At 44.4% G+C, this 72,089-nt stretch overlaps 2 protein-coding genes across 2 annotated transcripts; both read left to right on the top strand.

Annotated features, from left to right (window-relative positions):
* The first annotated feature begins 414 nt into the window (after positions 1–414).
* LOC132388681 (zinc finger protein 239-like) lies at positions 415–47,150 on the top strand. Its single transcript, XM_059961055.1, has 5 exons — positions 415–553; positions 988–1,156; positions 30,966–31,135; positions 38,788–38,958; positions 44,175–47,150. Exon 5 carries the CDS (start codon positions 44,574–44,576, stop codon positions 45,447–45,449), a length of 876 nt encoding a protein of 291 aa, XP_059817038.1. The 5' UTR covers positions 415–553; positions 988–1,156; positions 30,966–31,135; positions 38,788–38,958; positions 44,175–44,573; the 3' UTR covers positions 45,450–47,150.
* On the top strand, positions 12,116–13,877 carry LOC132388680 (zinc finger protein 271-like). The gene has a single exon (XM_059961054.1). The coding sequence runs from the start codon at positions 12,380–12,382 to the stop codon at positions 13,835–13,837; it is 1,458 nt and encodes a 485-aa protein (XP_059817037.1). The 5' UTR covers positions 12,116–12,379; the 3' UTR covers positions 13,838–13,877.
* Positions 47,151–72,089: the final 24,939 nt, after the last annotated feature.

Below are 72,089 nucleotides of genomic sequence, written 5' to 3' on the forward strand. Positions count from 1 at the left end.
TGGGATCATTGTCTGGGGGCAGAAGAATCGGTGAGTATTGAGACCGATCCCGGGCGGGGAGATCCGATGTTGGCCTTGAGCCCCGAAATGAGGGCCTATTACTCCTTTAGTACCCAGTTATCTGGGCTTGTCAGAAATGTATCGGCTTCACGGAATCTGCATTAAGCGATCCAAACCAGGAGCCCAGGCTGTCTATTTTCTCAGCACTGAAAGGGGAGTCCCGCCAACAGGTCACGTGAGACTGTGCGCCGCAGATCGGCCCCGCCCTCCGCTTTGTGACGCACGATCACGTGGTGTGTTGCGAACAAGGTTTACAAGAATAATCTCAGGAATGATCGGCTTTATGTATGAGGAGCATTTGATGGTTGTGGACCTGTGCTCAATGGAGTTCAGAGGGACAATGGGGTTGGTGGAGGGATGTATGGTTAAGTAAACCTACCGAATGCTGGAAAGCCTGGATACAGTGGACATGGAGAGGATGTTTCCATTAGACGGAGAGTCTGTGATCTGACAGCATAGGCTCAGAATAAAGACGCTTCCCTTTAAAATTGAGGTGAGAAAATTTCTTCAGCCAAAGGATGTCTGATTTGTGGAATTTGTTGCTGCAGAGGGTAGTTGAGGCTGCCATTTGGTTATGTTTATGACAGAGATTAATATATTGATGATTGCTAAGTAGCTTCAGGGTTACAGGAGGAAGGCAGGAATATGGTGTTGGAATGAAAATCAGACATGGTTGAATGGTGGGCAAACCAGATTGATCGAATCAACTAATTTTGTTCCTGTGTCTTGTGTCTTACCATGACTGAATGATGGCTCCTTCTTCTCCCATATCTTTTTGTGAAGTGTGAGGGACAATAAAAGATTGTTCACTGAGATCATTATATTCAACATTTAAATTTCAATGAGTTTTGCTCTTAGTAGCATTAAGCAGAAATGTTTGGTTCTCCTTACTATTGTCAATGTGCTTCATTATTTTTCATGTTAAAGTTAGACCTGCGGTGAGAGATTTATTGGAATAAAAAAACCCAACTGGAAGCAAACCACGACTGAAGATGAGGGAACATCAACAAGTGAACCAGCCCGAGGATTGAGAGCATCAACTGAAGAGAATCCATCTGACTCGGAGATTCCAGTGATTCAGTCAGGAGAAAGTTTGGTGAGACTCATTTACTCAAACACTGGTCCTTTAGACATTACATACCTGTACAAAGGAAGGTGAGAAATAGTTGGAGGGAGACTGAATGTGCCCAGAAGAACCAGTTATGCCTCTGTCAGATCCAGTTGCAATCACTCCAGGTCTGGTAATGTGCTTCCAGCAGCCCAGCCCTTTAAAACCACTGCCATTCTGTGGAAGTCGAATCTGGAAAAAGTCACTCAAAGACCATATAAATACAAACTCTTTACTCCAAGCACCGGGGACTTACTCAGTTAGTCGTTCAAACAGGAAGAGTCTATGACTGTTCCCGCCCAATCCACTAACTGACTAACAATTCCCCTTACACCACAGGTACCCAGATACCTACCACAGAAGGCAGGCTGGTTATTTACTATATTACAGCCCCTTAAGATAAATTACAAAATAGTCATAACGGCTTACACACACAGGACAGATTGAAGCTGTCCTATCTCTACGCATGAGTGCACAATTCAGATAAACATCCAGAAACCCTAGCTAGCTACCCTCAAGAAGAAATATGGCTCAGCATGGCTTGGTACATTGGCTGATCATCAGCAATTTCTTTCAGAAGAACAGGCGGCTATTGTTTAAGGAACTGTTAACACTTTTACATAGTTCACCACTCCCTCCTTTTGATCATTACATGATCAAGCAGTAATTTTTTCACAGAGAAAGCAACCGTGTACAACATTGACTTATCAATGGATAAAAACAGTGCACAACATTAAATATAACAATGATGTGCACAACTATTAAGCCATAATGCAATATCATGCCTCACATATTACCAAACAGGCCTTCAAATACTAACATTTCGACCCTTCGGTGAACCTGTGTAAATCCTGCCCTACTTTCTTGATGCAATCAATCTCCCTGGCAGTGTGCTCGGAAAGGGATGTAATGTTGGTAGACTCATCAGGGATATAGGTGCAGCATTCTATGTCACTAATAGCACAGGTTCCCCCTTTCTCAGTGAGGATAAAATCTAAAGCCAAATGATTCTGTACGACTGTTTGCTGGATTGCACTCGTTTCAGTGGAATTGTCTGTTTTCTTGGGCCTGTGTTTCTGTCAGAGCCCCTGCAGTATTGTGGCTAGCTCCTCAAGTGCTGTAGCCAAATTGATTATCTTTGGTGGATTCCTGGCTACTCCATAGGAGAGAAAAGGGATCATCCAAAATCACTGTCTCAGTTGTTCCTCTCCGCTGCTGGGCACCTGCAAGTATGGTCAGGATGCATGTTTCCCAGTCTAGGAAGTTGTGTTTGGTGGGAGCCTGAGATACCATCCCTCAGAATACTGACAGCCACAGTCATCTCTGACTGGACCCCAGTTCCTCATCTCTCTTCCCCTGGCGTTATTTGTGAAAGCCCAGGCTGAGAGTTCCTCACTCTGGTTGAGCAGGATTACTGACATTGGAGTCATAGTTTTACTATGCTGCAGAATTTCGGCACAAACCCAGCAGGCCCCTATTACTACCTGTTCGGCATCGGTGTGACAGAGATACAGAAATGTGTTAACATGGGGACCCTGGATGCTGGGGTGATCCCTCTCAAAGACATAAACACGAATACCAGTGTTACATACCTGTAACAATTTAATTGAACCAGCAGCTATAGACCAGACATGGAGTCTGGTTTTGATATTAACACCACTATCTTTATTTGTATCTACTTATACTATAACAACTTAATCAAAACAATCAAAAGGGACCTTTGGGTTCAAATCCATACATCCCTCAAGGTTGCTGCACAGGTTGATACGGTGGTTAAGAAGACCTATGGTATGCTAGGCTTCATTAACAGGGGGATTGAGTTCAAGAGTAGAGAGGTCATGTTGCAACTCTACAAATCTCTGGTGAGACTGCACTTTAAGAGTATTACGTTCAGTTCTGGTCACCTCATTATAGGAAGGAAGTGGACGCTATGGAGAGGGTGCAGAGGAGATTTACCAGGATGTTGCCTGGTTTGGAGAACAAGTCATATGAATCAAGGTTAGCAGAGCTGGGACTTTTCACTTTGGAGAGTAGAAGAATGAGAGGGGACTTGATAGAGGTCTACAAGATTATGAGAAGCATAGACAGGGTGGATAGTCAGTCTCTGTTTCCCAGGGCAGCAATAGCAAACACCAGAGGGCATATGTACAAAATTAAGGGAGGGAAGTCTAGGGGAGACATCAGTGGTAAGTTTTTTTACACAGAGGGTTGTGGGTGCCTGGAATGACTTGCCAGGGATGGTGTTGGAGGCTATAACATTAGGGCTATTTAAGAGCCTCTTGGACAGGCACATGGATGAAAGAAAAATAGGTTATATGGTAGTGTGGATTTAGTACATTTTTTTTAAGGGTTATATGGGTCGGCACAACATGAAGGGCTGAAGGGGCTGTACTGTGCTGTAGTGTTCTATGGTTAACAGTGTTATGTGTATACATATGTGTAAATATAACTCCCAAACCATTGAGCTCAGGGAATACCAAGCTTAGAGTCTGAAGATGGTAAAGTATGAAAGTTCAGCTCATCCCCCGAATAAATGATGAGAGAGAGATATTTGTAATCCAAGGTGAATGTCGAGAGTAGGCAATTGCTTCCAATTCCACAAGTTCCACGGTGATAAAACAGGATAACAGTCGCCGAAGATCTTATCCGTCTTCGTTCCAAATCCACATTTGAATTATCACCAAAACTAGCTGATAACAGGGGTACCGTCTTCAAAGGGAACTACCACCCAGGCAAGGGTTAACACACAGGTAGATTCCACAAGGTACTCTCAATCCAGATCCAACACACAAAGTATTACCGACAGTGATTTCCACAGAATAACTTTCTCACAAGTGGTCACCAGATAACGCACCCAAATCCAGTTAAGGGTTAACAAAAGTTGTAGCCACGGGATACTCCATCAAAATCCCCATATGGATTATAGGAATTATCACGGGGTACCCTGTACCAGTGAGTTACCACCCCCAGGCAAGGGTTGGCACAAGTGGTCTTCACAGGACACTGCCAAACATAAAGATCCACTCCCGTGGATCAAACAAAGTGACAATCACACATTCAGTATTGTTCTGTGGGCACAGGAGGGTTCAAACAGCGAACTTCGGCCACTAGGTACTTTGTTTCGAACCTTCCATCCTCTTTCTTTCTCTCCGTCTGACTGTCCGTCTCTGACTGTCCTTGCTTAAATAAAGCAAACTGCAAGCTATGTAAACACAAGCTGTGAGCAAGTGTAAACACGCTGCAGAGTCAAATAGTTCCACCCCTCCCTCTCTCTCAGTAAGAATAAAACAGCAGCCGAGAAAGCTGGCGGATGACGTCACTCAGGCACTCTCTCTTAAAATGACAGTCCATGGCAAGAAACCTCGAGGTTCGACACACCACTATCAACCAATACATTTTCCTTTATTCCGAGAGAGCCCTTCTACTCAGTTCCTTCAGTAACACGTTTGTAGTCTGTTCGATATATCCACCGAGATTGCCCCTTCAGTCTCAGAGCCGTGGAGTGGTCAGTAACACCTAATATGCTCCTCTCCACCAAGTTCTGAGTTTCCCTCAATCCCAGTTCTTGGTCAGGTCAAAATTCCCAGGTTCTTGGGTGGGATAGTCACTCCTCTCTGCGTGGTAGTTCTCTTCCTTGTAAGCCAATCGTACCTGTGAATGGAATGCTTGGAAAAGTTTGTTTAGTTGGCATATGCATTTCCCCATCTCTTCCCCTAGGGTATGCATATCCAATTTACCTGGTAGACTTTCTGAGAACAATGGTGCACAAGGTCTTGGTCCACAGGGTGTCCTCATGGGCCGTCCATAAATGATTTCAGCTGGTGACAACACTGATTTCCCCTGTGGGGTGACCCTCATGTGGAATAGGTCTAACAGTAGGACCTTCAACCAAGTGAGTCCAGTCTCCGCTGTTAGTTTGGCCAACTTACTCTTCAGAGCGCCATTGACACTTTACAATAAGCCAGCGGCCCGTGGGTGGTGTACAGAGTGGAATTGTTGCTTGATAGCTAGTTTGTTACACACCCCTTCGCTTGCTTTCGCCACGAAGTGTGGGCCATTGTCAGAGCTCAGCATCTCTGGCAGGCCGTACCTGGGAATTATATCCCGTAATAATACCTTCACAGCAGTCATAACAGTATTATTGGTAGTTGGAATAGCTTCAATCCATCTATGAAATGCATCTATAATAACTAAGCAGTATCTATAGCAATGTACTCTAGGCAATTCAGTAACATCAACTTGTAGACACGAAAATGGTCAAGGGAGTCGTACCCGGTGTGCAGGGTGCAGGTTAGCAACCAATCCCTCCTTTTCCAGGTGTGTACATAATTGACCAATGTAGGTAAAAACTGTGGAGGAACACAAACCTGTCCCACTGTGGTGATCCAAAAACCTGGGTCGGGGTCTTTCTGGCACCCCATCTGGGACCACAGCTTGCACTCCTCCTCACAGGTGTCCCCCTGAGAAGTACGTAACTCTTGCATGTCTGGCAAACTTGTTCTGCCTGAGTCATGGAGGATTGCTTGATGGGAACCCGAGGAGACTACAACTGTCGAGGATTGTGCAGCACTTTTCGCTGTGTAATCTGCTAAAGCATTGGGTTTAGTGACCTGTTTGGACATGCGGGTGTGGGCCGCACATTAATAATGGCCAGAACTCAAGGTAGCTGCGGAGCAGTGAGTAAGTTGTTTACAAAGGTGGCATTACTAATGGGGTGGCCAGAGCAAGTCAGGAATCCCCATGTTCCCAGAGAGCCCGGTAGTCATGTACATCTCCAAATGCATAACGGGAGTCCGTGTAATTGTTCTCACTTTTATCTGTTGTTCGGATACAGGCACAAGTCAGAGCAAACAGCTCAGGCTTCTGGATGAGACGGCTGTTTCAAAAGAATCCCGCTCAATTACTTCACTGTCAGTTACTATCGCATCACCAGAATATTGTTTCCCTGCTGGATCCACAAAAGGGCTTCCATTCTCATAAAACATTGCCTCGGGCTTGAGGGGATATAGCAGAATGGATGGGAATCTCTGTCCTCTTTTCATGGTGATCCAGATGGGGGGCAGTTTTAGAAATTAACAAGCAAGGCCAATTTCATGGCCTGAAATTGTGCAAAGATGGGGTACAGCCTCTTGGGTTCGGTCAATATTAAAAGAGTGTCTTACCAGATGTCCTGTCTTCACCTGAGTCCTTCCAGTATCAGAGTTGGCATGCGGCCAAGTCTGGCCCGCCTCCCTCGGTGCTGGAGGCTTGTTTCATCAGGGTGTAGGCAAGGAACCCTAGGCTCTTTGGCTTGAACCCAAGGCAAACCCTCACGGTGTATGGGGAACCACCTGTCCTGTTTGTCACCAAAGGAAATCCGGAACTTCGGCCAGTAGTACAATGTTCTCTCTTCCTTTAACTGCTCTAATGTGACTGGGAACTTTGTCCCTAGAGGGGCAAATAATACTGGCTTTACTCAATCCCCCTGGAATTCCACCTGCAGTGGTTGTGTATGTGAATACGTGCGTTCCGTGCCTTCGAACCCAGACAGAGTGATTGTAGTGTTTGATAGCTGGAATCCATTTTCCGATATTACTTCCTGATTGAGAGTGGCTGTGGTTGCCGGCATATCAATCATAAACGGAATTGGAATTCCAGCAACTTGCAATGTTCCGTTGGGCTCTTCCTGAGGGATGGTACTCACGGCAGGAAGCATCCTAGCTTGTTAATTTGAAAACGGGTTGTTGTCCCCACCTGTCTCTTGGTAGGTTTTTCTTCCCATTTCTGATCCCCAGATATCGCCCTCTTGTGTCCTTCTTCCCACTGAACATCTTCACCTTTAATATTAGTTCCCTTCAGGGTTGATTGGGATTTGAAAGTCAGGTCCCAACAATATGTTAAAGCTCGTCACATTCGATTTTGGTCATTGTCAGACCATCCATGTTATTTGTTTTAATCATGTTGGCTAACTTAGTTGGTAAGTATTGGAGCAGTAGGGAGTTAAACTGGGGGGACAGATTCCCGCCTTTAAAGGCTTGGTCAGATGTTCAGTCCTCAGATGGAATCAGCAATCAAATGGCTGAGCATGGTGCGATGAATGTGCTGAGCTGTGTATATCATAAAGCAAGAAGCATCGTAGGAAAGCCAGATGAGCTCAGGGCAGGGAATTATGATATTGTAGCCATGATTGGGACTTTGTTGCACCCAATAGTCTGAGGGATTTAGAGGAACAAGTTTTTAGAGAGATTGCAGACCATGCCAAGAAACAAAGGTTGATGCAGTAAGTGATTTTAACTTTCCATATATTGACTAGGACTCCCATAATGTAAAAGGACTAGATGGGGTAAAGTTTGTCAAATGTGCCCTTAATCAGTGCGTAGGATTCCCAACGTAGAAGTGTGCAATAAGCTGTTAGGAAATGATCCAGGGCTGATGACAGAAATTAGTGATCGTAATGCCATGAGATTCAAATGTAAATATGGAAAAAGAGAGGTCTGGACCATGGATTGATGTTCTAAATTGGAGAAAGGTCAATTTTGATGGTATCAGAAAGGATCTGATAAGTGTGGTTTGTTACTGGCTGTTTTCTGGCAAAGGAGTACTTGGTAAGTGTGAGGCCTTCAGAAGTGAAATTTTGAGTGTGTTGAGTTTGTATGTGTCTGTCAAAATAAAAGTTGAAAGGTAACTGATGCAGGGAACCTTGGTTTTCAGGAGATATTGAGGCCCCGGATATTTTATTCTTCTGAATGCCTCAGACTGTTGAGTGCTACCAAGACTCATTAATGACTACAAATCATAAATCCATGCGAGCTCATCTGACTTTTTTTTTTGTCATCTTCTGTTGGTTTCTAAAAGCTTCCCAATAGTTTTTGCTCTTGGTTGTTTGCTCTCTCTTTGGTTTTTATGTTGCTTTGGCTTCTCATTTTAGCCATGGTTGTGTTCTCCTGCCTTTCCTATGCTTCCACTTCATTGGGCTGCATTGATCACTCAGCTGCCGAATTGCTCCCAGAAACTCCAGCCATTGCTGCTCTGTTGTCACTGCTACCTTTCCCCTTACAAGTTTGGCCAGCTTCTCTGTCATAGAAACATGGAGAAGTTCAGTAGAGAAACAGGCTATTTGGCCCACCTAGTCAATGCCAAGAACACATTTAAGCTGTCTAATTCAACTACCTACACTGGGACAATCACCCTTCATGCCCCTACCATCCAAGTACCTATCAAACTTCTCTTATTGTTGAAACCGGGCGTATATTCACCACTTTTGCTGGCATCTCATTCTACACTCTCATGACCATTTCATTAGAGAGCTTTCCCAAATGGTACCTTTAAATTTTCACCTTCCCCACTTACCCATGACCTCTGGTTATCATCCTACCCAACCTCAGCGGAAAAAGCTGTTTGCATTTACCCTATCTATACCCTCATAATTCTAACAGATCCTCAAAGCAAACTTACTTTCTAATGCTCAGAGCCTTTTTTAGGTTTATAAAGTGATGAAGGGCATTGATCGTGTGGATAGTCAGAGGTTTTTGCCCCAGGGTTGAAATGGCTAACACGAGAGGGCATAGCTTTAAGGTGCTTGGAAATAGCTACCGAGGGGATGGCAAGGGTAAGTTTTTTACCTGGAAAATAGTGCGTGCGTGTAATCCACTGCCAGCAGCGGTGGTTGAGGCAGATACAATAGGGTGTTTTAACAGCCTCTTAGATAGGCACATGGAGCTTAGAAAAATAGAGGGCTATTTGCTAGGGAAATTCTAGGCAGTTTCTAGAGTAAGTTATGTGGTAGGCACAATGTTGTAGGCTGAATGGCCTGGAATATGATGTAGATTTCTATGCTCAATGTTCTATGTTGAACAGTGAAATAACATCTCTTCTTTAATCTGTACAGTGTCCATGATTTTAATGTGGCTTTTTCACACTCCAATAGAACCGTTGTCTATCTCCTGCGTAAATAGAGATGAAAACATATTTAAGATCTCCCCCATCTGCTTTGGTTCCATACGTGGATTGCCATTCTGGTCTTACAGTGAACCAACTTTGTGCCTTACAATCCTTTTGCTCTTAATCTATCCCTGGAGTCCTTGATGATTAATCTTTTCTGCAAGGGCAACCTCATGCCTTCTTTTAGCCATCCTGATTTATCTCTAATGTGTTCTCTTGAATTTCTTATCCTTCATAAGAACCTGTCTGCCTATCCCTGTTATGCAACTCCATTTTGTGCTTCACCAGTGTCTCAATATCTCTTGAAATCCAAGGTTCCCTGCAGTTTCTATCTTTACCTTTTATTCTGACAAGCACATACCCGCTTTGTACATTCAAAATTTCGCTTTGAAGGCCTCCCACTGACCAAGCACACCTTTGCCATAAAGCAGCCTGTCCCAGTCCACAGTTGCCAGATCCTAGTATCTTAATTCCAGGTGTTGATCCATGCCCTGAACACATCCACCTTTCCTATCATGCTCCTTGCATTGAGATATACAGGGCTCAGCATATTCACTGCATCATGCTCAACGTTTTTCATTCCTGACTTTGTCTGAGGACTGAACAACACCTGTCTCCAAAACCCCTCCACTATCTGTTCTGTTATTCAGGCATCCATTCCCCCTGCAACTTTAGTTTAACCCCCCTTACCCCCACCCCCCACCATGCGGCTTTATCACCCGTTTGGTTTTCATCTCCCAGATCAATAAAAAGGAGGTGCATACAGGCAGATAGGAACAAATGAGATACTTCTGAGATACAGGAAATTCAAGTGAACACTTATGAAAGAAGGCATGAGTTTGCCCCAGCAGACAAGGTGAAGGAGAATCCTCATGGATTCTGCAGATATGTTAAGTGCAAAAAGATTGCAAGGGAAGAAATTAATCCTTTGTAAGATCAGAATGGTAATCCATATGAGGAGACAAAATAGCTGGGGGAGATTTTTTCTGCATTCGTATTTACTCAGGAGGTGGACACAGAGTCTATAGAACTGAGGCAAAGCAAATTGTTCCCTCAGACCGTTTAGAAGACAACTGCAGAAGTTGTCAGGGCCCAAGCACAGATATTTAAATCATCCTTAGTTACTGGTGGGGAACTGGAGGATTGGAGGACAGACAATGTTGTTCTGCTGTTCAAGAAAGGCTCTGAAAATAAACGAGGAAATTGTACATTGGTGTGCTTGACATCAGTAGGGGGAAAGTTATTCTAACGTATGTGCAGGAACCGGATATATAAGTATTTGGATAGATGTGGTCTGATTAAGGATGGATAGCATAGCTTTGTGCATGGTAGGTTATGTCTAACCAATCTTATAGAGTCTCTCGAGGAAGTTGTCAGGAAAGTGGATGAAGGCAAGGCACTTGACAAAGTCTTATATGGGAGGTTGGTCATGAAGGTTCAGTTACTCAGCATTCAAGATGAGCCAGTAAATTGGACGAGACACTGGCTGTGGGAGAAGCCAGAGTGTGGTAGCAGATGGTTACCTCTCTGACTGGAGGCCTGTGACTAGTGGTGTGTCATAGGGATCAGTGCTGGATTTGTTGTTTTTAGTCATCTATATCAGTAATCTGGATGATAGTGTGGTTAACTGCATCAGTAAATTTGTGGATGACACCAAGATTGGGGTGTAGTGGACAGCGAGGAAGACTATCATGGCTTACAGCGCGATCTTGACCAGCTGGAAAAATGGTTTGAGAAATGGAAAATGAAATTTAATGCAGACAAGAGTGAGGTGTTGTGTTTGGTAGGACCTACCAGGTCACAGTGACTGGTTGGGCACTGAGGAGCGTTGTAGAAGAAAGGGACCTGGGAATACAAGTCCGTAATTCACTGAAAGTGGTGTCACAGTTCGACAGAGATGGAAGGAAAGATTTCAGCCCATTGGCCTTCATGAACCAGAGCACTGACAGCAGTAGGTAGATGCAATTTGTAAAAGAGGTTCTGAGAGTTCAGAGAAAATTCACAAGGATTTTGCCAGGTCTGGAGGACTTGGGTTATGAGGAAAGGTTGAACAGGTTAGGTCCTTATTCCTTGGAATGTAGAAGATTGAGGGGAGATTTGATTGTGATAGAGGGGCATAGACTAAATGCAAGCTGGCTTTTACCACAGAGATGGTGTGGAACTACAACCAGAAGCCATGGGTTAAGGGTGAAAGGTGAAATGTTAAGGGGAACATGAGGGGAAACTTCTTCACACAGATGGTCATCTGGGTGCGGAATGAGCAGCCAACACAAATGGTGAATGCGAGCTGGATTTCAACATTTAAGGAGTTTTGTGTAGGTACCTGAATGGTAAGGGTGTGGGACTGGGGAGTTTAAATAGTTTAGCACAAGCTAGGTAGCCCAAAGGGCCTGTTTCTGTGTTGGTACTTTTCTGCAAGAGCCTGAAATAACCGAAAAATTCACTGTAAGTTCATTGAACAGATGTGCGGACCAACCATTCATGTCAGCAGGAAATTTTTATAAGGCTTTAAAACTGTGGCACTTTAAGTTAATAATACATAAAAGAAAATCCCAGCTGCATGTCAAGAAAGACTATTTGTGTGAGAATTTTTCAGTTACTGTGTGGCCAGGCACCCATGCAGCTCAACAGGAACAGGGAATAATACCAATGGAGAGAGCCAAACTGAGCCAAGGCACAAATTGGAGACCGCAGAAATGCCCCATTCCTATAGAAACAAGAAGAGCATCAGGGAATTGATGGTCATTCCAGATACCAGCACTGTGCCCAGTTAGAAGATGATTTCTCTGTCCAACTTGGGTGGAACCTCACTATAACAGTGTGATGCTGGATCAAACCTTGGCAACTCAAGTAATCTCATCTGAAGTGTTGTCCTACCCCCTTTGATGGATTTTGTGAATCTTTTTACAGGTTAAAAATGAGAAGGAGTTTGTCTCCCGGAAGCTCAATCATGGCACACCAGTTTTGCTGTCTCTGTCTGGATATTTATGAAGTGAAGCAAGGGATTGAATCGACCATCCTTCCTGATCAGACTACGGGGCAGGATTCACTCAGTCATTTGACCAACTGGCATGCCCATCATTTTACACTGTCTTCTGCTCAGACAGTGGGAATGGATTCAGTCAGTCATCTCAACTGAAGGTACATCAGCAAGTTCACACTGGGCAAGGTCATTCACCTGTTCTTTGTGTAAGAAAGCATTTAGTCTGTCATCCCACCTGTGGACACACCAGTCAGAAGCTGGTCACCTGTAGAATTTCTGGGAAAGGATTCACTCGGTCGTCTGACCTGATGGCACACCAGCGAGTTCAGACTGGGGAGCGGCCATTCACTTGCTCGGACTGTGGGATGAGTTTCACTCGGTCATCCACCCTACAGAGACACCAGCGAGTTCACACTGGGGAGAAGCCATTCACCTGCTCAGTCTGTAGGAAGGGATTCACTCAGTCATCTAACCTGAAGAGTCACCAGCGAGTTCACACTGGGGAGAAGCCATTCACCTGCTCAGAATGTGGGAAGGGATTCATCAACTCTTCCACCCTACAGAGGCACCAGTGTGTTCACACTGGAGAGAAGCCATTCACCTGCTCCATCTGTGGGAAGGGATTCAATTGGTCATCTGACCTACAGAGACACCAGAAAGTTCACACTGGGGAGAAGCCATTCACCTGCTCCATCTGTGGGAAGGGATTCAATTGGTCATCTGACCTACAGAGACACCAGAAAGTTCACACTGGGGAGAAGCCTTTCACCTGCTCAGTCTGTGGGAAGGGATTCAGTCAGTCATTTCACCTGCGGAGTCATCAGCGAGTTCACACTGGGGAGAAGCCATTTACCTGCTCAGAATGTGGGAAGAGATTCACTCGGTCATCTGACCTAATGGCTCACCAGCGAGTTCACACCGGGGAGCGGCCGTTTACCTGCTCGGACTGTGGGAAGGGATTCACTCGGTCATCTGACCTAATGGCTCACCAGCGAGTTCACACCGGGGAGCGGCCGTTTACCTGCTCGGACTGTGGGAAGGGATTCACGCGGTCATCTGGCCTAATGGCTCACCAGCGAGTTCATACCAGGGAGCGGCCGTTTACCTGCTCAGACTGTGGGAAGGGATTCACTTTGTCATCGAAACTAGTGAGACACCGGCGAGTTCACACTGGGGAGAAGCCGTTCACCTGTTCAGTCTGTGGGAAAGGATTCAGTCAGTCATTTCACCTGCAGAGTCATCAGCGAGTTCACACTGGGGAGAAGCCATTCACCTGCTCAGAATGTGGGAAGGGATTCACTCGGTCATCTGACCTAATGGCTCATCAGCGAGTTCATACCGGGGAGTGGCCGTTTACCTGCTCAGACTGTGGGAAAGGATTCACTTTGTCATGGAAACTAGTGATACACCAGCGAGTTCACACTGGGGAGAAGCCGTTCACCTGCTCAGTCTGTGGGAAGGGATTCAATCAGTCATTTCACCTGCAGAGTCATCAGCGAGTTCACACTGGGGAGAAGCCATTCTCCTGCTCAGAATGTGGGAAGAAGTTCACTTCGTCATCTAACCTGCAGAGTCATCAGCATGTTCACACTGGGGAGAAACCGTTCACCTGCTCAGACTGTGGGAAGCGATTCACTTTCTCATCTAAGCTGAAGGTACATCAGGTGATTCACACTGGGGAGTGGCCATTCACCTGCTCAGTCTGTGGGAAGGGATTCACTCAGTCCTCCACCCTACAGAAACACCAGTCGGTTCACACATTCTGAGCTATTCACCTGCTCAGAATGTGGGAAAGGATTCATTCAGTCATCCCAACTACTAGCACACCAGTCAGTTCACAATGTTATTAATCCCTTGCTTTTGTTTGCTGTGGACATTCATTTTAAGAGAGAGAGGGATTAAGAAGGCAAATCAGTCTGGCTTGCAGCTTGTTTACATCGCTCACAGCTTGTTTTGATTTAACCGAGGACTCAGACACTCAGAGTCAGACGGAGATGAAGGAGGAAAAGTGGAAGGATCGAAACAAGGGAACTAGTGGCCAAGGGTCACTGTTTAGAGCTTTCCTATGCCCACAAGGGTGGGTTAAGTATCGATTCACCATACATTGAATGTGTGGTTGTCACCTTGTTTGATCCATAAGTGTGGATCGGATTTGGCGTATCCTGTGAAGACCACTTATGTGTTAACGCTTGGTGGGGTGTGGTGTGATAAATCACATGAAGATGATACCCCTTGTGACAAGTCAATTTCGGTGATAATTCATATGTGGATTTGAAATGACAACGGATAAAATCTGCAGTGACTGTTCTCTTGTTTTACCACAATGAAACCTTTGGAATTCGACGTAATTGCTTTCTCTCGACATTTACCCTGGATTACAAATATCTTTCTCTCATCACCTATTCTGTGGATGAATTTAACTTCCATACTTTACCATCTCAAGACTCTAAGCCTTGTTTCCCCTGAGCTCAATAGTTTGGGAGTTATATTTACACACATATATACACATAACACTGTTAACTTTTGTTTATCTTACTTAATTTACTTTATTATAAGTAGATACTAATAAAGAAAATGGATTTAACATCAATACCAGATGCCAGGAATAGTCTATTGCTGCTGGTTCATTTCTAAAGCTTTTGTTTCTAAGTTTTTGTTGGTAACAAAATTGGGGCCTGCGTCTGAGATATGAACAAATTTGAGGGCGTGTTGATTAATTAATTATTGATTTCATTGGGGAAATCCCTTTTGATTTATTTGTGCGTGCAAAATCAGCAACAATGGATGTTGATAAATGTCTGGAAGCACCAACTTCTGAGGCATTAGAGGACACCAGAAGGATCGTGTTGTTGTGTATTGCGAAATGGTTTAAACTTGCTAAGGTGAAATTGACAATGAGAAAGGCACAGATGCAGAGGATTATAGCTGAACATTATGTATCTGAGGTGTGTTTAAAGTGGAGTAGTTGGAGGTGTTTCCGAAAGTAAACCGAGTGAGCTTGAGCTCCAGTACAAGTTAGAAAAATTAAAGATGGAGGCTGCGGAAAGGAAGAGGCAGTTTGAGGGTAGAGAGGCAGAAAAACAGAGGGTGTTCAAGCTGGAAAAGATAGAGAGATTGCAGCAAAGGTGTCTCGCGTTAGACTCTGGTGATAAGTTTGAGGATGGTCTGGAAGTTAAATTGGTACCAACACTTGACAAGGCAGAGGTTGATGAATACTTTCAGCATTTTGAGAAGGTTGCTCGGAGTTTAAAGTGGCCAGAAAAGGGTTGGCCTATTCTCTTACAATGTGTAATTAAGGGGAAGGCTCAGCAAGCATATTCTGCCTTGACAGTGGATGAAGCAGCTGATCATGAATGAGTGAAACAGGCTGTGCTCAAAGCTTACGAGTTGGCCCCAAAATCATACAGGCAAAAGTTTAGAAATTCAAGGAATTCTGTGAACCAGACTTATATGGAATTTGCTTGTGAGAAGTTTGTGTTTTGACCGCTGGTGCACATATAAAAATATAAATGATGATTTTATCAGCTTGAAAGAGTTGGTTGTAATTGAAGAATTCAAAAGGTGCATCCCTGATGACAGGAAGATGTATTTAGATGAAAAGGATGCTGCTACATTGCAGGAGTCTGCTAGATTCGCAGATGAGTTCGCTTTAACTCATCAGGTTAAGTTGACCCAGAATAAGAGTTTCCAAAAGAGTAGCAGGGATCACCAGGGTAAACCAGAAATTAAAGCTGAGACTAGTGATAAGAGTATGGATAAAGGGAAGCAGTTGAAGGAGAAATATTCTGGTCTTACTTGTTACTATTGTAAGAAGCTGCTCATATGATAGCTAACTGTTCTATCCTGAAGAAGAAAAAGAAAAAGGAGGCAGTCCCAAATGCCTGTGTTTAGTATGTTGACGCACCTCTCAACCCACAGGGCTCTGAACATTCTGTTGAGGCTCGGTTAAGGACTGAGAAGTCTGACTGAGTTGAGAAGGGATTCGATCATTTTATGTCAGATGGGATTGTATTGGTATTGTTACGTATTCAGGCAACAATAAATATATGAGTTCGGCAAGGGTTTTTTTTAACAAACAACACGTTTATTAAACACAGAAAACAAACCCCCCAAAAGTAAACATACACTATAGTAACCGGAAATCAACTGCAGTGCGGCAGCTCAAACAGTTCTTAAAGCAATATTGCAAAAACAGTTCTTTAAAGTGGTATTGCCAAAAGTTCGATATGCTCACAGTCCATTGAAAAGGAGAGACATTATAAGACGATTTAAATTCTCTTTCACGTCGCTTTGCTTCGATCCCCGACGTCGAACTTTTCCCACGAAGAATCTACGAAACAGAATGGCTTAAAGGCACTGACCTTTCCTTCCACACTATCCTCAATCCTTTCTGGTAATCCCAGGGATTAATGCGAGAATAGTCAACAAAATCCTTCCAAATAAGGATCAAACAAAGGCCGAACCGGTTTCACTGTAGAAAGCGTTTCTCCTCGATCTTTAACTCCCGAACTTCGATCTTCACTCACCACTGATTCTCAAACTAGCAGAATTGTAAAGAACCTGCTGGCAATGACCTTTTAAATTTTAGGCATTAGATAAAACTTCATTATTCAACTAAACTGTGTCATCACATTAAATCACGCAGCAGCATGAAGTCAACTTGGCAAATCCAGCCACGAACTGCCCCTCCTCACAGGGCGGGGTCTTCCTTTTACAACCTGAAAAAAAACCTGTCACATGATCTCTACTGGCGGGAAAATGACGTCACTCCACCATCACAAGACCATTACCTCAAGTCCAGTATAGCTTCAACCCCAGTCACGTGACAAGGGTACCACTGTCATGTGTCACGAGTACGTAACACCTCCCTCCAAAAAAAAACATTTTTTGTCTGACAAGAACAATAATGTTTAACAATTGCTTACAAGAAAAACAAAGGTATAAATTTTATAACATACACAATATACAATACCATCATATTACAGCTTATAAGTCACAATACAGTAGGAGTGTTACAATTGAAAAAAAAACACGCCATTAAAAAATTGCATTGTACATTCAACATCGAGATAGACAATCAGCAACCACATTATCTTTACCTTTAATATGAGTTATCACAATATTGTACTCATGTAACATCAAACTCCAATTTAATAATCTTCTGTTTTTTTTTCATCTTACTCAGAAAAACTGATTATGATCAGTGTAAACAATGAGTGGTTTTTGAGTTGTACCAACATATACCTCAAAATATTCCAAAGCTAAAACAAGAGATAACAATTCTTTCTCTATTGTCGAATAGTTTCTTTGATGCTTATTAAATTTCTTAGAAAAGTAAGCTACTGGATGATCAACCTCATCATCCTCATTCCTTTGCATTAATACTGCTCCTGCAGCCTCATCACTAGCATCCACAGCCAATGAAAAAGGTTTTTCAAAGTCAGGTGCCTTAAGCACAGGTTGTTGACATATCATTGTTTTGAATTTTTCAAATGCTTCTTGACAAGGCACTGTCCACACAAACTTCACATTCTTCTGCAGAAGGTTAGTTAATGGAAGGGCAACATTGGCAAAATTCTTACAAAATTTCCGATAATATCCTACCATTCCCAAAAATCTTCTGAGAGTTTTTTTTTCCCCGTTGGAGTCGGAATCTCTAAAATTGCCTGAACTTTTGCCTGAACAGGGGCTACCTTACCTTGACACACAACATAACCAAGGTAAGTCACAGTGGCATGTCCAAATTCACTCTTAGCTAAATGAATAGTTAAGTTAGCTTTTGAACGCCTTTCAAACAATTTCTCCATCGCAATAATGTGTGCTTCCCAATGATCATTTCCTGTCACTAAATCATCAATATAACCATCAGTATCTTCCAATCCCTGAATCATAGTGTTAATCATCCTCTGGAAAGTACCTGGGGCATTCTTCATCCCAAATGGAAGAACATTTTACTCCTATAACCCAGTTGGAATTACAAATGCAGAAATCTCTCTACCTCTGTCCGTTAATGGAACACACCAATACCCTTTCAATAAATCAATCTTTGTAAGGAACTTTGCTTTTCCAACTTTATCTACACAATCATCTACTCTAGGAATTGGATATGCATCTGTTTTCCTTACAGCATTCACCTTTCTATAATATGTACAAAACCTAATACTACCATTTGGTTTTGGCACCATAACACATGGCGAACTCCAATTCAAGTTAGAATGTGTAACGATATTATTCTCTAACATATATTCAATTTCTTTCTCAGCAAGTTCACATTTTTCTATGTTCATCCTTTATGGATGTGGTTTAATAGCTTTGGCATCTCCAACATCTACATCATGTGAAGCTATAGTAGCCCTTCTCGGAACATCTGGAAACAACTCCTTATATTTAAAAATTAAGTCCTTCATCTGTTGTTTCTGTTCTAGCTGTAAATGTGCTAATTTCTCATCAATATTTTCCAGAATGGTTGAATTTGGTAACCTAACAGAAAGAATGTTGGATTTAGAAAGAAAGTCAGATGAATCATCTATATCATGTTCCTAGTTAAATCAAACTCATTCTCACTAACCACAACAGTCATAGTATCAGATTGTTTCTTAAAATATGGTTTTATCATATTTATATGGCAAAGTTGTGTTGACCTTCTACGATCTGGAGTTTTTATCACGTAATCCAAATCATTGATTTTAGACACAATTTCATAAGGACCATGAAATCTAGCTTGTAAAGGATTTGTCTGCACTGGGAAAAGAACCAACACCTTATCTCCTGGCTTAAACATCCTCATCCTAGCTTCTTTATTATACCAAGTCTTCATTTTCTCCTGAGCCAACTTTAAATTTTCCTTAGCTAAGCTACAAGCTTTATGTAACCTGTCCTTAAATTTCAAAACATAGTCCAACAAATTAGTGTGTACTTCCTTACTAATCCACTGTTCTTTCAATAAAGCTAAAGGTCCTCTAACTCTATGCCCAAACACAAGTTCAAATGGACTAAAACCTAAAGATTCTTGTACCGATTCCCTTACTGCAAATAAAAGTAAGTTTATACCCTCATCCCAGTCACTTTCATTTTCCACACAAAATGTCCTAATCATATTCTTGAGGGTAGAATGAAACCTCTCCAAGGCAACTTGCGATTCTGGATGGTATGCAGACGAAGTGATTTGCTTAGCTCCCAATTTATAAACTATCTGTTGAAACAATCCAGAAATAAAATTACTGCCTTGATCAGTTTGTATCTCTGTAGGTAATCCAAAATAAGTAAAAAAAAAATTATAAGGGCCTTTGTCACAGTTTTAGCTTTTATATTCCTAAGTGGTACTGCCTCTGGAAACCTAGAAGAAGTACACATGATAGTCAACAAATACTGAACACCAGTTTTTGTCTTTGGTAATGGACCAGCACAATCTACAATAACTTTAGAAAATGGTTCACCAAATGCTGGGATAGGTTGTAATGGAGCTACTGGTGTAACCTGATTTGGTTTACCCACAATTTGACAAGTGTGGCACGTTTTACAAAACATCGCCACATCTTTTCTTAGACCAGGCCAGTAAAAATTTTTAAAATCTTGTCCACAGTTTTCCTTACCCCTTGATGTCCACCTAAAGGCACACTATGAGCTAAAGTAAAAATCTCATTTCGATAAACTTTCGGGACAACTACCTGGTAAACAACATTCCAATCCTCACTTGCAGGAATTGTAGGCGATCTCCACTTCCTCATCGACACTCCTTTTTCCAAGTAATATCCTAATGGCACCTTCTCAATTTCACTATCTAGTAAAGCCTGCTCTCTTAATTTTATAATCTCAGAGCCTCTATTCTGCTCTGCTATCATCTCCTTCCGAGACAGAGATAAATCTTCATAGTCAGACTTAATCAAAGAATCTTGTTCAAACAACGAAGGTAAGAAAGTCTCTGACACATCCTCAAAACTCGAATCCTGAGTTGAACAGTCCTGAGTAGCAACCTCATTCTGCGCATCAAGCTTTTTAGCCATAGCTCTAGTCACAACACAGGAAGAATCTGTGTTAGAATTCAACTCTGGTTCCTCTGAATCCATTGTCAAATGCACTTCAGGAAAAACTTGTCCACCTGCCAATTCATTACCTAACAATAAAGAAATACCCTTCACAGGTAAGCTATGCTGTAATCCTACTTTAACAAATCCTGTAACTAACCCTGACTTTAAATTTACTTTATGTAAATGTACAGGCATAAAATCACTCCCAACACCTCTTATGTAATTTACCTCACCAGTATCAGACTCTTCATTAAACTTCAACACACTGTCTAACATCAGTGATTGAGAAGCACCAGTATCCCTAAGGATTTTTATTGGCACCAGAGTAGATCCTTCTTTCAAGGATACAAACCCTTCAGTTATAAAATGATCATATCCCTTTCTAACTTGGTCAGAGTCTAACAAAGCCTCATTTGTGTTTATCAAACCCTGTAACTTTACAGGTGCTTCAGTATGTTCCACACAGTCATCTGGAACTGCTTCCTTCTCTTTCTTTTTCAATCTGAAACAGTTAGCTATTACATGGCCAGGCTTCTTACAATAGTTACAAATAAGACCAAACTGTCTTTCCTTCACAGGCTTTCCTTCCTCCTTACATTTCTCATTAACCTCTGATTTAATTTCTGATTTACCTTGAGACTCCATGTCATTTTTCCTCTTAAAATTTCTGCCCTGGGGAAATTTATTCTTATGGATTAAAACATACCCATCAGCTAATCTAGCACAGTCCTGCAATTGATCAGTATCCCTCTCATTTAAGTAGGTCCTTAATCCAACAGGAATGCTTCTTTTAAATTCCTCCATTAAAATCAGCTCTGTCAATGTATCATAGTCCCCATTTAAATTTTTAGAAGAAACCCATCTCTCAAAACACATAGCTTTATCATAGGCAAATTCCACATAAGTTTTATCCACAGAATTTTTCAAACTTCTGAATCTTTCCCTATAAGCTTCTGGGACTAATTCGTAATTGTTTAGGATATGCATCTTCACAATATCATAATCAAGTGCTTGCGCAGCAGTTAAAGATGTGTAAACTTGTTGTGCTTTACTTTTAATTACACTCTGTAACAACACGGACCATTTATCTTTCGGCCACTCCGACATCTGAGCAATAGTTTCAACATGTTGAAAATATCTTTCCACTTCTGTTTCACTAAATGGAGGGACCAATTTAATTTCTTGACTAGCAACAAACGGTTTCCTTGAACCAGAGGACTGATTCCCAGAACTTACTTCCTCCATTGCATATTCAAATGCTCTCTTCTTTTGATCCGTCTCCAATTTACAACGCTCCAAATCAGCTTTACTTAGTTCCAACCTCATTTGTTCGAATTGCAACTGCCTCCAGATTACTAATTTGTAACTACTCTAAAACCGAATCATCAAAAACACCCGAATCCACATAGTGTGACGAGCCTTTCCTCTGTATCACAGCCTTTGAAGTAGTCGACAAAATACCTTTAAGTTGCAATCTACGAGCTATCTCAAACACCTCAGTTTTTTCCGCCTTCGCCAACAACTGCGCATCTGGCGAAGCCAGAAACTCATCAATATTCATCGGTGCTGAATACCACTCACAAGCCAATCAAAGAAAAGAATCGAGTATTCCCCTTTTCCAAAACACCAAGTCAAAAGTTAGCAAGCATATGAACTCAAACGATCCAATCCGGACGCAGACCCCATAGTTATGTTACATATCCAGGCAATAATAAATATATGAGTTCGGCAAGGGTTTCTATTCACGTTTATTCACGGCAAGGGTTTCTATTCACGTTTATTAAACACAGAAAACAAACCCTCCCAAAAGTAAACAAACAGTAACGTAACCGGAAATCAACTGCAGTGTGGCAGCTCAAACAGTTCTTAAAGCGATATTGCAAAAACAGTTCTTTAAAGTGGTATTGCCAAAAGTTCGATATGCTCACAGTCCATTTAAAAGGAGATACTTTATAAGACGATTTAAATTCTCTTTCACGTCGCTTTGCTTCGATCCCCGACTTCGAACTTTTCCCACGAAGAATCTACGAAACAGAACGGCTTAAAGGCACTGACCTTTCCTTCCACACTATCCTCAATCCTTTCTGGTATTCCCAGGGATTAACGTGAGAATAGTCAACGAAATCCTTCCAAATAAGGATCAAACAAAGGCCGAACCGGTTTCACCATAGAAAGCGATTCTTCTCGATCTGTAACCCTTGAACTTCGATCTTCACTCTCCACTGATTCTCAAACTAGCAGATTTGTAAAGATCCTGCTGGCAATGACCTTTTAAACTTTAGGCATTAGATGAAACTTCATTATTCAACTAAACTGCGTCATCACATTAAATCACGCAGCGGCATGAAGTCAACTTGGCAAATCCAGCCACGAACTGCCCCTCCTCACAGGGTGGTGTCTTCCTTTTATAACCTGAAAAAACCCTGTCACATGATCTCTACTGGCGGGAAAATGACATCACTCCACCATCACAAGACCATTACCTCAAGTCCAGTATAGCTTCAAACACAGTCACGTGACAAGGGTACCACTGTCATGTGTCACGAGTACGTAACAGTATAGGAAGGGTCTACCCCAATACCAGTAAAAATTCTTTGAGATACTGGGGCTTCTCAGTCACTTATATTAGACAGTGTTCTAAAGTTTGGTGATGAGGCTAACACGGTGAGATAAATCTTATTAAAGACATTGGGAGCGGCATTTTATTAAAGGCATTGGGGCTTCTGTGCCATTGCACAAGGTAACTTTACAATCAGGACTGGTTTCCAGACCTATTAAGATTGGATTATGCTCGAGTTTACCAGTGAAAAATGTCACTTTGCTGTTAGGGAATGACCTGGCAGATGGTAAAGTTGTTGCTGCAGTGCAGCTGACAACTAAGCCAACCACTGATGACCCACAGATGGATTTTAACATTTATCCTTCCTGTGAAGTATCTCCAAGTATGGCTAAAAAGTCTGCTGGTGCAGACAGTTCTGTGCAGCATGATTCTGATACCCATGATAGCCAAAATTGGGATTCAGGTTATGCTGACTTGTCAGGAACTTCTCTGCCTTCATTGTTTCAATGAAGGATTCAGGTAGTAAGTCTGATGAGAAAGATTCATCCCTGTCTAGGAAGGAATTTATAGCAGAACAGAACCGAGACCCTGAGATTGAAGTTTTAAAAGAAACTGCTCTCTCAGATGATGAGATTAAGAAAATGCAAGTGGGGTATTATCTCAAGGATGGATTGTTAATCAGCAAGTGGTTCCACCTGCTATACCTGCGAGTGAGGAACGGACAGCTGTTCACCAAGTTGTAGTTCCTAAAGTTTATTGGATAGAAATTTTAACTTTGGCCCACAGTATGCCCTTAGGTGGCCATTTTGCAGTGAATAAAACTGTAAACAGGATTATGAAGGAATTTTACCGCCTAATTTGAGGAAAGGTGTTGTGACCTTTTGCAGAATCTATCACACTTGTCAAGTTGTGGGTAAACCTAATCAGGTCATACCAGTTGCCCCACTCCGGCCTGTACCTGCATTCAGTGAACCCTTCAGTGAATACTATTGGTGAACAGTGGATTTTCTTTGCCCATTGCCTAAGACGGAAGTTGGCCATCGGTATTTGCTAACTATTATGAGTACCTCATCCAGATTCCCAGAGGCAATATCTCTCAGAAATATTAAAGCTAAAATGTGACGAAGGCTCTTACCAAGATTTTTACTCTGTTTGGTTTGCCCAAAGCAATCCAGTCTGATCAAGGAAGTAATTTTACATCTGGTTTATTCCAGCAGATGGGTTATGAACTAAATGAATTACATCATCTGCATACCATCCGGAATCACAAGGGGCTTTAGATAGATTTCATTCTACCCTCAAAACAATGAAGAAGAGATACTGTGATGAAAATGGAAAATACTGGAATGAAGGAATATTTCTTTTTTGTTCACAGTAAGAGAGTCGGTACAGGAATCACTGGGCTTTAGTCCATTTGAACTTGTATTTGGTCACAGCGTGAGGGGACCTTTGACCTTGTTAAAGGAACAGTGGATAGATGGGATGTACATCTTAACTTCTTAGACTATGTTTTGAAGTTCAAAAATAAACTACACCGGTCCTGTAGCCTAGTAAGACAAAGTTTATAGATTTCTCAAAACAAAATGAAGTTTTGGTTTAATAAGCAGGCCTGTGAAAGAAAATACTAGGTGGGGGTCAACATGCTTGCTTTATTTCCAATGTGGGTGAATCCACTTAAGGCGAAACTCAAAGGACTGCATGAAATAATCTCTCGTTAACTATGTGAATTATGTTATTAAAAGACCAGACCAATGTAAATTAACACAGGTGGTACACATAAATTAGATAAAGCCTTATGTTGACAAGCAGGCACCATCTGTGAGTGTTGTCAAAACATTTGAATCTGGCAACCCTGAGAATGAAACAGTTGACTCGGCTGAGACTTTTCAGAAGCCAAACATGGTCCCAGTTAGGCTAATGAACTCGGTTGTTCAAGAAAACTTTGATAACAAGTTGGCTCATTTGCAGCCATAGCAACAACAACAGCTGAAGAAATTAATTCTGAGGTTTAAATGTTTATTTCCCAAAGTTCCCAAGCAAACCACGGTCGCAGTACACGATGTAGACTTCGGTCTAGCCAAACCGGTTAAACAACACCCATATTGCATGAAGGTAGAAAAGTGTAAATTGGCTGAGCAAGAAATTGAAAATATGCTGAACAAAGGTATTATTCGGCCTGTGATTATGGACTCTGCCTCTAAGAACCATGTCTAAAAGAGAGAGAGAGAGAGACGAGCACAAGCAGCTTGTTACAGAGACAGATAGAGCGGAGGGCCTGCATGATGGACAGCTGGTGTTCAGCACAATGGTATTTAAAGGAGCGTTGCTGTTTGTTTCATAGGACAGGCAGACACACAAAGGCTAGTGGGAAGAGTTGTCACTGAAGTTTTAAATGCCCACGAGGGTGGGGTTGAGGATAAGTTAGGAGGAATCAGTCTGTGACTATTAGTGCATGTAAGAGCAACCCAGTGAAATCTGCTAGAAACCCTTGCCTGGGTTGGTAGATTGTTACTTGAAGACAGTGCTCTTAAGTTGATCATGTTTGGCTAACTTGGAAGATTTGGAGGACATCGGAAGAGGGTCGAGGACACCTGTTTGGATGCAAAATCTCTCACTCACTTCAATCCCGTGAACTGAACTGAATATCCTTACCACACCAGCGTAAGACTGTATCATTTACCAGCTAAGTTTGGGAAATATATATTTATACCTATATATGCATAACACTGCTAGATTTTGCACTGATTATGGAAAGGTAAATACAGTAACAAAAACAGATGCATATCCTATCCCTAGGTTGGATGATTACATTGATCAGGCTGAAAAAGCTAAATTTCTTACAAAGATTGATCTGTTGAAAGGGTATCGGTGTGTTCCATTGACAGACAAAGGTAGAGAAATTTCCGTGTTTGTGACACGTTCTGGGTTGTACGAATACAATCTTTTGCCGTTTGGAATGAAAAATGCTCTAGGAACATTCCAGAGAATGATTGATTCTGTAATTCGAGGGTTGGAACACACAGATACTTGTACTAATGACGTAGTTACAGGGAGAGACACTTGGAATGACCGTATCTCTGCAGTAGAAAAGCTGTTTGACCGGCTTTCCCAGGCCAGCCTTACAGTTAACTCACCTAAGAGTGAATTTGGCTATGCCATTGTGACCTATCTTGGCAATGTTGTAGGTCAAAGCAAATTGGTTCCTGTTCAGGCAAAAGTCCAGGCAATTTTCTGAAGTTTCTATTCCGACTGGTAACAAGGTTTCTGGGAATGGTTGGATATTATCGTAAGTTCCGTAAGAACTTTGCTGTTATCGCTCTTCCACTGACTAATCTCCTGAAGAAGGGTGGCAAGTTTGTTTGGACCAAGTCTTGTCAGGAGATTGATTGAAAATTATTATTTGAGATTAGGCCAATCAATGTAGTGTCGTCAACAAGTTTAATTTGCAGATTGGAGCTGTGAGTGGCGACACAAGTCTTGGGTGCACAGAGAGTAAAGAAGGGGGCCAGGGAGACAACCCTGTGGGGTATGTGTGCTGAGGGTCAGAGAGACAGAAGTGAGGGAGTCCACACTTAGCACCTGCCGGCGATCTGACAGGAAGTCCAGGATCCAGCTGTCGACACTTCACGCCTTGGTATGGCTACTGCTCTGCCCATGACTGCAAGGAACTGTAGAGAACTTTGGAGAGCCGAGAACATCAGAGAAACAAGCCTCCCCTCCATTGACTCTTCCTACACTTCCCCTACCTCAGAAAAGCAGGATATGAACTCAAAGATCCTCACAACCTGGACATTCTTGCTGCAAACCTGCTCTCCCTTCAAGGAAGCTATACAAAAGCCTTAAAGCGCGTAACACCAGGCTCAAGGTCGGCTTCCTGTCTGTGGCTATAAGCCAAATGAATGATAAAATGGACTCGACGTGACACTGCACCATATGTCTATCTGCACTGCACTTTCTCTGCAGCCATAATGCTTTGTTACAGTTATTGTCTTGTCGTATATCAACTCAATGTACTGTCATAATGTATTGATCTGTGTGGATGGTACCGCAGGCAAGATTTTCACTGTAGCTCAGTACGTGATGATAATAAACAATATCCCCATTTTAATTGTGTGCAAACATTAGACAGACTGAGCTTCTGCTTTGGAACCACAGAAGGAAACTTAACACTTGCCTTTTCTGAGGAATGCAAATACATAAAAAAGGCTTCAACCTCGCATTACGATCTGCTTTAACTGGGATCGTGACTGGTGGTGGGTCTCCCATATCAATATCAGAATCAGGTTTAATAGCACCGGCATATGTCATGAAATTTGTTGCCTCTACGGCAGCAGTAGAACCTGATTCATAACAATAGATATTGACAATTGTGATTTAAAATAAGAATATACATATTAAATAGATAAATTATATATGTAGTACAAAAAATGTAATAAACTTTTAATTGTGTGGAACTATTTGACTGACTGGGTTGTTGCTTTGTAAATTCTGGAGTGAAGCTTAGCTGAACTGTACACATTTATGAGAAGCTCAGATAAATCAAAAGGCGAAATTCTCACATAAAGGGGTCACACATCCAGAAATATTGGCTGCACTTCAGCAGGTAAAAACATTTCAATGAAATATGCTGAAAATATTGCAGGAAGAGAACATTGTCCACCCACAATGAGAAGAAGCGACAGATCCGGATCTCACTGCCTTGGCTGAAGGGGTGAAAGATGAAGCTACACGTACATGTAGAGCAGTGACCCGCTGATGCTGCAGATCTGCAGAGAAACGTGAACAGGAAACGGGATCAGGTGACGGGTGGAGAGTCTCACACCTGAACCAGTGTCTCCGCTCCTCACCCTCACATACTGCCCGCCCCATCCGCCGCATTTCCCACATTATTTAATATTTACACCAGAAACATCCCATTCCCTCCACCGCTATGGTCACGAAGTCATGGGCTCGATTCACATCCCGGTACAACACACAAATAAGACCCAAACAGGAAGTGCGCAGGTTTCATTTAAATCAGTCTGTTCACATTCCTCCAGCCTCACTGGACAGGAACACTGAAACATCAAGTGAGAAACAGCAGGAGGAGGCCATTCAGCCCCGCTAACCATCAACAAGATGGCGGCTGCTCTGCCATCTCAGCCACATGTTTCTGCCCGATCCTCATTTCCTCGATCCCTTCGATCCCCACACATCTGCCGGCCTCTGTTTTATGTGAGGACGATCACTGAGTCTTCACCGCCCTCTGTGGTGGGAATTTACAGACATTTACCACCCTCAAAGTGGAGACATTCCCCCTCCGCTCAGTCTGGGACAGTCCATCCCCTTTTTCAATGACTGGGATCCCTGGTTCAACTGGTAATGATGTTGTGCATTTCAAAGTGTTCACCTCAGTCCTGGATTCTCTAAGTGAAAGGGTTATCACATTTGGTCTTTCTCCATATAATGACCCACCACTCCAGGGATCAGTCTGGTGAATCTTCATTGCACTCTCTATAACAAATACGCTCTAACCTCTTCGTTAATCCTCTGTGGAATTAATTACCATCTTCTGCAGCCCCGTGTTACACCAAACACTCACCTCCCCCCCCCTGTCACTGTTTCCACCTTCCCACCTCCCCCCTCACCTGGATCCACCTCTCACTCCCCAGCTTTTGCCCCATCCCCAACCCTCACCTCTTTTCTCTGACCATTTCCCGTCCACTCTCAGTCCAGAGGGAGGGTCCCGGCCCGAAATGTGACCGTGCTTCTCCTTATAGATGCTGTCTGGCCTGCTGTGTCCCACCAGCATTTTGTGTGTATTATCTGCAGACTTTGCCGCGTTTGTGATTGGCCTCTCCGTTGTCCCTCCCGCCTCCGATGACAGGAGGCGCTGTAGGGACCTCCGGCCACTGGCGACGATGTGTAGACCTCCGGCCACCGGTGGTGCTGCGGAAAACCTCTCGTTAAACGCATGCGCAGTGCCGACTCCGGCTGTTGGGGGTTCTCCGACTAGAGCGGGGGTGAATGGGGTCTGACCTCGGCGGATTTCTGTACATTGGGGGCCACTTGCTTTGGGAAAGGGCCGGACCCGAGCTCTGCCGGGCGGCTGCAGCAGGGGTGCAATGCCAATTTTTTAGCTGTACGAGCGGTGATTGATTAGTTTGTGGCCTCTGTTAGAACGGCTAAAGTTATACAGCTCATGGTACATGCACTTGCAGTTCAACTCTTTGAGTGATTATACAGAAAGTTTGAAGTCAGTAACTTTTGTTGTATTTCTGTTTCAGATAATGGAAAATTGCTAGTTTTTCTGAAATCGACCTTCCACCTGGGCTACGAATTTATCAATCACCCCTTGTATGTCACACCTAATTTGTGTACCTGCTCCTTTCATGTACTGGGTAACTTCCTTGCACCATTCATGTGATAAGCACGTACACAAATTGGGCTTTTTATAATATCAAACTCTAAACAACTATGAAAGAAATATATATGAATTCCAGAGCTCCACAGAAATACGGTGATAGTTAAGACATTAACAAGATTATAGCCAATCACTGCATTTGTATATAACTGGTAAAATAAAACAAATAACACTTAATTTAATAATATGACAAAGTATTGCACAGTTGCATTCACTAATAATCATAAAATATAATTACCAAGCAAGTGGAGTAACGTTGTTTGTTTAGAAGCCATAGGGTTATAAGTGAGAAAAAAAATACTTTTGTATTAGCGAGTAATCCACGGACCACCACAGTCACGGCTCCAGGATTTCACCAAAAACTATCGAACATCTTATCTTAATGTTATTAGTGGCATTCCCCCCCCCCATCCACCAACCCCTGTCCCCAACCCCCACTTCTGTAAAATTCCCTCTATTTAATATGCGGCCGCTGTTAAATTCCCCGCTTGTTTAATTTGACTTTTTTTTACAGAGGTGCTGGAGTGGTGCTCCGGTGAGCTCCGGCAGCACTGCAACCCTGTTTAGATCCAAGTAACATGGCCCCGGGGATCAAGCTGCCCCGGTTTATGAGCTGTTGAGCGAGTGTTTCTGGTCTGGGATCTAGTGTTTTTTACAGAGGTGCTGGAGTGGTGCTCCGGTGAGTTCCGGCAGCACTGCACCCCTGTTTAGATCCAAGTAACATGGACCCGGGGATCAAGCTGCCCCGGTTCATGAGGTGTTGAACGAGTATTTCTGGTCTGGGATCTAGTGTTTTTTTTTCTGGAGTTTCTTTGGACGCAATGCAGCTAATCTGAGGAGAGAATGAGTTTGTATTCCATCCTTCTCAAGGAGAGGCTGTGAGTAAATGGGCTGTTCTGTGTTTGAACAAGTGGAAATAGATCTGGGGGGGGGGGTTCAGTGTTTGAACTGTGTTTGGAAATTCCTCCTTGCTGTCACCTGTCTGTCAGACAGTGGAAATCAAACAGACACTCAGGTTACTGGAGATCTGCACAAAAATGATAAATTTTGAATCCATTCTGACAAATGATTGTGAACCTGAATCTTTAAATTTGTTGCTATCCCCACAGCAGTTCCTTACTTTTGAGGGATTCTGGTGAATCCAGTTTCTTTTTATTGCTTTCACTCTGGAATGGTTTAAATCTCCTGATTGTCTGTTATGTTTGGGATTGTGTTCAGTGCAGTTGTTGCTAACAAGGTACACGTGAATAATCTCAGGGATGATGGGCTTTATGTATGAGGAGCATTTGATGGTTCTGGACCTGTGCTCAATGGAGTTCAGAGGGACGGTGGGAGTTGCGGAGGGATGTGTGGTTAAGTAAACCTATCGAATGCTGGAAAGCCTGGATACAGTGGACATGGAAAGGATGTTTCCATTAGACAGAGAGTCTGTGATCTGACAGCACAGGCTCAGAATAAAGATACTTCCCTTCAAAACTGTGATGAGAAAAACAATTTCAGCCAAAAGATGACTGATCTGTGGAATTTGTTGTCATAGAGGTTGGTTGAGGCTGCTATTTGGGTATATTTATGACAGAGATTAATATATTGATGATTGCTAAGTAGGTTCAGGGTTACAGAAGGAAGGCAGGAATATGGTGTTGGAATAAATCTCCGCCATGGTTGAGTGGTGGAGCAGACTCGATAGATCGAATCATCTAATTCTGTCCCGACATCTCATATCTTACCATGACTGAACAATGACTCCTTCCTATCCCATATCAGGTTCGGTGACGTGTCAGGGACAATTACAGATTTGTTCACTGAGACCGTTATATTTGTCTTCAATGTTTAGATTTCAGCAAGCAGAAATATTTTGTTCTCATTTGTATTGTTAACATGCTTCATTATCGTTCGTGTTAAAGTTAGACCTGCGGTGAGAGATTTATTGGAAGAAATACCCACAACTGGAAGCAAACCACGAATGAAGATGAGGGAGCAGCAGCAAGCGAACCAGCACGAGGACTGAGAGCACCGACTAGAGAGAAACCCTTTTGACTCAGGGTTTCCATTGATTCAGTCGGGAACAAGTCTGGTGAGTCTCATTTACTCAAACACTGGTCCTTTAGACGTCACATGTCGTATATTCCGGAGTATAAGCCGACCCCCATTTTCAAGGTTAAAAAAGGGACTTTTTCATGTTACCTTTGTATAAGCTGTCCCCTTTTATAAAGGTTTTTGATTTAACCAGAAACAATGCCTGTACTCAGCTTTGCAGGATCCAGAACCTGAAATTTTTGTGAACCGGTACCTGCTAAGAAAACAGGCTTACACAGTGAAGAGCGTTATCAGCAAATTCTTAATAAATAAATCAGGGAGGAAACTTTTGGATTAGGTCACCAATGGTGAAGAAGCCTCTGAAATATTACCCCCACAAAACCATTTTGCACCGATCGTAATCTCGTTAAAACATAACACGGGGTGGCGGGATCAGTACATGTATTCAGTATTGAGTTTGCGACCGCCATGTACAAAAGATTAAAACGAGTGCGATATGGTGCTGGCTTCAAGCTGAAGGTTGTTGATTTTGCCAAAGGAACAAATAATTCTGCAGCTGCTAAGAAGTTTAGTGTAAACGAGAGAGAGTGAGAGAGTGGAGAAAGGCAGAGGACACGCTGAGGGAAATGCCAAAGATGAAATGTGCAAACCGCAGGAAAACACGCCAGTGGCCAGAACTGGAAGGAAATGTTTTAGAGTGGGTGAATCACCAGCGATCATCCGGATACATTGTTACCAGAGAAATGATACGAGTTCAATGGGACGAAAAACACCATGAGGTCAGTGAAAATTTCAAAGCTACGCGAATTTGGTGCACCCGATTTATGAATAGACTCGATCTTGAGACAAAAAACAAAGATTACTCAGAAAATTCCTGCGAGGTGTTGTTGTTTACGTTCAAAATCGCTGCTGGATGGACAAAGTGGGTTAAAGAGGTGTGGCGTTGACATTCGGAAGGTTTTGGGAAGGAAAAGTCGCTACTTGTCTGGGACGTGTTCAAAGCGCACTTGTCAGGTGAGACAAAAGCAGCACTGAAAGCTGAAAACACAGAGATTGCAGTCATCCCCAGTGGTTTGATCTCCGTGCGCCAGCCACTAGATGTGATTTTAAACAAACCAAAGAATTCATGCATTGAGAGTGGAATGAATTTGACTCAAAAACAACCAATAAATCCGACCTGTCTTCCCTGTATTCGTTTTTCCAAAGTTGGCACCCTCTGTAACAGCCGACCTCCTAATTTTAGGACCAAAATTTGCGGCCTAATTCTCGGCTTATACACTGGAATTTATGGTATCTGTACAAAATAAAGTAGGGAATAGTTGAGGTGAGAATGAATGTATCAGTTAAGTCTCTCAGACCCAGTTGCAATAATGTACTGTCAGTGTCCCAGCTCTTTTAAGTCACTCACATTCCCTCAGTGTTTGCTCATTTGAAGAACTTGTATCTTCTGAAGTAGCTTTTGGTCAGTTCTGAGTGTGGAGAGGGAAAGAGGGGTGTTTATATTTACTATCCTGCAAAAAGAAGTAATTGTTTACAATTACCTGCTGCAGACTCACTACCCATACCCTGTACATTCTCAACCAGATTATTGACATAGATGACAAGTAGCAATGGGTGTCACCCTGGGGAGCTCCAGGAGGCACGGGCCTTGACTCCAATAAACAGCCTCCCATCATCACCAACACACACAAAATGCTGGTGGAACACAGCACAGCAGGCCAGACAGCATCTATAAGGAGAAGCACTGTCGACCACTGGTGCTTCCCCCCTCCCCCTTTCTTTCTCCCTCGGCCTCCCGTCCCATTATCCTCTCCCTTCTCCAGCTCCGTATCACTTTCGCCAATAATGTTTCCAGCTCTTAGCTTTATCCCACCCCCTCTGGTCTACTCCTATCATTTCGCATTCTCCCTACTACTTTCAAATCTCTTAGTATCTTTCCTTTCAGTTAGTCCTGACGAAGGGTCTCGGCCCAAAACGTCGACAGTGCTTCCCCTTATAGATGCTGCCTGGCCTGCTGTGTTCCACCAGCATATTGTGTGTGTTGTTTGAATTTCCAGCAACTGCAGATTTCCTTGTGTTTGCTCCCATCATCACCATCTGCTTCCTACCATCGAGCTGTTCCCAGACTCTGGGCTCTGTGACAAACACAATGGTAGCAGCAAAATTAGACAGTGATTAATATAAAGAGAGATTTGTTGTTTCCTGAAAGTTGTCTGATGCAATGGACCAGATCCGTCCTTGCTTACAACTAAATCTGCCCTAGAACGCATCCTCCCGGGTCACACTGTGTCCGATAACCCACGTCCCCAACCTCCCTCACCCCGTCAGTAGCCCCACAACATTCCCACCATTTACCCCACACCCATCCATGTAGACAGATCCTCGTCACCAACATCCACTCTCACAACTTGGGGAACCACAACGAACTGATCCTACATTCCCGGCCCAGACGGTGCAGCCGCCTGGCTCGGTCCAGGCCCTTTCCCACTGCAACCGCCCTTCGATTTACACAAACCCGAGATCAGCTCCTTCCTCATCGCCGCCCAACCAGGCTCAGAGCTCGTTAAGAAGCCTCATGTGGCACTTTGTCAAAGGTCTGAAAATCCACGTACACAATATCTACCAATTCTCCTTTGGCCACCCTGCTTATTATTTCTCAAAGCATTCCACCAAATTTATCAGGCAACCCTTCATTGCCTATTCCAATGGGGGTGATCCTGAGGCTGAGCCAGGATCCTCAAGTGTGGCACAAAGTCGGCCAAGTAGCAACAACCACTCCAACTCTCGTCCCCCTTCGAGAACCTGTCTGGTAGGGTGTGGTTCCATGCCGCTGCCCTGTTCTTTCTCCCAGCATCCAGGGGTAGGCCCTATTTCCACAAACCCAATAAGCTCCATTTAGTGGTCCAGGGGTATCATAAGCTTGACTCTTGGTACAGTTACTACTTCCCACTTGATGGGGTGCACTCTCGTTCTAGTTACACCAACAAGTAGTACTAGCCACTGCTGGAGATGTAACTCTTATCCCCGGCCATAGCTTGGAGGGGTCTTGTGGAGGAGATCTACGACTCCAACCCTCAAAGCAACACCATCCCCAGTCTCAACTTCCAGACCTGGATATGGTGCCATTGACAATGCTACCATTACGGCTATCAGAAAACACCAGATCTGAATTTACTTCGCTAGTATTCAGGGCACCACTGACATGGGGATCATAGTCTGACCCTGTTGGGGAATTTCATCACATACCCAACATGCTCCCCGCTCTACGTGCTTAGCGTAGGTGTGGTAGAGGGACAGGAAACTGTTAAACTGGGGGCCTCCCAAGACAGGGACAGGTTCCCTTAGGGTCATTAAAATCAGCATTAACCAGTACATCATTCAGTCTTATCAGTTCCGCCAGTAACGTGTTTACAGTCCGTTCGATGTATCCGCCGGAGCTGCCCTTCCACCATCACTGCAGGAAGTGTTGTCAGTAGCACTTGGTACAGTCCTCTCCACCTCGGTCCCAACTTCTTATCATCCCAGTTCTTGAGCAGAACAAAATCTCTAGGCTGGATGGTGGAGAAGTCACCTTTAGTTGGGGTTTCGTCGTCTCGATAGGCCTGTCGTACCTGTGAATGCAAGCTTTGGAGAGTGTTAGTTACTTTGCATAAATATTTTCCCATCTCCTCCCCCAAGGTATGCATATCCAATGTTGCAGGTAAGCTCTCAGGGAGGAGCGGCAGACAAGGTCGGGGTCCCCATGGGGTTCTCATGGGCTTCCTGTAGATGATTTCTGCCGGTGATAGCCCTGTCTTACTTGATGGCGTGATTCTCATATGGAATAGGACTAAGGGTAAAACCTTCAATCAGTTCAATCCAGTTTCTTGTGTAGGTTTTGCCAACTTACCTTTCAAAGTACCATTGGCTCGTTCCACTATGCCGCTGCGTTCAGATGATGGGTGCAGTGGAACTGCTGTTTTATAGCAAGTTCTTTACAGATTTCCTCATTTATTTTGGCCCATTGTCCTAGCTTATCACTTCTGGAAGTCCATAGTGTGGAGTTATTTAGCAATATTTTCACAACAGTCATCGTGGTATTATGAGTTGTAGGAACAGCTCAGCCTTCTGGGCGGAGACGGCCGCTTCAAAAGTGGCCTGCTCAATTACACTGGCATGCAAAAGTTTGGGCACCCCTGGTCAAAATTTCTGTTACTGTGAGTAGTTAAACGAGTAAAATTTGAACTGATTTCCAAAAATGGTGACACATTTCTTTAATATTTTAAGCAAGAAAGCTTTTTCATTTCCTTCTTTTACAGTTTCAAAATAACAAAAAAGGCAAAGGGCCCAAAGCAAAGGTTTGGGCACCCTGCATGGTCAGTATTTAGTAACACCCCCTTTGGCAAGTGTCACCGCTTCTAAATGCTTTTTGTAGCCAGCTAACAGTCTTTCAATTCTTGTTTGAGGGATTTTCGCCCATTCTTCCTTTGCAAAAGGATTCTAGTTCTGTGGATTCTTGAGCTGTCTTGCATGCACTGATCTTTTGAGGTCTATCCACAGATCCTCGATGATGTTTAGGTCAGGGGAATGTGAGAACCATGGCAAAACCTTCAGCTTGCACCTCTTGAGGTAGTTCATTGTGGATTTTGAGTTATGTTTAGGATCATTATCTTTTTGTAAAAGCCATTCTCTTTTCATCTTCGGCTTTTTTACGGACAGTATGATGTTTGCTTCCAGAATTTGCTGGTATTTAATTTAATTAATTCTTCTCTTTACCAGTAAAAGGTTCTTGCAATTAAGGGAAGTACAGTTCTCATACCAGTCAGTGATGCAGCCAGTCAGGATGCTCTGAATTGTGTTCCTTTAGAAAGTCCTTAGGATTTGTGTCCCCATCCCAAACTTCTTCAGCCATCTGAGGTGAAAGAGGCACTGTGCTTTTTTCACAACACAGCCAGTATATGCAGACCATGTGAGATCCTTGGTGACGTTTGTGCCATGGAACTTAAAGTTGTTCACCCTCTCAACCCCAGATCCATTGATATCAATAGGGGTTAGCCTGTCTCCATTCCTTCTGTCCAGATTCCAAATGAGCTGAAGACAGGGTTTTATGATATTCTAGCCATTATTGGGACTTGGTTGCACCCAACAGTCTGAGCGATTTGGAGGAACAAATTTGTAGAGAGGTCCCAGACCATGCCAAGAAACAAAGGTAGATATTGACTGGGACTCCCATGCTGTAAAAGGAATAGATGGGGTAGAGTTTGTCAAATGTGGCCTTAATCACTACCTAGAATTCCTGACGTATAAGTGTGCAATAAGCTGTTAGGAAATGATCCATGGCTGGTGACTGCAATTAGAGATCATAATGCCATGAAATTGAAAGTAAATAAGGAAAAAGAGAGTTCTGGATCACGGGTTGAGATTCTCAATTGCAGAAAGGTCAATTTTGATGGTATCAGAAAGGATCTGACAAGTGTGGTTTGGGACAGGCTGCTTTCTGGCAAAGGAGTACTTGGTAAGTGGGAGCCTTCAGAAGTGAAATTTTGAGGGTGTAGAGTGTGTATGTGTCTGTCAAAATAAAAGGTGAAAGGTAACTGGTGCAGGGAACCTTGGTTCTCAAGAGATATTGAAGCCCCAGATATTTTGTTCCTCTAAATGCCTCAGACTGTTGGGTGCTGCCAAGGCTCTTTAATGACTGTCTCATTAATCATCATTCTATGTCCTAAACTCATCTGACTTGTTTTTCGGTCTTCTGTTGGTTTCTCAAAGCTTCCCAATTGTTTTTGCTCTTTTGTTTGCTCTCTCTTTGGCTTTTATGTTGGCTTTGGCTCATTTCAGCTTTGGTTGCGTCCTCCTGCCTTTCCAATGCTTCCATTTCTTTGGGATGTATCGATCACTCATCTCCTGAATTGTTCCCAGAAACTCCAGCCATTGCTGCTGCGTTGTCACTCCTACCTTTTCCCTTCCATATATATAACCATATAACAATTACAGCACGGAAACAGGCCATCTCGTCCCTTCTAGTCCGTGCCGATGCTAACACTCACATAGTCCCACTGGCCCGCACTCAGCCCATAACCCTCCATTCCTGTCCATATACCTATCCAATTTTACTTTAAATGACAATACCAAACCTGCCTTTACCACTTCTACTGGAAGCTCGTTCCACACTCTCTGAGTAAAGAAATTCCCCCTCGTGTTACCCTTAAACTTTTGCCCCCTAACTCTCAAATCATGTCCTCTTGTTTGAATCTCCTATACTCTCATTGGAAAAAGCCTATCCACATCAACTCAATATATCCCCATTATTTTAAATACCTCTATCAAGTCCCCCCTCAACCTTCTACGCTCCAAAGAATAAAGACCTAACTTGTTCAGCCTTTCCCTGTAACTTAGGTGCTGAAACCCAGGTAACATTCTAGTAAAGCTTCTCTGTACTCTCTCTGTTTTGTTGATATCTTTCCTATAATTCAGTGACCAGAACTGTACACAATACTCCAAATTTGGCCTTACCAATGCCTTGTACAATTTTAACATTACATCCCATTTCCTATACTCAATGCTCTGATTTATAAAGGCCAGCATACCAAAAGCTTTCTTCACCACCCTATCCACATGAGATTCCACCGTCAGGGAACTTGGCACCACTATTCCTAGATCACTCTGTTCTACTGCATTCTTCAATGCCCTACCATTTACTACGTATGTCCTATTTGGATTATTCCTACCAAAATGTAGCACCTTACACTTATCAGCATTAAGCTCCATCAGCCATCATTCAGCCCACTCTTTTAACTGGCCTAAATCTTTCTGCAAGCTTTGAAAACCTACTTCATTATCCACAACGCCACCTACCTTAGTATCATCTGCATATTTACTAATCCAATTTACCACCCCATCATTTTCCAGAATGTTTGTTGTAAAGCTGTGAACAGTAGGCCTGTGTACGTTCCCTGAACATATATCACCAACAAGAACCCATCCTCGGTTCAGCTTCTGTGCAAAGGGTGCTTTGCCATGACCACTGATATCCTTCCTGATCTTGTGTGCTGTGAGGATATCTCTACCAAGGCAAAGTGGGATTTGGCCTGTATCATCTACAGGTGGGATCTGTTTGGCACAACACTTAAGGTTCTAGAGAGCAGCCTCAGGCGTTGGTATTTCTTTCTGACTGTCTGGAATGTCATTACACTCAATTAGTGTTGGAAGTGTAAGAGTAATGTCACCATTCAATGCTTCAATCTGATAATCTCTCTCTCTTCTAGCTGATCTCTCCATTAGGCTACTACAGGTGTTCAAGATGTAGGATGAAGAATCACAATGGATAGCAAACAGATCAGTGAACACTGAACAGGCTAAGGATCTGTTGCTCTGGTCTTTGAGCATAACATACACCTTGAAAGCATTCTCTTGTTGCCCTTTAGGATACTCTTGAACTAGGCGTATCTTCAAACAGGATTTAGTGGCTAGACTGCTGTTACAAACCTTGCGTCCCTCTTAAAAGGGCAAGCAAATCAATCACCTCCTGCTGTGTATGTCTGACCTTAATTTTGAACAGTAGCCAATCATATATACTGTCTCATGGATGTTGGGATATCCTTAGAGGAGGAGGAGCTTAGGAGAACGAAGGTGCCTAATGGCGACTCCTTTGCTGGCATCTTCAGAAACAGCTCTATTTCTATCTTTAATATCTCTATTTTTCCCTTCCAGGCTACTTTTGAAGACCCTGAGCTGGAGTTACACCCTGACTTTGGTTCTTTGCAGGAATTCAACCAGCTGTCAATGTCACACAACTATATGATATGCCAAGAACAAGGCTTAGAAGACTACCTTGTCTTCAGGGTTCCAGGATTTTGAGGCTCTGGAGGTGGATGGACAATTGTAAGGAACAATGCAATAGGCTGTAAAACATAATTTTCCTGAACTGGATTGAAGAATCATGTAAACATTGTAAAAAGTCTATATAGTTCTGTTCGCAGAGGGTAAGAAAAATTATTGCGTTCCAAAGGTGTCAGCTTGGCTTATCCTTGCCACTATGTTAGAATCTCAATTGCCTGAGCAGACACTTAAGCAATCCTGACATTTCAGAGCGATACGGGGAGAACGCCATAATGCCAGAAGTGCTCTCTTTCAAAACTAAATCTATACTTGCTTTTTCAGGCAAATGTAACAAATGCCATAACCTTTTGTCTAGTGGGAAATCCTTCTCTCTTTCTAAACCAATCTCTGTTCCTCAACCAAAATCACTAACAGATTACCTGCCCTGGTTGTTTTCGTTCCCTACGTTACAACTGACTACATTTCAACAGTACAGTGGATTCCAGTTAATCGGGTTATATCAGGACCAGTAAATTTTAACCATATAACAATCACAGCACGGAAACAGGCCATCTTGGCCCTCCTAGTCCGTGCCGAATCGTTAATCTCACCTAGTCCCACCTACCCGCACTCAGCCCATAACCCTCCACTCCTTTCCTGTCCATATACCTATCCAATTTTACCTTAAATGACACAACTGAACTGGCCTCTACTACTTCTACAGGAAGCTCATTCCACACAGCTATCACTCTTTGAGTAAAGAAATACCCCCTCGCGTTTCCCTTAAACTTCTGCCCCCTAACTCTCAAATCATGTCCTCTAGTTTGAATCTCCCCTACTCTCAATGGAAACAGCCTGTTCACGTCAACTCTATCTATCCCTCTCAAAATTTTAAATACCTCGATCAAATCCCCCCTCAACCTTCTACGCTCCAATGAATAGAGACCTAACTTGTTCAACCTTTCTCTGTAACTTAATTGCTGAAACCCAGGTAACATCCTAGTAAATCGCCTCTGCACTCTCTCTAATTTCCAAACAAGTTCGGCCAGCTTCTCTGTCATAGAAACATGTTGAAGTTCAGTATGGAAACAGACTATTTGCCCATCTAGTCAATGCTGAAAGTACATTCAAGCTGTCTAATGCATCTACCTGCACTGGGACCATCGCCCTCCAAACACCTACCATCTAGGCTCCCTTCCAAACTTCTTTGAAACGGTGAATCCGAGCTGGCGTGCACCACTTGTGCTGGCATTTCACTCTGCACTCTCATGGCCAATTCATTGAAGAGATTTTCCACATGTTCCCCATAAATTTTCACCTCCCCACTTACCCATAACCTCTGGTTGTTGTCACACTTAACATCATTTGAAAAGCCTGCTTGAATTTACCCGTTCTATAGCCTTATATTTTGTCTACACTGAAACATAGAAAACCTACATTACGATACATGCCTTTTGGCCCACAAAGCCGGGCCAAACATATCCTTACCTTAGAATTACCTAGGCTTACCCATAGCCCTCTAATTTTCTGAGCTCCATGTATCCATCCAGGACTCTCTTAAAGGACCCTTTCATTTCCGCCTCCACCACCGCCACTGGCAGCCAATTCCACACACTCACCACTCTCTGTGTAAAAAAAAACTAACTTCTGTACTAACAAATCTTCAAAGCAAAGAATATTTTCCTTTTTTTATGTTTAGAGCCTTTTTTTAGGTGTATAAGATGATGAGGGGCATTGATCGTGTGGATAGTCAGAGGCTTTTTCCCAGGGCTGAAAAAGCTAACACAAGGGGGCATAGTTTTAAAGTGCTTGGAAATGGGTACCGAGGGGATATCGGGTAAGTTTTTCACACCGAGAGTGGTGCATGCATGGAATGTACTGTTAGCAGCGGTGGTAAAGGCGGATAAAATAGGGTTTTTTTTAACAGCTTCTTAGTTAGGAACATGGAGCTTAGAGAAATAGAGGACTATGCACTAGGGAAATTCTACGCAGTTTGTAGAGTACGTTACATGGTTGGCACAACATTGTGGGCTGAATGGACTGGAATATGCTGTAGACATCTATGCTCTATGTTGAACAGCAAAATAACTTTTCTTCTTTAATTGGTACAGGGTCCACGATTTTAATGCCGCTTTTTCACACTCCCTTAGACGCTTTGTCCATCTCCTGAGTAAATAGAGATGAAAAAATATTTAACATCTCCCCCATCTGCTTTGGTTCCACACATGGATTGCATTCCGGTCTTCCAGAGGACCAACTTTCTGCCTTACAATCCTTTTGCTCTTAATCTGTCTCTGGAAGCCCTGAGGATTATCCTTCATCTTTTCTGCGACAACAACCTCATGCTGTTCTTTAGCCATTCTGATTTATTGCTTATGTGTCCTCTTGAATTTTTTATACTCCATTAGAACCTGCCTGCCTATCCCTGTTATGCAACTTCATTTTGTGCTTCACCAGGGTCTCCATATCTCTTGAAATCCAAGGTTCCCTACAATTTCGATCTTTACCTTTTATTCTGAGAAGCACATACCCACTTTGTACTTTCAAAATTTCGCTTTGAAGGCCTCCCACTGACCAAGCACACCTTTGCCATAAAGCAGCCTGTTCCAGTCCACAGTTGCCAGATCCTAGTGTCTTAATTCCAGGTGTTGATCCATGCCCTGAACACATCCACCTTTCCTACGCTACTCCTTGTATTGCAATATACAGGGCTGAGCATATTCACTGCATCATGCTCAACGTTTTTCATTCCTGACCTTGTCTGAGGACAGAACAACATCTGTCTCCACAAACTCTCCACTATCTGTTCTGTTATTCAGGCTCCCATTCCCCTGCAACTTTAGTTTCACAGACCCCACCCACCGTGCAGCACTGGCAAGCCTTACCAGTGGGATATCAGACACATTCTTGTTTCGTTCCCCAAACTCATGAATCTTCTATCACCCCTTTGGCTTTCCTCTCCCAGTTCAATAACAAGGAGTTGCATACCAGGTACAGTCAAATAGGAACAAATGGGATACTTATGAAGTACAGGAAATTCAAGTGAACACTTATGAAAGAAATAAAAGAAGACATGAGGTTGCCCCAGCAGACAAGGTGAAGGAGAATCCTCAGGGATTGTGCAAATATGTTAAGAGCAAAAAGATTGCAAGGGAAAATAATGAATCCTCCTGAAGTTCAGAATGGTAATCAATATGAGGAGACAAAATATATGGGGGAGATTTAAAATATTATATTTACATCTATATTTACTCAGGAGATGGACACAGCATCTATAGAAGTGAGGCAAAGCAGCATTAACTTCACGGACCCTGGACAGATTACAGAAGTGGAGGTGTTTGCTGTCTTAAGGCAAAATAGTGTGGATATATTCCCTGGACCTGACAGGTTGTTCCCTGGAGCCCAGCAGAAACCAAGTACAGAAATTGTCGGGGCTCAAGCACATCCTCAGTGACAAGTGAGGTACTGGAGGATTGGATGTTCCCAATGTTGTTGCTAATGTTGTTCCGCTGCTCAAGAAAGGCTCTAATAATAAACGAGGAAATTATACATCGGTGACCTTGACATCCGTCATGGGAAAGTTATTGGAACGTATGTGCAGGAAACAGATGTATAAGTATTTGGATAGATGTGGATTAATTAAGGATAGGCAGCATGGCTTTGTGCATGGTAGGTCATGTCTAACCAGTCTTATAGAGTCTCTCGAGGAAGTTATCAGGAAAGTGGATGAAGGCAAGGCAACGGATGTTGTCTACATGGACTTTAGCAAGGCACTTGACAAAGTCTCACATGGGAGGTGGGTCAACAAGGTTCAGTCACTCAGTATTCAAGATGAGATAGTAAATTAGACGAGACACTGTCTTTGGGAGAAGCCAGAGTGTGGTAGCAGATGGTCGCCTCCCTGACTGGAGGCCTGTGATTAGTGGTGTGCCACAGGGATCAGTGCTGAGTCTGATGTTGTTTGTCATCTATATCAGTAATCTGGATGATGGTGTGGTTAGCTGGATCAGCAAATTTGTGGATGACACCAAGTCTGGTGGTGTAGTGTTCAGAGAGGAAGACTGTCATGGCCTGCACTGTGAACTGGACCAGCTGCAAAGACCAGGGTAGGTCTGACACAGTGACTGGTCGGGCACTGAGGAGTGTTGTAGAAGAAAGGGATTTGGGAATACAGGTCTATATTTCACTGAAAGTAGTGTCACAGATCGATAGGGACAGAATGAAAGATTTCGTCACATTGGCCTTCATAAACCGACGTACTGATTACAGGAGATGGACGTTATGTTGACTTTGTACAAGACATTGGTGAGGCCTAATTTGGAGTATTGTGTGCGGTTTTGGTCACCTGCCTACATGAAAGATGTAAAAGAGGTTCCGAGAGTTCAGAGAAAATTCACAAGGATGTTGCCAGGTCTGGAGCACTTGGGTTACAAGGAGAGGCTGAACAGGTCAGGACATTATTTCTTGGAATATAGAAGATTGAGTGGAGATTTGTTTGTGAAAGAAGGGCATAGATAGGGTAAATGCCAGTTTGCTTTTTCCATTCAGATGGGGTGAGACTACAACCAGAGGCCATGGGTTAAGTGTGAAAGGTGAAACGTTAAGGGAAACTTGAGGGGAAACATCTTGACACTGTTGATCATCTGGGTGTGGAATGAGTAGTCAGCACATGTGGTGCATGCGTGCTTGATTTCAACATTTAAGAGGTTCGTATAGTACCTGGATAGTAGGGCTACGGGAGTAGACTGTTTCAATGGTTCAACATAAGCTAGATGGGCCAAAGGGCCTGTGTCTGTATTGTATTTTTCCATGACTGTGACAAGTGCCTGAAATAATACTAACATTCACTCGAATTCTGTGCTGACCAACAATCCTGTACAGCTGAGTGGGAGATATTCACATGGCATTAAAACTGTGGCCGTTTAAATTAACAGTACATCAAAGAAATTCCATCTACGTGACAAGAAAGACTATTTGTGTGAGACTGTTTCAGTTCCTGTGGGGCCAGGCAGCCATACAGCTCAGTGGCAACAGGGAATGACACCAATGGAGAGAGTCAAACTGAGCCAGGTCACAGATTGGAGACGGCAGAAATGTCCCATTCTTACAGAGACAGGAAGAGCATCAAAGAGTTTGATGGTCATTCCTGAACCCAGCACTGTGCCCAGTTAGAACCTCACTGTAACAGTGTGATGCCAGATTACACCTTGACAATTCGAGTGATCTCGTCTGAAATTTTGACCTATACCCATTGATGGATTTTGTAAATCTTTTTACAGGTTAAAAACAACAAGGAATTTGTCTATGGGAATTCAAACACAACACACCAGTTTTGCTGTCTCTGTCCAGATATTTTAGGAGTGGAGCAAGGGATTCAATCGACCATCCTTCCTACTCAGACTGTGGAGAGGGATTTGCTCAATCATCTGACCGACTGGCATGCCCATCATCTTACACATGGGAGAACCCACTCAGACAGTGGGATTGGATTCAGTTGGTCATCACAACTGAAGGTACATCAGCAAGTTCACACTGGGGCAAGGCCATTCACCTGTTCTGTGTGTGAGAAGGGATTCAGAAGGTCTTCCCACCTGTGGACACACCAGTCAGTTCACACTGGGCAGAGGCTGGTCAGCCGCTGAAGTTATAGGGAAAGATTCACTTGGTCATCTGACCTAATGGCTCACCAGCGAGTTCACACCAGGGAGCAGCTGTTCACCTGCATGGACTGTGGGAAGGGATTCACTTCTTCATCTCAACTGAAGCTACATCAGCGAATTCACACTGGGGAGAAGCCGTTCACCTGCTCAGACTGTGGGAAGACATTCACTCAGTCAGCCCACCTAAAGAGACACCAGAGTGTTCACACTGGAGAGAAGCCATTCACCTGCTCAGTCTGTGAGAAGGGATTCATTCAATCATCTGACCTACAGATACACCAGACAGTTCACACTGGGGAGAGGCCATTCACCTGCTCAATCTGTGGGAAGACATTCAGTCAGTCATCCTACCTACAAAGACACCAGAGAGTTCACACCGCGGAGAAGCCTTTCACCTGCTCAGAATGTGGGAAAGGATTCTCTCGATCATCCAATCTACAGAGTCACCAGCGAGTTCACACTGGAGAGAGGCCATTCAGCTGCCCACACTGTGGGAAGGGATTCTCTCTGGCATGTCACCTACTGAGTCACCAGACAGTTCACACTGGAGAGAGGCCATTCACCTGCTCAGACTGTGGGAAGGGATTCAGTCAGTCATCAAACCTAATGGCTCACCGACGAATTCACACTGGGGAGAGGCCGTTCACCTGCTCAGTCTGTGGGAAAGGATTCACTTGCTCATCTCACCGACTGAGACATCAGTCAGTTCACAATGCTGAGAGGCAGTTCAGCTGCTCAGAATGTGGGAAGGGATTCACTCGGTCATCTTCCTTATTGGCACACCAGCGAGTTCACACTGGGGAGAGACCATTCACCTGCTGTAAATGTGGGAAGGGATCCCGCCGATCAATCATGTACAGAGACACCAGCGAGATCACACTGGGTGGAGGCTGATCACCTGCTCAGACATTGGGAAGAATTTCTCTCAGACATCTCCGCCAAATGTGCATCATTGAGTTCACACTGTGAAGAGGCCGTTCACCTGCTGTGAATGTGGGAAGGGATTCACTCAGTAATCTAACCTTGTGACACACTGCTGGGTTCACACTGGGGAGAAAGTTTTAGTAAGCTTCATGCTGGAGATTTGCCCATCACCGTTGCGGAATGCAATTTCAAGAGTGACTGTCGGTGATGAACTCTGCAATTATTGCTGCTGCTCCCCACACCCAGTTCTGTACCCTGGTCACTGGGCATGGCAGGAGTTTCTTCTGCTGCACATTCACCTTTAATAGGACTGGAGTTTAATATTGTGGGTCTGAGACAAATAATTAGTTCTATTTTAAACTCTGTCTCCAGTACTTAGTGAATTTATAACACAGCTAGAGTACAGTAGAGTCAATTCAGGCTGGTTGAACCCTGCCAGTGATTCAGTTCTATGACAGTCCTTTGAAATCCTCCAATTTCTGGGGTGAAGAGGAATGACATTGGCAGTTAACCCCCTTATTCAGGGCTCATTTCCACATTATGGGTCATTTTCCCTGCTTCTAAAGGGTTGTTAGAAAACACCACTGTCCTGTAAAGGCTGAAAGCAGAATGGGAAACCATTAGTTCAACCAAGTGGGGTTAGAAACCAGAGGCTGGTCTGCACAGGGCAGAGTTTGGGGCTCTGGATGATGGTCGGGTTAAGACCGTATGATGAGGAGAAGGGAACCAGCAACGGGGCGGACAACGAATGACAGAGTAGCAACATTTGGAAGCTAATTGACAGAGATAATAATTCAATTGTCTGACTGATGACACAAATAATGCCTGTGGTGAGGTACTCCATTGGTTGAGGAACTAGTGTGTTCAGAATAGTTTTTTCTATTGAGGGAGTTGTTCCTGCTTGCTTATCCTGTAATATTATATCCATTTGGTTATTATGGATTGTCCTATCTGCAATAATGTATTGATTATCCTATAGTTTGTAAGATTTTGACTCTAAAACTGGATCAGGCCTAAATTCATGGTGCTATAATGAAGTTATAGTGGTCATGAATGGGTTTGTGTTTTAAAGCAAGATTTTGGTGAATGATATTTACCACCTGATTGTACCTTTGTAAGTAATCAGATTGAGTTAAACTGCTGCAGGATCCTGGAATGTGTTGGATTGTGTCTGGTTTCTCCCGGCATTTTCTGCATTTATTGCCTTTTTTGTTTGTCTTTTATGTATTTCTGTTTATTTTAAAATGTAATTCCCCAAGGCACCCGTTTCTGGGAAGAGGTCTCCAACTCTGAGTCGGGCGCTCGATGCTTCCTTGTCACCATCTGGTCTGCTCAGATCATTGGGATGTCTCCCATGGAGGGTCATACTCATTCCACTGGTTAATGTTTTCTTCCATAGTGATGATTCATTTTTCTGAGTTGGCCTTTCATTTAAGTTTTCTGGTCTGTATTTCAAATCAGATTTGTATATACCTGTCTGGTGTGCTGAATCCTGTTTATTTTGTATGAAAATGTATACTTTAGAAATCTTATCAGACATTTGATTTTTTTAAATGACTATTATAGCTCTTCCCAGTTCTGTCCTCGGTAATTTTCATCTAAGTGGTAAATAGGGTTTTCTGAATTTGTCATTTCAGTTCTTGTTTTTCTTTGTGAAGTTTCCAGATTGGAATGGGACTAAGGTATTTTGAAAAAAATAATACACTAATATGGATCTAACAAACGTGCGAATGGATAGCAGACCACTGGAAAACGAGGCTGGAGGGGTAGTAATGGGGAACGTGGAGCTGGCAGATGAACTGAATAAGTATTTTACATAAGTCTTCACTCCAGAAGACACGAGCAGGATGATAAATGTCTAGATGTCAGTGGTCAGAATTATGTAAAGTTACATTACTCATGAGAAGGTTCTTGGGAAGCAGAACGGTCTGAAGGTAAACAGGTCACCCGGAGTAGATGGTGCACATCTGAGAGTTCTGAAAGAGGTGGCTGAAAAGATTCTGGAGGGATTAGTAACAATGCCTCAAGAATCAGTGGGCTCTGGTATGGTTCTGGAAGACTGGAAATTTGGAAATATCACTCCACTCTTCAAGAAGGTAGAGAGGTAGAAGATACAAGATTATGAGGCAGGTAGTCTGACCTCACTGTTTGGGAAGATATTGGATTCGGATGTTGAGGATGTATTTTCAGGGTATTTGGGGCACATGATACAATCAGCCATTTTCATCATGTTGTCTTAAAGGGAGAATCATACTTGACAAGTATGTTGACGTTCTTTGAATTTATTGAAGAAGTAATAAGCAAGGTAGATGGAGGGGAATCAGTTGATGATAGGCACCTGGGCTTTCAGAAGGTACTTGACAAGGTGCCACCCATGGGTCTGCTTAACAAGTAATGAGCCCATGATATTACATGAAAGTCTCTTGCATGGATAAAGCAGTAGCTGATTCGCAAGAGGCAAAGATAGTAATATGGGGAACCCTTTCCAGTTGGATGGCAGTGACTATTGATGTTCCACAGGGACCTGTGTTGGGACAGATTCTTTTCATATTACATGGTAATGACATAGATGTTAGAATTGATGGCTTTGTTGCAGAGTTTGCTGATGATACCAAGACAGGTGGAGGGACAGGTAGTTTTGAAGAAGTAGAGAGGTAATAAAACAACTTCATCAGATTAAAGGAATGGGCAAAGAAACAGGAGATGGAATACAGTGCAGGGGCTACAGGTCTGCCCTTTGGTGCACAGGTTACCTCAGCTTAATGTTGCATTAGAGGCGAAACACTCGGAGACAATTTCATTTTGTTACAAGCAAATAGCCATTTTTGAACTAGAGGTAAAGTGCATTTCCGTCGTGGTGGAGAAGCTCCCAAACACGCCTCGCCATCTGTGGAAAAAAACCTTCCAGCCCCTCCATCACTCCCCATCTCTGTAAACACCTCTGACCCCTCCATCACTCCCCATCTCTGTAAACACCTCTGACCCCTACAGCACTCACCATCTCTGTAAACCCCTCTGACCCATACAGCCCTCGCCATCTCTGCAAACCCCTCTGACCCCTACAGCACTCGCCATCTCTGTAAACCCCTCTGACCCCTACAGCACTCACCATCTCTGTAAACCCCTCTAAACTCTACAGCACTCGCCATCTCTGCAAACCCCTCTGACCCCTCCATCACTCCCCATCTCTGTAAACCCCTCTGACCCCTAGAGCACTCGCCATCTCTGTAAACCCCTCTGACCCCTCCATCACTCGCCATTTCTGTAAACCCCTCTAACCCCTACAGCACTCGCCATCCCTGTAAACCCCTCTGACCTCTGCAGCCCTCGCCATCTCTGCAAACCCCTCTGACCCCTACAGCACTCGCCATCTCTGTAAACCCCTCTGACCCCTACAGCACTCACCATCTCTGTAAACCCCTCTAAACTCTACAGCACTCGCCATCTCTGCAAACCCCTCTGACCCCTCCATCACTCCCCATCTCTGTAAACCCCTCTGACCCCTAGAGCACTCGCCATCTCTGTAAACCCCTCTGACCCCTCCATCACTCGCCATTTCTGTAAACCCCTCTAACCCCTACAGCACTCGCCATCCCTGTAAACCCCTCTGACCCCTACAGCATTCGCCATCTCTGTAAACCCCTCTGACCCCTGCAGCACTCGCCATCTCTGTAAACCCCTCTGACACCTACAGCACTCGCCATCTCTGTAAACCCCTCTGACCCCTACAGCACTCACCATCTCTGCAAACCCCTCTGACCCCTCCATCACTCCCCATTTCTGTAAACCCCTCTGACCCCTACAGCACTCGCCATCTCTGTAAACCCCTCTGTCACCTACAGCACTCGCCATCTCTGCAAACCCCTCTGACCCCTCCGTCACTCACCATGTCTGCAAACCCCTCTGACCCCGACATCACTCCCCATTTCTGTAAACCCCTCTAACTCCTACAGCACTCGCCATCTCTGTAAACCCCTCTGACACCTACAGCACTCGCCATCTCTGTAAACACCTCTGACCCCTACAGCACTCGCCATCTCTGTAAACCCCTCTGACCCCTCAATCACTCCCCATCTCTGTAAACCCCTCTGACCCCTACAGCACTCGTCATCTCTGTAAACCCCTCTGACCCCTACAGCACTCGCCATCTCTGTAAACCCCTCTGACCCCTCCATCACTCACCATCTCTGCAAACCCCTCTGACCCCTCCATTACTCCCCATTTCTGTAAACCCCTCTAACCCCTACAGCACTCGCCATCTCTGTAAACCCCTCTGACCACTACAGCCCTCGCCATCTCTGCAAACCCCTTTAACCCCTACAGCACTCGCCATCTCTGTAAACCCCTCTGACCCCTACAGCACTCGCCATCTCTGCAAACCCCTCTGACCACTCCATCACTCCCCATTTCTGTAAACCCCTCTAACCCTTACGGCACTCGCCATCTCTGTAAACCCCTCTGACCCCTACAGCACTCGCCATCTCTGTAAACCCCTCTGACCCCTACAGCACTCGCCATCTCTGTAAACCCCTCTGACCCCTGCAGCACTCGCCATCTCTGTAAACCCCTCTGACCCCTACAGCACTCCCCATTTCTGTAAACCCCTCTGACCCCTACAGCACTCGCCATCTCTGTAAACCCCTCTGAATCCTACTGCACTCGCCATCTCTGCAAACCCCTCTGACCCCTACAGAACTCACCATCTCTGCAAACCCGTCTGACCCCTCCATCACTCCACATTTCTGTAAGCCCCTCTGACCCCTAGAGCACTCGCCATCTCTGTAAACCCCTCTGAACCCTCCATCACTCGCCATTTCTGTAAACCCCTCTAACCCCTACAGCACTCGCCATCTCTGTAAACCCCTCTGACCCCTACAGCACTCGCCATCTCTGCAAACCCCTCTGACCCCTACAGAACTCACCATCTCTGCAAACCCGTCTGACCCCTCCATCACTCCACATTTCTGTAAGCCCCTCTAACCCCTACAGCACTCCCCATTTCTGTAAACCCCTCTGACCCCTACAGCACTCGCCATCTCTGTAAACCCCTCTGAATCCTACTGCACTCGCCATCTCTGCAAACCCCTCTGACCCCTACAGCACTCACCATCTCTGCAAACCCCTCTGACCCCTCCATCACTCCCCATTTCTGTAAGCCCCTCTAACCCCTACAGCACTCGCCATCTCTGTATACCACTCTGACCCCTAGAGCACTCGCCATCTCTGTAAACCCCTCTGACCCCTACAGCACTCGCCATCTCTGTAAACCCCTCTGACCCCTACAGCATTCGCCATCTCTGTAAACCCCTCTGACCCCTACAGCACTCGCCATCTCTGTAAACCCCTCTGACCCCTACAGCACTCGCCATTTCTGCAAACCCCTCTGACCCCTCCATCACTCCCCATCTCTTTAAACCCCTCTGACCCCTCCATCACTCCCCGTCTCTGTAAACCCCTCTGACCCCTACAGCATTTGCCATCTCTGTAAACCCCTCTGACCCCTACAGCACTCGCCATCTCTGTAAACTCCTCTGACCCCTACAGCACTCGCCATCTCTGTAAACCCCTCTGACCCCTCAATCACTCCCCATCTCTGTAAACCCCTCTGACCCCTACAGCATTCGCCATCTCTGTAAACCCCTCTGACCCCTACAGCACTCGCCATCTCTGTAAACCCCTCTGACCCCTACAGCACTCGCCATCTCTGTAAACCCCTCTGACCCCTGCAGCACTCGCCATCTCTGTAAACCCCTCTGACCCCTACAGCACTCCCCATTTCTGTAAACCCCTCTGACCCCTACAGCACTCGCCATCTCTGTAAACCCCTCTGAATCCTACTGCACTCGCCATCTCTGCAAACCCCTCTGACCCCTACAGAACTCACCATCTCTGCAAACCCGTCTGACCCCTCCATCACTCCACATTTCTGTAAGCCCCTCTGACCCCTAGAGCACTCGCCATCTCTGTAAACCCCTCTGAACCCTCCATCACTCGCCATTTCTGTAAACCCCTCTAACCCCTACAGCACTCGCCATCTCTGTAAACCCCTCTGACCCCTACAGCACTCGCCATCTCTGCAAACCCCTCTGACCCCTACAGAACTCACCATCTCTGCAAACCCGTCTGACCCCTCCATCACTCCACATTTCTGTAAGCCCCTCTAACCCCTACAGCACTCCCCATTTCTGTAAACCCCTCTGACCCCTACAGCACTCGCCATCTCTGTAAACCCCTCTGAATCCTACTGCACTCGCCATCTCTGCAAACCCCTCTGACCCCTACAGCACTCACCATCTCTGCAAACCCCTCTGACCCCTCCATCACTCCCCATTTCTGTAAGCCCCTCTAACCCCTACAGCACTCGCCATCTCTGTATACCACTCTGACCCCTAGAGCACTCGCCATCTCTGTAAACCCCTCTGACCCCTACAGCACTCGCCATCTCTGTAAACCCCTCTGACCCCTACAGCATTCGCCATCTCTGTAAACCCCTCTGACCCCTACAGCACTCCCCATTTCTGTAAACCCCTCTGACCCCTCAATCACTCCCCATCTCTGTAAACCCCTCTGACCCCTACAGCATTCGCCATCTCTGTAAACCCCTCTGACCCCTACAGCACTCGCCATCTCTGTAAACCCCTCTGACCCCTACAGCACTCGCCATCTCTGCAAACCCCTCTGACCCCTACAGCACTCGCCATCTCTGTAAACCCCTCTGACCCCTCAATCACTCCCCATCTCTGTAAACCCCTCTGACCCCTACAGCATTCGCCATCTCTGTAAACCCCTCTGACCCCTACAGCACTCGCCATCTCTGTAAACCCCTCTGACCCCTACAGCACTCGCCATCTCTGCAAACCCCTCTGACACCTACAGCACTCGCCATCTCTGTAAACCTCTCTAACCCCTACAGCATTCGCCATCTCTGTAAACCCCTCTGACCTCTACAGCACTCGCCATCTCTGTAAACCCCTCTGACCCCTACAGCACTCGCCATTTCTGTAAACCCCTCTGACCCCTACAGCACTCACATCTCTGCAAACCCCTCTGACCCCTCCATCACTCCCCATTTCTGTAAGCCCCTCTAACCCCTACAGCACTCGCCATCTCTGTAAACCCCTCTGACCCCTACAGCACTCGCCATCTCTGTAAACCCCTCTGACCCCTACAGCACTCGCCATCTCTGTAAACCCCTCTGACCCCTACAGCATTCGCCATCTCTGTAAACCCCTCTGACCCCTACAGCACTCGCCATCTCTGTAAACCCCTCTGACCCCTACAGCACTCGCCATTTCTGCAAACCCCTCTGACCCCTCCATCACTCCCCATCTCTTTAAACCCCTCTGACCCCTCCATTACTCCCCTTCTCTGTAAACCCCTCTGACCCCTACAGCATTTGCCATCTCTGTAAACCCCTCTGACCCCTACAGCACTCGCCATCTCTGTAAACTCCTCTGACCCCTACAGCACTCGCCATCTCTGTAAACCCCTCTGACCCCTCAATCACTCCCCATCTCTGTAAACCCCTCTGACCACTACAGCATTCCCCATTTCTGTAAACCCCTCTAACCCGTACAGCACTCGCCATCTCTGTAAACCCCTCTGACCCCTACAGCACTCGCCATCTCTGCAAAACGCTCTGACCCCTCCATCACTCCCCATCTCTGTAAACCGCTCTGACCCCTCCATCACTCGCCATCTCTGTAAACTCCTCTGACCCCTACAGCACTCGCCATTTCTGTAAGCCCCTCTGACCCCTAGAGCACTCGCCATCTCTGTAAACCCCTCTGAACCCTCCATCACTCGCCATTTCTGTAAACCCCTCTAACCCCTACAGCACTCGCCATCTCTGTAAACCCCTCTGACCCCTACAGCACTCGCCATCTCTGCAAACCCCTCTGACCCCTACAGAACTCACCATCTCTGCAAACCCGTCTGACCCCTCCATCACTCCACATTTCTGTAAGCCCCTCTAACCCCTACAGCACTCCCCATTTCTGTAAACCCCTCTGACCCCTACAGCACTCGCCATCTCTGTAAACCCCTCTGAATCCTACTGCACTCGCCATCTCTGCAAACCCCTCTGACCCCTACAGCACTCACCATCTCTGCAAACCCCTCTGACCCCTCCATCACTCCCCATTTCTGTAAGCCCCTCTAACCCCTACAGCACTCGCCCTCTGTAAACCCCTCTGACCCCTACAGCACTCGCCATCTCTGCAAACCCCTCTGACCCCTACAGCACTCGCCATCTCTGCAAACCCCTCTGACCCCTACAGCACTCACCATCTCTGTAAACCCCTCTGACCCCTACAGCACTCGCCATCTCTGCAAACCCCTCTGACCCCTACAGCACTCGCCATCTCTGCAAACCCCTCTGACCCCTACAGCACTCGCCATCTCTGCAAACCCCTCTGACCCCTACAGCACTCACCATCTCTGCAAACCCCTCTGACCCCTACAGCACTCGCCATCTCTGCAAACCCCTCTGACCCCTACAGCACTCACCATCTCTGTAAACCCCTCTGACCCCTACAGCACTCGCCATCTCTGCAAACCCCTCTGACCCCTACAGCACTCGCCATCTCTGCAAACCCCTCTGACCCCTACAGCACTCGCCATCTCTGCAAACCCCTCCACCATCCACACTGGAGTATTCAGGCGACAGCTGACCCGAGACAGACACTGCCAGTGGCGCTTTTTGTTTATAAAAATACCGATTTGCATGGATATCTGGACTAAACCTCTACCCATGCTGTTCGCTGTTTTTTAAAAAAAGCTATTTTGTCTCTGCCACATTCGTTGACAGGGCGAAGTTTTGCTTTCTAGATCGTCCGAAATGTCCTCCTTCAAAGAATGCAGTTTCCCTTCCACCACCACTGAGGCCAATCTCACACCCAATTGCTCTATTTCCTGAAAATCTGCCTTCACTCCATATTCCAGTCACTTCCACAACTTCTCTTAACTCCAACCATCAAACGCATCTTTTTCTAACCACCCCCCGCCCCATCTCACTGCTTTCCATCAGGATTTCCTAGTCCACTCATCTCCCCCCACTAATCTATTTCCTGGAACGTATCCTTGCAAAGCGAGGGAAGTGCCACACGTTCCTATTTACCTCCTCCCTCAGCACCATTCAGGATTGCAAACTCCGTCCAGGTGAGGCAACGTGTCACCTGCGGGTCTGTCAGTTTCTACTGTATCCTGTGCTCCCAGTGCGGGCTCCTGTACCTGAGTGAGACCTGATGTAGATTGGAAAATTTCTTTGTCAAGCACATTCCACAATAAAATGTATTTCCTGGTGGCTCATCATTTCAAAACAACTCTGCCTCCCATTCCAACATATCGGTCCATTGTTGGACAAACATAATGAGAGCCACACCTCTGTGTAGCTTCCAACCTGACAGCATCGATGCTTTTAACTTCCACCTCCACTTATTTCCACCCACACCCCACGCTCTCGGTTCTGCATCCCCTCTTACCTCCTCTCTTGCACTCTGCTGGTCATCTCCCTCTGATGCCTCCTTTCCATTCTTTTCTCCCATAGTCCGCTCTCATCTCAGAGTCCTTATTTTCAGCCCTTTGCATTTTCTGCCTACCACCTCACTGCTTCTCACTTCATCTTCCACCTCCCCCACCCACTCACCTTCACTCTTATCTGGCTTCACTATCATCTGCCAGCTTGTACGCCTCCTCCTCTGCCCAACATCTTACTCAGCCTCCTTCCATTTCCGAGGAAGGGTCTTAGGAATAAATGTATGCTATGCTTCTCCCCCCCGTAGATGCTACCTGGCCTTCTGGGTTCTTCACACATTTTGTGTATGTTACTCTGCATCTCCAACATCTGCAGAATCTCATTAGGTCTCAATGCAGAGACTACATCGGGTCTCTCTACTGTAAAGGAGGCCACACCGGGAGGACAGAAAACAGAAGATAACTTCAACAGGCACGAAGCTGAAGAGTTGCCTCACAAGGGAAGGACTGTTTTGGACCCTGAATGGTAGTGAGGAGAGAGGTTTGGGGCACTTCATCCACTTGCAGAGTTGGCTTCCAGCCTCCTACACCCCTCCTTATCGCTGCTAACCTCTCCCTATTTTGGACAACATGTATATCCTGTTATCCTGTAATATATACATATTTGCATTTTATTTTTGTATTGTATTACGTACTTTGCTAATAAACACCTTTAGTTACAGTACCACCAGATTCCAAAGTGTCTTCCATTTCTGCTGGTTTGGCAACCCAGTTACGGGGTACGGCACAAATTGGGGGCTGGTCCGGGAGATGGTTACCAATTTGGGGGCTGGTGAATTGATTGGGGTACATTCCCTTATCTGCTTTGGTTGTGTGGGAACCAAAAGGCAAACTACAGAAATGGAGTTTGAGGTGTTGGCCAGAAATAATGACAATCTTCAAATCAGTGAATTCAAATGAATCAAGGACAGTGGAACAGTCTTTGTTCTTGCCGTGTGTTTGGGGGATGGAAACTGCCATTTTGTGAAGACACTCGATTCTCCATTTTGTGAGCTTGACATGCTGGACTTGATTAGTGTTTTAAAGAAGACACAATGACCACTAAACTCTTGGACTGGAGGTCATTTTCAAATAAGGAATTTGTTTGTGAGATATTTTTTGGTTGGCTATAACATGCAGACTTGTGAATGCCTGAGGTGATTCGAGCTCATTGCTGACTGAAAACAAAGAGCCATGAGTCAGCAACTGTCCCTTGATGGGGAGAGGACAATAGATGAATGCTGCTTTGGACCAAGGCCAATGACCAGGTGTTAAAGGCCAGACACATGACCTGCGGAATGCGACGTTTGAATTGATAAGGAATGGATATAATAGTGGATGCCTTGTGGGTGCTGGGGGGTGGTAACTTCGAAGAATAACCATCGTAGACACAAGCGAGAAGAACCCTGCGTGAAGCACGTGGAGAGTGTGTCGGGATCACGAGGGACAAGGAGCGTCTGACCAGCGTAAATTCTTCCGCCCGGGTAATACCTTTGATATTCCTTGACTATCCAGCAGAGTCAGGGGTACTCAGCAGGTGTGCGCACAGGGTATTTAGTGTATGACTTCAAGTATCAGTTAGTTTGAACAATACAGGTAATTGTCAGTAAATACAGAACTCTCTGTACCTCACTCAGAATAATTGGAAGAGGTAGAAGCGGTATCTGTCTCTCTCTCTTTCGAACAGAATTGGCGTCCCTGGGTGGGCTCGAGGTTAAATCTCTTGTTGAGTCAGCACGAGACTCGAGCCGGACCACGTGGGTGAGAAATAGAGAAATCGGGGCTGGGTAACTGGTTGGTAGAGACCCAGGATGAAGAATTTAGGGAAATCTGCAAGTCCGAAGGACTTGGCTAGCTTTGATCGGAGGGAATTCCTCCAGAAGTACTTATTGGGGAATAGCCAAAATACGGGGTGTGTGCTGGACACACCAGCGGTAAAGGCGGCGAAGTGTTGTTTAGAATTGCCCGAGGAAAATTGTCGGACAAGGAATTTAGGCGATTACTGAAGCCAGTAGCAGTTACCTGCCTCCCTCAGGAATTAATAGGAAATCGCAAAAAAAGCCGACGCTGAGAGAGATAAGTTAGCAGACGAAAACAAAAGAATCCGAGAGGAGTTAGAAAACAAAAACAGAATGCTTAGAAAGGAGTTACAAATCCTCAAGGGAAATTTTACATATTTACAGGGACAAAGAAGTATGGATTTGGTGCATATGGATCAGTTTCAGCTGAAATGCGGGAAACTCGTTAAAGAACAGAGTAAACTGGAAAAGGAAGCTAATGTAGCCGAGTCAAGCAGAAGAGTTAAAGAAAAAGTGCAGACATTTAACAACAGCTATAAATATGATACAGAAATCAGTTTCTGAGAAGAGAAGTAATATTAGTGACCATACAAAGTGTTTAAAGCAGATACAAAAGCTGCAGGACCAACTTTCTGCACAGAAGGGGATAATATGCACTTTTGGATCAGAAAGAGGGGAAGAGAGTGAATATGCAGATATAGATTGGAACGGTTTAGCCGATGATGCGACTAGATATAGTCTTGATAATGATGAAGCGCTTTTTCCTGAGGATCCCCCGCCCGCATACAATACTCAGGAATCGCCTGTGCCAACGGCACCACTAGCTCCCGTAGTTACTATTCGAGAGTGGGGAGCTGTAGCAGGAAATCAAAACCAGAATATAACATACACTACTCCGTTCGGAGTACAGCAGCTCAGAGATATTGCCAAAGATATAGGTATTTGTGGGTTCGGAGATTATCCTCGGGAACTGTTTCTAGCCACTAATCATCAGAGAATAATACACGGTCTGGATGACACCGAGGTAAGGAAATTGATTATAATGTGTTTGCATCCAAATATACACTGGGCTTTGCCAAATATACAACAACAAGGTGGGGGCACAAATGAGGAATTAAAGACGGCAATATTGACGGTTATGGGTATTAACAGAGTCGATCCTGTAGAGGCGTTAGCCAAATGTTACCAGAGGAGAGGTGAACATCCCACAGCGTTTGCCTCCCGTTTATGGACGGTGTTCCAAGGAGTATATGGAGCAAAAGTAGATCGAGACCATTTAGGACCAGGGCCCTTAAATAGATGGTTAATCGGTGGCTCACTCTACCGATGAATCTAAAAAGGTATTAGACATGTTTCGTCCCACTGGCCGTACACATAATGAGGCGTGGATACTGAGGAAAATGAGTAGAGCATGGGAAAAGGAGACACAAAGGCCAAATAAACCCGCTAATGGGAAATTGCTGGCTGTTGGAGGTAATGCAAGTGCCTGGAAAAATGAGGGTGGGGGACCCACTCCAAATATCACCCCACCACACTATCAAGTGACTCGGAAAACCAGAGGAAATGAAACAGTGTCGAGAACAGAGAGACTTGGAGGTGGAGTGTTTAAATGCTATAATTATAGTCAAGAGGGACACATCAAGAGAAAATGTCCAAACCTGAGAAGTGGGAGACTAGGGCAAGGAGGTCTGACCTTGGAGGGGCCAGACAGAGCAAGCCCACAAAACAATGTGGTGGAGACATCGCCATCTGGGGTATTGTACCAGAGCTTCAATGACGGTGTCAGGTCTCACCAACATGGGTGTGTAACACAAGGTGGGACGAAACTGGAAGACCTCTAGTAAATGGTAGGGTCAGAGGCTGCCCTGTTACCTTTTTATGGGGCACTGGAGGATCCCGAACCACCGTCAACACCACTAACGTAACTAATGCAAACTGGGAAATACAAGGTAAAATTATCTTAAGTGGATTTACAGATCATTCACAAGTGGGACATGTGACTGCATCCTTAGAAGTTAGAATAGGAGACATAGCGTTAGAACATTCCATAGTGCTAGTTGAATTACCCCGGGAGCAGGAACATATACTGGGGAGTGATTACATGGCCAAAGAGGGACTTTGTTTTGATCCAGTTAACTGCATGATTTGGCGAATGCAAACCGGTATGAATGATACATGTCACAGACAAATTCCAGTAGGTGAATATCAGGATAGAATCTGCACCATGGGGGAAATGTGGATAAAACCAGAGGAGATGAGCAATGATCATATGGTACAGTAAATCATTACGCAAAACTCAGGGGCATTTGCACGGTACAATCATGTCTGCGAAAAGATGGCTGGCAGTGTGTGCATACAAGGTCCAGACCCCAAGCCACAGAAGCAATATGGATTTCCAAAGAGAGCTGAGGAAGATGTAGGTAAGGTAATACAGAGTTTGGTACAGCAGCGGTTACTGAGGCCAGTAACCTTAACTAGTAACTCACCCATAAGGCCAGTGAGGAAACCAGATGGTAGTTGGAGATTGCCAATAGACTATCGAGAGCTGAATAAAGTAACCCCTTTAACAGCCCCAACTGTAGCAATAGCCCAGAAACAGTAGTCAAACAGAATGAAAAAGCGCAAGGGTTTACTGTTTTAGATATAAACAATGGGTTTTAGTCAATCCCATTAGAAAGAGAGTGTCAATACACGTTTGCATTTACCTTTCGGGGACAGCAATATACATGGATTGCCCTACCACAGGGGTTTTATAATTCCCCATCTATATTTCATCAGCATTTAAGGGAAAGCTTAAAGAGGGTCTCAATGCCTGAATGCTTGGTCAAATGTGTAGATGATTTACTCCTGCAGCCGAAAACTAAGCAGGAACATTATCAGCTATTGACAGAACTGTTGCAATTATTGCATGCATTGGGACTAAAGGTAAATCCTAAAAGGCACAGGTGATGAAACAAGAAGTTCGTTATTTGGGAATGCCCTTGACACCGGGAAAAAGAGAAGTGGATAAACGAAGAGTAGAGTCGGTTATGAAACTGCCTATTCCTCAAGATGTGAAAGGGCTGAGGTCCTTCCTGGGGCTAATAGGATACTGTAGAAATCACACTGATGGAATTTCCACTAAGACAGCTGCTTTAATGGAATTACTGAAAAAAGAATGCGGCATGGGAATGGAAATCAGAACACTCCCAGGCTATCACAGCTCTGAAGCAAGCAATGGCCATGGCGCCTTTGAAAACCCCAAATCCGGATGAACCATTCTGATTGGAGGTGGCGACAACTGATACCACCCTCTCAGCAGTCCTATTACAGGAGACGCATGGGATGTTACGACCTGTAGCGTATGCATCACGCATGCTCTGACCAGTAGAACATGGGTATACTGTATGTGAAAAACACTTGTTGTCGGTTTTCTGGGCAGTACAACATTTCAACTACATAATGAGACTTAATCCACTTACTATTATGACAGAACATACTCCCATGCAATTACTGTTAGATGGAAGGATTAAAGATGGCTCAGGAAGCCAAAACAGATTTGCCAGGTGGACATTGCTGTTGCAAGGGAGAAATATACTGTACGTGAAAAACACGACAGCGGGTTTCTGGGCAGTACAACATTTCAACTACATAGTGGGACGTAATCCACTTACGATATTGACAGAACATACCCACATACAATTACTGTTAGGTGGAAGGATTAAAAATGGCTCAGTAAGCCAAAACAGAATTGCCAGGTGGGCATTGCTGTTGCAAGGGAGAAATATAACTGCAAAACGAATAAGTGCAACCACTATGTTAGCTGACAACCTGGTGTCCCAAGGTGGTGAACATGAGTGTCAGGTTCTGATAGCAAATGATCCCAAGGGACCATTTGTATCAAAACAAACAGGAGGGGTAGAGACAAATCAGAGAAAATAATCTTTGAGACCAAAGACACAAAGGAGAAGGGAAAAACCTATTTTAAAATTTTTGCAGTTGGCTCCTCATCAGTACAGGATGGTGAGAGAGAACTGGGTGTGACATTTACATAGAGGATGAACAAGGACAGGAAAGGTATAGTATAGCTTTAAAGCTACCCAAAACCATGAGCGCACAAGCAGCAGAATTGGCAGCGGTAGCATATGCGGTTAGCCACCCAGAATATTTTCCACCCGGATCAGTCATACCCTCTGATAGTATGTATGTTTGTAACAGCCATTTGCCTCTGTGGGAAGCAAGACGGTTCGTTTCAGCTGACGGAAAGCCCCTTCCATCTGCTGCTTTGCTGCAATATATATTTGAAGAAGCAAAGAGGAAAGAATATGGAGTTGTAAAGGTGAAAGCTCACTCTAAATTGTCCCCTGGGGGGAATAAAAAGGCTGATGAGTTAGCAAAGCAAGGTGCTTTAAATGGACAGGAATGGCAATCACAGATTGGGGAGATGGGAAGGCAGAAGGAACAACAGATTAAGGTTATGGATTTATCCGAGGAGCTGAAGAAGGATAAAGAATTTAAAAAAATAATAGAAGGAGTAAGGTCAGAAATGTATGAAGAATACAAGGGTGTAACATGTTAAAGATGGAGTAGTCCTATATGAAGGAAAGTTTGTGGTTCCAGAGTTAGGAAGAAATCAGATGATCCACTGGTACCATGATTTATGGGGACACCTGGGAGCTGAAAGAACAGTTAAAAAATTCAAGGAGGTGTGTTGGTGGCCTAGGATGAAGGAGGATGTCAAGAATTTTTTGGTTTGTGCGCAATATAATGCTGACGGAAATGTAAAGAAAGGAGCCCTCCGACATACCAGACCAGTGGAAGGACCTTGGACTAATTTGCAGATAGATTATGTTGGACCCTTGCCACCAACCACAGGAGGGTGCAAATGTATATTTGTAGTAGTAGACACTTTCACCAAATGGGTGGAAGCTTTCCCAACTAAGACTAACACAGCCAAAGCTACTGCAAAAGTCTTATTGGAAAGGGTTTTTATTCATTGGGGGTTACCTCGGAGTATAGGATCAGAGAAAGGCACACATTTTACAACCCAGATAATGCAAGATGCCATGGCACTTTTCTGAATTAAGCAGAGATTTCATATACCCTATAGGCCACAGTCTAGTGGAATTTTGGAAAGAATGAACCGAACTTTAAAAAACATGATGGCCAAAATGGTCCAACAACATCGAACAACATGGCAAACAGTTCTGCCTTATGGTAATAAGGAATACAGTGGCATCTTCAACAGGTTACACCCCTTATAAACTCATGACTGGAAGAAACATGAGAGGGTTAGAGGAGTTGTTAGGGTTTGATTTGTCAGAGCCTGAAATAGATGGGATTGTGTCAGAAAAGTGGGTACAACAGTTGGTAGAGACAGTGAAAGAGTGCCAATTATGTGGCAGCTCATCAAATAGGAAAGAAGAAGCAGCAGAGTAAAGCCTACTTTGACTCAAAGGTCTTTCCCATAAAATTAAGCCCAGGACAAAGAGTGATGATTAATATACACCAACCCACTTCATTTTTAAATCCAAGGTTTGCAGGGCCCTATGAAATCATAGACAAAGCAAGTCCATCAGTATACAGGGTGCTAACTTCTCCAGATAAAATTGGATGGTACCACATCAACCACTTGAAATTGGTGGGGGAGAAAAAGGAAAATTATCATCATCGACATGTAACAATTGATGTACATGATAGTCCCAATTTTGGAGACTTGACAATTGATGTACACAATAGTTCTGATTTGGAAGATCTCAATTTGGAACAGTTATTCCGAGAGGATGGCAACAGATCTGACCAAGAAGGAGTTTGTCCATTTTTTCAGTTTGAAAAACAGGGGAGATGTGTAAATAAAACAAAGAGGAGAAATACATTGGTTGCTGCCTCCCCTGTCTTGAAACGGAATTGGGGGAGAAAAGATGGACGACTTGAGTACAAAGATGATTGGCAGCCTAGATTGAATGGGTTTGAAAACCAGATAGAAAACATGGATTTAAAGTAATTCAAGATTGAAACTGGAAATAAGAGCAGATATTACCGTTTGTGTATTTACAGATTTAATTTAATATGAAGAGAATAATGCATTTTATGGTGATGGAATTGACCATGACTGGGGTGATGATTGGTTGCGCTTCAGAAACATTACTGCCAATGAACTTGTCGTTATATGAAGAAACTTTCCTCAACGGATACGGGTAATACGGGCGCATGTGGAAGAAATGGAAGACTCGAATTTGTATTATGCTGGGGTAGATGGTTTGATGTGTGTGGATAAAACATTAAATATTCCATAGGGTACTGGGTACTTGTGATGATGATAAAGGGAGGTTTTATGTGGGTAACATAAGCTATGACTTATACCAAAGGATGGAAAGAGTGTCCTTTGGGAAGTCACAATGTTGCAATTGTGGATGTGACTTTAAATTTGACTATTGGAGGACAAACTTTGCCTTAACAAGCAGTGGAGATTTGGGGACTATTTTGTAACTGAGTTACCACCGATTCCTCATTTGACTGCAGACTGGACACGAGTGGTGGAGGAGGCAAAGGAAACAATTTATCTGTGGGCTGAACATTCAAAAGTTATTAAGACACATGCTGAGAAGGCAAATTAAATGTTGAGTGATTTAGACTTTGTTCAAATACGTCCATGGGTGAGAATAATCTCACATGTTGCAGTAATATTAATTTTTTGAACACTGATAATTATATAATTTAATGTGTATCAACTCAGAAGATGGAAGGCTGATATTATGCAAAAGGAAATGATTTTGCACTTCTGAAAAAAACGATGGCTAGTATAAAAATTGAAAGAATGTAGTAAGTAAAGATAAAATGTAAGTGCAGCACACCTGCTGGGGGTCCATGGCAATCCAGTGAATAGTCAACAGAATAGAGGAGGATAGTGATCCTAAGATAAATCTTTGGATCAAGAGGAGGGATATGTTGGCCTGAAAGAACGATAATCTTCTAATCAGTGAATTCAAATGAATCAAGGACAGTGAAAGCAGTCTTTTTCTTGCCGTGTGGTTGCGGGATGGAGGCTGCCATTTTGTGAAGACACTCTATTCTCCATTTTGTGAGCTTGACATGCTGGACTTGATTAGTGTTTTAAAGAAGACACAAAGACTAGGTAATCTGCTGGACTGGAGGTCATTTCCAAATAAGGAGTTCTTTGTGAGGTGTTCTTTGGTTGGCTATAACATGCAGGATTGTGAATGCCTGAGGTGATTCAAGCTCATTGCTGACTGAGAACAAAGAGCCATGAGTCAGCAACTGTCCCTTGATGGGGAGAGGACGATAGATGGAGTCTGCTTTAGACCAGAGCCAATGACCAGGTGTTAAAGTCCAGACACATGACCTGCGGCCAATGACATGGGAATGCGACATTTGAATTGATAAGCACTGGATATAAAAGTGGATGCTTTGTGTGCACCGCTGGCGGTAACTTCGAAGAATAACCATCGCTAACACAAGCGAGAAAAACCCTGCGTAAAGCACGTAGAGAGTGTGTCGGGACCACAAGGAACAAGGAGCGCCTGGCCAGCGTAAATTCCTCCGCCAGGGTTATACCTTTGCTATTCTTTGACTATCCAGCAGAGTCAGGGGTACTTAACATTTGTGCGCACAAGGTATTTATGATATGAATTCACGTATTTGTTAGTTTGAACAATAAAGGTAATTGTCAGTAAATACCGATATCTCTGTGCCTCACTCAGAATCGTTGGAAGAGGTAGAAGCGGTATCTCTCTATCTCTGTCTTTTCCAACAGTCTAGCATATTGGAACTTTGCTGCAATGCTCAGGCTTTACAAGACAGTTGTGAAACCTCAGCGCGAGAATTGTGAATGTTTTCTGATCCCCACAAACAAAAGATGTGCAGAGATTGAACAGGGTCAAGGTGAGGTTCACAGGGAAGATTTCAGGAATGAACTGGTTAACACATGAGCACACTTTCAGGGCTCTGGGTCTGTACTCGCTTAAATTTAAGAAGGATGAGTTGTGATCTCATTTAAAACTTTCGAATGTTGAAAAGCCTTGTCAGAGTGGATGTGGAAAGGATGTTTCCCAAGGTTGGAGTGTCTAAGACAAAGGGTGTAGCCTCAAAATAGAGAGGCAGCAGTGAAACAGAGATGTGGAAAAATTTCTTTTGCCATAGGCTGGTGAATTTGGGGAATTTGTAAACACATTCAGCTGTGGAGGCCGTGTCGTTGTGTTTATTCAAGGCAGATATTTATAGATTGTTGATGGAACACGGCATCAATCGTTATGGCCAGAAAGCCGGGAAATGGAGATGAGCAAGAGAAATAGAGGATTAGGCATGACTGAGCAGACTCAATGGGCCAAATGGCCTAATTCTGCTCCAGATATAATGGACTTATGACCTTGTTGTCATAAATGGGTGGGAATCTCAGACATTTTTTTATCCATTTTCCCTTAAGTTCTCTATCACGCTGACTAGTTGCAAATGCCTGTAATGAGCAGGGAACTGATTGAAACTATGTAGAGAGAAACAGTACATTGCAGCTGTCATGTCCCAATGAATGGTGCTGGCTCGAAACATCATGAACTTCTTTATTTCCAGAGATGCTGTCTGACCTGCTGCGTTCCCACAGCATTTTCTGTGTGATTCTGCTCTAATTTTAGAAGTCAAAGGCCAATGATTATCGAAATACTGTAATGACCTGGTTCATATATGTTGTATGTATTTCCTTTAGCAGTTCGGTAAGAGCAGTCCGTTCTGCTGGCAACCTGCTTGGATCAGTGTTAAAGTTAAGGAAAGTGTGCCATCCAGTTAGCATGGTCAGATTACGGGTGAATTTCTTGGTGAGGGACACTATGTTTGGTCTTGTTTTTCTTTGGTTAGGCGGAGATGCGGAACGAAGACGCTATGAGAACCGACCGTAGGATAGAATGCAGTGGGAGACCAGTTTGTTGGAGATGGATTGCGAGCGGCATTCGGAAGGTGGTGTGTGCTTTCCAGTTCACTGAGGGTCCAGCAGGCGAGTGACAAGGAAGTTCAAGATGAGCTCTAACTGGTTATACGTTTGACTGTTTAGTGTGGAATTTAGATTTTCTTTAAAAATCGTAATGCTCTGGCTTGGTGTCCTGCAAAATAGAGGGAGAGAGACAGACAGACAGACAGAGAAGATGACACAGATAAACCGATTGCCGATTACCCAGCGAACGTATCTGCAACATGATAAACGGCCGAGTCAATGATTAGCCGCTGGTTATGAAATGACAGGATGGTTTAAATATTGTGGGCAGTCAACAGGCTCCTGACGGATTTCCTTGTCCTTCCAGGAACTAAAGAGGGAAGGGTACCTTCTTGGCCGCAGCTCAGCTGGACTTTGCTGTATTTTTGGAGTGTTTTTATTTGTTCTTTGAACCGGGGAGTTCATTGAGGATTGGGAATGCTCAATTGAGGTTCAGCAGCAGTCGTGGCCTCGCAAACATCAGGTTCTTGAACTAGACTGGAGTGCTTCACTCACCCCAACACTGATAAAACCTGAACCAAACATGCCCGTTTCTCAATGACTCGGAGCTTTCGGAGTGTTCAAGACATGCTTAGTGTTGTAGCGCTCTGGAGAATTACACAAATATTTTGTCTGTACGGGTAGTTTTTTTTAATGCTGTTCTATAATGACTGGGAGGATACTCGTTGTAAATATTACATTTGGTACAATATTAACCCTGTTCATGCGCCATCGTCTTTCACTTTCCTTTTTAATTCAGAATATGGTGATGTAGTTCAAGCTTGGATTTCTGTATGTTATCTGAGTTCGCAATGGCTTTATCTATTGAATAAATTGTTGTCCTTCGTCTATCCTGTGTCATTTTATCCGGACGGTTATGATGGATTATTCTGTCTGTAATCACTGATCTGTAAATTATTGTGTCTTTACTGTTTCACAGCAGCTGGAGAAACCTCATGTCCGGACACAGCCAATCATACTCATCTCTCATTTGCTCGGAACTTTCAGACTATCCTGGTGGTGTTTAATATTGTAGCGCTCTGGAGATGTCCATAAACAGTACTGAGTAGGTCCTTTTCTGATTGGACGGCAGTGATCAGTGGAGTTCCACAGCACTCGCTTCTTATCCCGTTGTGTGTCGATGATTTGAATGAAGGATTTGATTGCTTTGTTGCAGGGTCTGCCGATCCTCGGAAGATAGATGGAAAGGCACGTAGAGTTGAAGAAGCAGGGCGCTTGCAGATGGAGTTATACAGACTGGAGAAATTGGCAAAGAATTTGCAGAATGAATATAATGTAGGGAAGTGCTCAGTCTTACTCTTGGACTGACTAAATGAAGGCGTGAACCATTCTAACAATGGGGTGAACATTGAATCAAGCAGAGGTGCAGAGCAGCCTGGGAGGATTCCACACAGGAAAACAATGCAGAAATGTGAGGAAGCCAAATGCAAAGTTAGCACCCATCTGCAGAGGACTGGAATATAAAAGCACTCTTTTACAACCTATTAATCTGTATACTCTCCCCGGGTCCGGCCCAAAAGCATGTGGCACGGGTAGCAATCCTGAGATCACAACCCTGCACGCCCTGCCCTTTGACTATGCTCTTAACTCCCCGAAATGCCTGTGCAGACCATCGTCCTTCATCGTATCCATGCCACTTTCACCGACATATACCACCAGTTCCAGTTGTTCACCCTCCTGCTTAGGAATGCTGTAGACTGGATCCAGGATGTCCCTGATGTTGCCGGCAGAAACTCCTGCCCGTGCCGAGTGCATTCCCCCTCCCTCCACACACGCCGCCCTCTTCCCTTCTTAGTCACAGCAGCAAACTGATCGGCAGAGACACGAGCACTGTGACTGAACTCTGTTAGGGCGCTGGATCAGGGATCCAATCACAGACCCTGCACTGTGCACACTGCGATATTTATTGAGTAACAAATCCCGAGGTGCAAACAAAGCCGGCGTCAAATTTCAGACAGAGATCAAAACCAGGCAGAGAAATTAAAACATCAGAATCGAGAAACGGGCAGAGTCGATATTCAGACGGACAGATACGAATGCTGGAAAGTCTCAGGGAAATTCATTGGGAAAATCTCGCAACCAACAGGTGAAAACACAGTCCTGAAATACACTGATACACTGCACAATAAAGGGAGAGGCAGATGATCGGTGGAACACAATGAGATAGAAGTGGCAGAAAAACTGGTCATAATGTGTAACAGGTGAGAGACGGAGTACTCAGTAATACAGGGGCCGGAGTAGAGTAGGATCGGGGACAGAAGCACATGGGGCATGAAAATAAACAAGAGCACATGGCAATATAGAGTCACAGACGACGGCTTTGGGGAGAACGCACATCAAAAATACACAAAGTTCAGTTGGAGTTATTGACCCACGTTCAGCCGTTTCATCTTCCTGACTGTCATCCTGTCTCCTGTGTCCTGCACCTTGGGTTTCACTGCCTCTCTAATTGTCCTGTCTATCGGTACTTCAGCCTCTCAAATAATCTCGAGCTCATCTATTTCCAGCTCCCCTTCCTGATTTTTAGAAGCTGCAGCTGACCGCACCTCTCGCAGCTGTAATCGCCAGGGACTCCGGAGGTCTCCATGCCTTCCCGCAATCCCGCAGAGGAGCTTTCAACTATCCTGCCTGGCATCTCTGGTATCCAATCGGAGAAGATATAAAGAAGAGAATATCCCTCGTACTAGCGTTTTCATTGGTACGTACATGGGCCACGACGTCTGGCTCCTCACCCTTCCACAAGAATACGTAGCTCGATCAAAGATATCCTGGTCGTGGTTGCCCAGGTACCCTCTTGCCACTCCCCTTAATAATGAGGCCCCTATCACCAGAGTGTGCTTTACACCTCCGCCTACTCCCACGCCAAACTCCCTTCTTTGAGCTATGAGCTTTCAATGTCATAAACACGCATGCTCCGTTATCAGTGAGTCACAATTGTCTGCAGCTACCTGCAAATGTATTTCAGTAAGTTTATCCATGTTGTGTCGCCTTACAGACACGACACGCATCCGTGGACAGTTAACTGCTGGGATTACTAGATACACTTCCAACCCTGCATTTGTATTGCTTAACTGACGGCCTGCAGATAAAGGGTTGACTGCACCTGTCATTCCATAGAATTTAATGAAGGGAGTTTCCATGGGGATTGTCGACGTTACCACGGAGGTGTGGCTGCTGGTTGCCTGGTCTACTAATATGAATCCCTCACAACGACAGCTACAGTGAGAGCCAGCAGTCTACGCTGTCAGAGACGAGTCGGCTCCAGATAGAGAGAGGACAGAGGGTGAATCGCGAACGGTAATCTGGACTATCCCAGCAATGGATCATAATCTACAAAATGCAACGCGGAATGCTGCGGGAATCTCGAAGAATATTTTCTGGGCATTTCAATATCTTGTTGAAAATCATGAAAAGTTGCACTTGGGTATTCGAATCATGATTGTTCTTCAGACCATCCAACTGATTTACTACCCTCTACTCGCCATTTTAGCTGTTCCTGGTTAGTGTCTCGTCTCGTCTTTTTCTCCTGGTTAACGTTGAAAAATATGTCAGATTCTCTTTCTAATTGCATAGCGGCTTTCTCCACCCGGTATCGCTTCCGCAAAGTTCCTCTGAGTATATTTGATTAGGTAACCCATTCAAGGCTTACTGTGAAGTAGGGAGGCATGCGATCCAAGAGGATATTGGTTTGTAGATCCAGAAATGGTTACCTATGTGTGGTTGTAGACGGGTCTTATACTGCATGGATGTCTGTGACCAGTGGTGTGACTCAGAGATCTGTTCTGGGACCACTGCTCTTCTTGATTTTGTATTATTGACCTTGAAGCATAAGTGAAGGGGTGGATTAGTAGATTTACTGATGTCGCAAGTTTTCGGGGTGTTGTGGATATTGTGGAGGTCTGTCAGAGTTTACAGCGGGACATTGAGAGGACGCAAAACTGCAGTGAAAAGTGGCAGATTGATTCCAACCCAGATAAATGAAAGACTCTTGGCGAGATTGGAGGTTAAGAGGGATGTTGGGGTCAGTGTCCATAAGACAGTCAAAGCTGCTGCTCAGGCTGACGCTGTGGTTAAGAATGCCATACGGTGCACTTGCCTTCAATCATGGGATTGAGTTTAAGAACCAAGAGGTAATATTATAGCTTCATCTGATCCAGTACAGACCCCACCTGGAGTACTGTGCTCTGTTCTGGTGGCATCCCAACAGGAAGAATGTGGAAATCATAGAAAGTGTGCAGAGGAGCCTTACAGATGTGTCGCCTGGATTGGAAATGAGAACAGGTTGAGTGAACTCAGCTTTTTCTCCCTGGAACGGCGGAGGATGAGAGGTGACCTGATAGAGGACTATAAAATGACGAGAGGTACTCATCCTGTGGATAGTGAAAGATTTGTTTTCCCCTAGGGCTGAAATAGCTGGCACGAGAGGACACAATTTTAACGTGCTTGGAAGTAGGTCTGGAGGAGATGTCAGGGGTATATATCTTATGCAGACAGTGATTACGCAGAACGGACTGCCGGCACTCTGAGGGAGTGGGATACGATAGGGTCTACTGGATGGCCACATAGAGCTTAGAAAATAGTATACTATGTGTATCCCTAGGAATGGAAATGTTCGGTACAGCATTGCGGGCCGAGAGGCCAGTATTGTGCTGCAAGTTTTCTATGTTTCGATTCATTGCGGAATTTCTCCTTCCATCGTTGGTGCCCTCGGTGTCCCGATTAATTCTCTGACAGGCAAACATTATCTCTGCCTCTTCTCCTTTTAAACTCATCCACCAAGTGACCTCCCAAGCACCTTCACTCGAAGAGAAACAAGTCTGAGCACACACAGACTCTCCACACAGGGAATTCTCTGCAATCCAGTCAGCATTCCGATCTATTTCATACGCAAACCCGTGTAATTTACAAATCCTTCCTGTAGTGAGGGGACCAAGACGTCTGCTGTTTATGATCCCCGTAGCGATGTGTGCAGTTGGGTCAGGGCAGGATTAGTCGGTTTTGCAGAACTTTGTTGGAGTGGGCTGCATTGCTGAAAAGAATAAATATTAAATAAATAAATAGCTCCAACGTCTCACCTGTTGAAGAGCATGAGGTCATCTGGGCATCATCACTGCCATGAGTTATCACCGTCACCAAGAGTGTTGAGTAAACTGAGCGCCTGCAGAGGGATATTGGTAGGTTAAGCGAATGAAGTAGCGCTGGCCGATGGAGTACAAAGTTGGTTTATGCCAGGTCATCCACTTGGGAATGAGAAATAGAAGAACAGAATATTATTTAAGTGCTAAACGATTGCAGTGTTCTGTTGTACGGAGGGATCTTGGAGTGCTTCTGCTTAAACCAGAAAACGTTGGTTCGCAGCTGCAGCAAGCTATCAGGAAGACAAATAGAATGTTGGCCTTCCTTAGGAGACGAATAAAAATTAAGAGCAGGGAAGTTATGCCGCAACTGCACAAGGTACTGCTGAGGCTGTGCCTGGAGTATTGTGCAGTTCTGATCTCCTGCCTTGAGGAAGGATAAACTGGAGCTGCAGGCGGTTCACCATTTGGTTGCAGAGATGAGAAGGTTCGACTATGAGGAGAAATAGACTCGCCTGGGAACGTACTCGTCGGAATTCATAAGTTTGAGAGAAAATCTTACAGACACATTTAAAATTGTTGAAGTGATAGGTAAGATAGAGTTAGGAAAGTTGTTTCCACTAGTAGGTAAGACTATAACTGAGGGAAATAGCCAGAGGATTCTGGGATGTAAATTTGAGACGGAGATGAGGAGGAACGGTTTTTCGCAGAGATAGGTGAATTTGTGGAAATATATGCACAATGAAGCAGTGGAGGTTTGCGCGTTAAATATATTTAAGACCAGTTATCATTGTTGTTTGCATACCAGAAGAATTCAGGGCTCTGAGAAGAAGGCGGGTATGCGGCGATGAGTCCATGATCAGATCAGCCATTAACATCTTCATTGCCGGAGCATGCCAAACCGAACAGATGGAGTATTCCTGCTCGAATTGCTAATGTTCTTATGTTCTCATGTTTTCTCATGTTTGCATTTGAGGGGAGCTGAAGTTCCCTCATCGTGATACTTGATACATGAATCAGTTCATTATTCTCTTTACACCTCCCGGTTGCAACTCCTTCTGGCGCGGAACATCTGAGTACATTCCAGCCATCGGTTGATATCGCTGCTGAGCCCATAAGGCTCGGGAGCTGAATACGGCAATTTTCGCACCGAGTCCTCTCCGCCATTCCATCATAGCTGATTTATCATCCCTCCCTAACACTTTCTAGACCCTCTCCCCGCATCCTGTGAAGCTCCGACAAA

Source organism: Hypanus sabinus, unplaced genomic scaffold, assembly GCF_030144855.1.
Source record: "Hypanus sabinus isolate sHypSab1 unplaced genomic scaffold, sHypSab1.hap1 scaffold_378, whole genome shotgun sequence".
Taxonomy (NCBI): Eukaryota; Metazoa; Chordata; class Chondrichthyes; order Myliobatiformes; family Dasyatidae; genus Hypanus; species Hypanus sabinus.

Bases quoted from the DNA above. Each gene is read 5' to 3' on its own strand.
- LOC132388680 (XM_059961054.1), top strand. From the start codon at position 12,380: ATGGCACACCAGCGAGTTCAGACTGGGGAGCGGCCATTCACTTGCTCG.
- LOC132388681 (XM_059961055.1), top strand. From the start codon at position 44,574: ATGGCTCACCAGCGAGTTCACACCAGGGAGCAGCTGTTCACCTGCATG.